We start from the raw sequence: 72,089 nt of genomic DNA on the forward strand, positions 1-72,089 counted from the left end.
TCTATGTTTGGGTAGTTGAAGTCACCCAATATAATGGTGTCTGGAGAGACCTTCATATTTTCTAGTGTTCTCAGGAAGGCCGAGTGGGGTTCCTGGGTTTGGGAGGGTGGTCTGTAGCAGGCCATAAACTGGAAGGCAGTTTTACCCACTGTTAGTTGCACATGGATAGTCTCTGATGCTTCGTGCTGTGCCACCAACTTGGAGGTGTGGGTATCTTTGACGAATATTGATACTCCCCCCTCCTTTTCTGGTTCGGTTCAAGTTTTGGGGCCAAAAAGCATGGTAATGAGGTATAACCCGGTAGTGCTGGGGTGCTCTCGGGAGCCTTGAACCAGGTTTCTGTTACTGCACAGATATCGATGTTCTCCATGCTAAGGAGAGTTTCGAGTGCATGCATCTTGAGGTTTAGACTTCTGGCGTTGAGTAGCATTGCTCTTAGTTTCTTATCCCTTGCGATACCTATGGAGGTGGGTTTGTCTTTTGAGCCTTGCCTAAAAAAAGGCACTATGGGGGTAGCAAGAGCCTTTGCCAATATCGAAAGCCCAGGGGTGACGGGTGCAAGCCATCCCTAGCGAAGCATCATGATTTGTCGAGCATGTCATCCCAGGCTGACAGACATTTGATCCCCTTTGAATGACACCAATACTTAAGCCAATTGTTGAAATTGATAATCTTGTCTTCATATTGTGGCATCATTCTTGCTGAGGGTAAGATGCTACTCAAGGTCAGGGTCATACCGGCCTGGGCCACATGCTCAGAGAGCTCCTCTACATCTCTTTTCATGTAGACCAGGGAGGCAAGTCTCAGGTCATTCACACCAGCATGGACAATGACTTGAGTCATATTTGTACTTGCCTTGGAGTGACCTGAGTGCTTGTGTTATGTGTCGGATCCTAGTGCGACAGGCAGCTCACCGTGACCTCCTTGTTCAGCCTGGTGAGCGGGACGTCAGTGTGCCTGACGATAGAGTCACCTATTACAAGTGTATCAGGTGTGTTGTTTAGCCTTAAGGGCTGTGACTGTTCGGCACACTGGCTTTGTGAGCTGTGTGTTGCGCGTGTTTTGTTTTGGGGTAGCGGTTGCTTGGGTGTCTGCTTTGGAGGTCTCTGCTGCTTAGGCAAATTTTTATTTAGAGCCTCCAAGTATGTTTTTGTGTGTTTATGTGTTTGGTTTGCTGTCGTGGCAGGTCTATGTGAGACTGGAATTGTAGTGAGTGTGGTTTCCTTCTCCTCCTGACAGGTTTCGCCAGTACTGAGTCGAGAGAGCTTAGCCTCCAGTTTGGCTATTTGGTTGCATCTCTCACATGCGTTGGAATTTGTTGGGAGGAGGAGAGGGTTGTCTGTACGTGAGGCAGTTGTAACATTGCCTCAAGATTCCCAGATTCACCAGCTGGACCGGAGAGGAGATTGACAACTGACCTTTGGACATGCTAGAATAGTATTGGGAATTCCTTTTTTTTTTTTTTAAATTATAAAGGGCCAATGGGGAACAAGGTACTCAATGGGAGTTTGAGAGGGTGTAGTGCTTTTAATTTTTTAGTGCTGACTTATATAATTGCTTTAGTGAGCAAGTGCCAGGTAACTTAAAATACAATGTGTTACAGGTAACTTACTGTAAAAATGACAAACAGTAACTTTCTTTCAAGTGAAACAAGGAAATAAGTACAGTACGCAATGCAGATGTCACTAGGGATCCACAGAAGCGCTGAAAAGCCGCACTTTAGGTGGAATTAGCGTTTCAGGGAAATAAGCAAACAAGCATACAAACAAAGCTAGATTCAGCAGGCCTGGATCTAGTCTATGCTACAGCAAACAAGGTGTACCAATTTAGTAAGAAGCAGTTCAAATATGCAGGCAATATAAGCCTTTAACCAGAAATTCCCAGCTCAGAAGGGCAGAGTCCAGCCTCTCCTCCCACAAGAGTGCAGACCACGAACCCTCTTAATGTAAAATAACTGGTCTGAAGCCCAAGTGCTTAAACTAAAAGGCTTAGAGCGAGTGACACCAAGCAGTAATAAATACAATTGAGTACTTTTAAGATGACGCAAAAGCAAAATAAAGTAGGAAGAAACACAAACACAGTAAAAGCAGATACATTTTTTTTTTTTTTTTTGTTTAGTGGAAAGAGATAAAGGAAAGAGAAAGGAGTAGCAGAAACTAAGCTGATTGGCCTTCTCAAATGTTCTCCCTGTACTGGGTAGAATGAGGTAATGGCACTGGGAGGAGGGTCCCAGATCAAATTTACACTAGGGGCGGGCAACTGCAAAGCCACCAACTATAAAAACACTATACCAACAGGGAGGGACGGTGGGAAACTGCAGAAATGTATCTCACAGCTGAAAAGCAGCAGTGAGCCTTACAGCTAAAGGAGCCTCTAGAAAAAAAGTGTTTAACTGCAACAAGCTATCAGAAATAACCCAACAGATGCTTAATAAAAGTGGACAATTTCCAGTTAATACCTCACTCACAGTGAAACTACAGTACACAAAGTGCTATAAATAACAAAGAAAAACAAAATAAACAAAAAACAGGATACTTAATGTTGTATATTATAGCTCCGCGTTTCCTCAGTGTCCTTCCTTCGATCAATTCAGTGTGAAACAGCACTTAGCAGTGTCTGCTGTGTATGCCTTTATAGTGTCTGCTGTGTATGCCTTTATAGTGTGCGTGTCTAACTGACAAAATCTAGCAGCAAGCTCTCATAACACTGACTCAAGTAATGTACAGATTGTTGCAGGAAGATTAGTGAAAAAGGATCATACTCCCTTCAAGTAGCTTTTATATAATGTCTCACCTCAGAGTGAGCTACATCACAATATGCTCCAACAAAAGTGTTTTTTTTTTTTTTGGGGGGGGGGGCAGACTGCAGAGTCCCCTGCAGTACCTCATGTTAAGGACATCTGCCACGGTTCTTGACATGTTTCATAAACTAAGAAACTCAAAACCATATGGCCTAATTGGCCACGAGTGCTAAAGCAGAACCAGATCAAAAAGTAATGCTCCTCTAGGTTCCATGAAAGAGATAGCTAGTACTTTAACCAATGGACATGTCTATAACCAATGGACATCTCTATACAGCAATGACGTGCTTTAGGACTGGGATTACTGACAGACCCATCAATTTTAAAATGCAACCATACAAAAGGTGGCACACAAAACAAAGGCTTTTCTTAAGGGGAAAACATTTTTATTAATATTCCTGTGAGCACGAAAACATTTATGACCTAGGTCTCTCCTTTTTGCCTTTGTACAATGCCAGTAGGGAAACGTTGGCCACTTTTACCACTTTGAAGCGGACACCAGGAATATCACCAACAGCATGTCCTTTACGACCAAAGCCAGCGACAAGAACTTCATCATTTTCCTAAAACAAACGTAAAGAAAAAAAAATTGTGAAATTATCTGCTAAACTCTTATTACGTACTTAAAATGCACAGCTGGAAAGTTATATAAAAATATAAACCCAACAAGATATGTACAGAAAGCTATTGAATATGAAAACTCTTGTACAACACCTAAAGAAATTCTCTCTCCAAGGACTCTAGGATTAGCCACTTCCCCAGTTTAATGTGATCACAACTGCAACAAGTTCTAGACAAATCTTTAGAGACAAACTATACATCTTTAAACAATCATGAAGAAATCAGAAAGCTACCGCACTCACCCTAAACCATCACATCCACAAAATGTGAATAGACACCTTCTGAATTACACACTTCTCTAGAAGCCAAGCACACCCAGCAAATATCCTTCTTGGGCATACCGAATTAAATGTGGGCTGCATTCAAGCTAGTCACAACCCCACTCTACCACCATAAAAATCATTTCAATTTGCCAAAATGTAGAAGTATGCACCTCATTACAACCACAGCCGTTCATGGTAGGTGCATCAAGGAGCCAGTGATGCAACAAAATTTATAGACCAACAGAGCTAATAAATTCTCCACTATTTAGAACCAAGTTAAACCAATGTTTTCACAAGGAACAAACACTGAAGGAAAATTGGAACTAGGCAGAAAGAATCAGAAATATCACCATACCATGCTTCTTGAAATGTTACTAAAACAGAAACTCTGCCTGGTCTATAAGGCAATGTTATAATCCAGTTTCTATAACGCCAATGGAACATCTACCACCAGATCAAGGTGGGGGGGGGGGTCTAGAAGCTTAACAACTCATGTGAAGGACAGTAATGCAGGCTTCCCCATTGCAAGAGGTTTCAGTTTTGCAAACACAAATGCAAAATAGAATTACAGACCAAGTGGAAAACATTCTTTACCTAGAATTTGTACTCTGATGAAAAAAAAAAAGCAGCCAGGCAAAATTCATAGGGAGAAATCAAATCATCCAATTTCTAACAGCACCTGTAAAGCATTGCAGGGTCAAAAGTTGGGAGAGGAAACCTAGAAAATTGGGAACTTGCAAGGTAGTTAACACCCCCCCCTTCCAATGCTAATGCTGCCCACAATGGGAAACAGAACCTTTAAAAGCCAATTCTGAGACGACTCCATATAAAACTATTTAAACAAGTAGACAGACTAAAAATGAAGTTAGCCCTTCCACCTACACAGGACTGACAGCACTCAGGGCTGTATCAAACTCCCTTCTGTAAGCCAGGTTGAAGGGGGGGGGGGGGGGCATCTACCTCAAAAACCTGATTTTAAACTTTGCAGCCAGCCAGTTCTCACCAAGCCATAAACCCATAAAAAGCATGGTATAAATTGGTGTGGTCATCTAATTGCTCTGAAGAATTGTAGTTTATAATTCCAACTGCATACAGCCATAAATAAAATGTCAACTTCAGATATCAACTAAAAAGGAAAGTTACCCAGCAAAAAAAGAACATGCGGTTGTAAAGCAACAGAATTTCATGGCGTTTCAAACACAGTGGCATTAACCCACTGCAAAACCTAGATGCCTTCAGATACATTTGTAAGGAAAAGAGAAAATGTCCGACAAGACCCATACACACATACAGTCTCACTTTAAACCATAAAATGGTTTACTCTTTTGAAATTGAACAGCAAAAGGTGAAGGCTACAAAGACAGACAGTGGTATAAAAAGCAAGTAACTCACTTCGATGAAGTTCAAGCACCCGTCATTGGGGACGAAAGCTGTTATCTTTTTACCATTCTTGATGAGCTGGACTCTGACACACTTCCTGATAGCAGAGTTTGGCTGCTTGGCCTCTACGCCACTAAAAGTTCAAAAACAATGCACACACACGTCAAATCATTACAAAAACGTCAAATTTACAATACAGCCAACCATATGTATTTTCATGAACAAATACGTACACTGGTACTGAACAATTTCAATTTTAACAAAGAGCAATCCCAAGAATTCCAAAGATTAATTCTGTCTATGTACATATTTCCAACTGTTCGGATCTGAAAGACTAACCCTGACAAATCCTTCATAGTACACTACTCATTCTGAAAATGAAAGTGGGGGGACAAAATTTAGAAAACAGAACTGGTCAGTGCATTTTTTTATAGTCTTCTAGTTAAAATGCTTTAGAGCAAGCAATATTGCAGCTTGTTAATGTGTATGACTGCAACCCTGAGGAAGACCATTTTTTTGGCATATTAGGTTTAACATGTGTAATCTACTACCCTGAAGGCATAGGGACAACTCCATATTGTCTACAAAGACATCCCTCAAAAATCACTTTCTAAATTTGGCTTCCAGTGATAATCCAATTTAACATTACTGCCTTAAAGCAGGTTTATTTTACTTGTCATTAAGCACTTCACTAAACCTAAATTTGAATTTTAAGAGCATAAAATGTCTGTAGTGTACACAGCCTATATAAACACATTACAGAACACATTAAGAGAACTAAAGCAAGTCTTCGCACAAAAGTAGACTAGAACCACAGACAGTATGTTGGAAAGAAAGCAGAGATTGGAGTTGGGGGATGGATACAAAGAGAAATAAGACCAGCAACTCGGAAAATAGGTGGGATTATAAAACATTTTTGTGAAACAAGACGGAACAAGGAAACCTGGAAATATTGGACTGACATTTTTAAACTTGTACGGGCCTCTAAAGCATATGCACTACTTCATGTCATTAATGTACTAAGAACAATTGGGAGGGGGGAAAATGAAGTAAAACAAACTTTTTGTCATAACAGTAATACATGTGTATAGTGCACATATTCATGCTATAAAAGAGATGCACACTTACCATAACATTCCATCAGTGTTGTCCACTTTCATTCAACTGTTGGGTTCAGATCCGCACCTCTGATTGAACTTGGCCGTCACTAAAGCTCATGGTAACCAAAAAGCTCTACAGCTTCTCCCCTACCCATAATGCACCAATCTCTAACCTGCCTCAGATCTAGCTTGCTGGTTTTACCAGAAGTGGTATCAATATATACACAAGATACTTAAATGTACATGTCCTACACAGGAAACTATATCTGCTGCTCAATCATAAAGGACAGTGGTCCCGCAATCATAAAGGACAATGGTGTCTTTACAATGTCTTGTTTTTCAAGAAGTTTGTTGAAATAAGGGGATGGGGACTGGTGTGAGGGATGAAAATGGACAACACAGATGGAACATTATGTTGAGTACATTAACTTCTTTATCTGATGTTGCCCATTTTCATTCTATCCTTAACTGTTGGGACAGAGCCCCCCAGCTACCTAGAGACCCCTTGGTGGACTCAAGAATACTCTTAAGCACAGTTCAGCCAAAACTGCTCTGCCCCTCAAGACCAGATATAATTTGTAATGAGTGATAAAGGTAGGATTCTCACAGACTGCAGCTGCACATGTCATCCAAGATCTGGACAGAAACACCAAAGCTGACAAACATGGACCTAGTTGAATGAGCTCTCTCTATCCTTATTTTGGGGGGGGGGGTAAGGAGGCTTCAAGTTCTGAAATTCTTCTACCAGAGGTAATGGCAACTAGAAAGACAGTTTTCCCCAAAGTCAGAAACTTGAGGGCACATTTAGCTGCTGGTTCAAAGAGGGAATGAATTAAGGCTTGCAGTGCCAAGCTCAGATCCCATGGTGGAATAGGGCAAGAGTGCCTCTCAGGAATACTTTACAACATTTAGAAGCTACAGAAGAATTCTCAAGTCAAATATGAAAACTGGATATTGCTGCTAACAACCTTAATGGTAGAGGAACTAGGCCCTTCATTAAAAGAATGAAGCCAAAAATTCAAGGATGTTATGTATTGGGGTTGTTGTGCCCAGTAAATATACCAACCTTTTCCATTTACCTGTACACAGCTTTCTTGTGTAATTCTTATTGGGGGGGGGGATATGACGGACAGGGTAAGAGCACGATGTCCAGCTATTAACAGAACTGGAGAAGCTGCGCTGCTAATGAGCGGGTTTGAAAAATCCAAATGAACCACCCGTCAAATGTGGCAGATCTGGAATCTGCTACAAAACCCAAGGCGGGTAAAGAGGGTGAGGCCACAGTAAGGGGAACCAAATCTGACAAAGCCAGTACAGTGCAACGGGGGAATGACTTTGCTCTTCAACTTGGCACCTTTTAGTGAAGAGGTATTGGTGGGCAAGTATAGAGCAGACCTGTGGGCCAACCGTGAAGGATATTCCCCTTGGTGACTCCTCATAGGGAGAGATTGGGGCAAAGCAACTGCTGAAGTTTTTGTTTAGAGGAGAAGCAAAAATATTGCAGCAAGAGTGGCCCCATCAGCAAAAAAAATAATTTCTGCTACTTTCCTGTTGAGGGACCACTTGTGAGGTCGAAGAATAGACCTGCTTAATTTGGTAGCCATTGCACTGGATTTTCCCAGAATGAGAGTTGCTATGAGAAAGCGATTAGATGATAAAAAATCGCCCATTGCCACACAGAGTGCTTCGACACAAGGGGTATGACCTGGTCCCTCTTTGCTTGCTGATCTACCGAACTACTGACAAGGTCGGTCAGAATAGCGACTGCCCCTGAAGGAAGAGCATTCTGAAAAGCCTGCAGCGCTAAAGCACTGCTCTAATCTCTAGGACATTGATATGCAAGTTGGCCTCTTCAGGGGACAAAGTACCTTGGTCTGTTCTCTCCAGAAAGTGCCCCCCACCCGATCTGGAAAGTGTCCGTACTTGGGCTGAGGGAAAAAAGGCCATCCTTTCATTACTTGCTCTGAATGAATCCACCACCATAAATCTCTTGCATGCCCGAGTGATCCTTATTTTTGTGTCGACATGATCTGGTAAAGAATACTTTGTTGCTAGCATCCACTTAAGAATTCTCATACGAAACCTTACCAGAGGAACTAAAATTATGGCAGCTGACCTTGATCCCAAGGCTTGGGGGGGGGGGGGTCGGTAATGCAAGTTATTTTTCCGACTTATAGTCTGCACTCTTGATAGGGGAAGGCGGTCACAGTTGCCGCATTGAAAACTGCTCTAATGAATTCCAAAATTTGAGTTGGTTGTGGATGAGACCTGTTGTAAATTTATGGCTATCTCTAAACAAGAACATATCCAAAGTACCCGATCACTTGTCAGTAGATGCCTGGTTGGGGCAGTTATGAGCCAGTTGTCTAGATATGGAAACACCCAAAATCCCTGCAGTCTCAAGTGAACTTGCCACTACTGCCATGCATCTGGTAAACATCCATGGGGCTGTGGCAAGGCCAGAGGGCAGTGGTCTGAACAGAGTGACTGGATCCCAGCCAAAAGCATAAATACCTTCTGGATTCCAGCCGGAAGCATAAATACCTTCTGGAGTGTCTGTTCACACTGAATCGTAGATAAATTCTAGACTATCTTGTCTGGCTGGAACTCTTGGATGACTTTCTAGCAGCTTTTGTATTTCTAATGCTGCTTCTTTCCTCTGACTGGGTGGAACATCGGGAATTTTTCATACAGTTGGAGATGGAAGGGAAAAGGGAATTATACAACTTCTGGAAGTAACCTATGCACCAAAATATCTTTCATGTCTAATCAGGCTCTCTGGTGCAAGGATAGTCAACCCTCAATTGCCTCAGGAGCACTGGTAGGGTCCATCAGAGAAGGAATGTCTGGACCCGTGATTTTGTGGGCCTCCTATGCCCTGGGGTGTTGCCCATTTGGAGTCCCCCTCTGTCCCTAGGGGAACTCTCCAGGCATGTCCTGGAAAGGACCCTGGGACTTCCTGAACCACATCCTTCAACTATCTTGTTTACTCCTAGAAAAAGGATATCTCAGGGATCAAACAATGTATGCTCACTGCAGAGAGAACTTTTCCATCCTTCTCACACCTGGACAATGTGTCCTTAAATGAAATGCTGTCAACAGAACACCAAGGGCCCCCATGAGATCACATAGGCACATCCAGGAATGCCCTCTACTGTATATGCCTAAACCCATTGTCCTTGAAGCACCTTCATCTGCATGCAAGATGAGCCTCATGGACAGACCTGAAATGGATTGGAGGGTAGCCAACTGAGGTCACAGACAATTGCAACTCAACAGTAACAGTTTCTGAAAGGGATTTTGAAAGTTCCTTGATCAAATCCTTTTACAACCTAGTAAAATATGTCAAACAGTTCAGCAACCTAAGAGCAAAGGTCAATGAAGGACAGACCTGCTTCCCAAATCTGTCCATCACCCTAGACTCCCTGTTAAGGGGATGAAGAGAAACTCTGTTCAGCAAGTTCCTTCTTGGTGGCCATCACAACCATGGCATCAGCTCAAGTGAGGTCAGGCTCCTTTCACTCCCACCAAGAGACAAATCAATGAACCTGCTGGCAGGCAGACTAACCCAAGAGGTAGAGCACCCACCTCTGAAGGCCTCCAGGAATATCAACTTCTTGTGAAGGGTTGCTGGGGGTCCAACAAGCACTCATCCTTGAGATCCTGAAACAGTCTCAAAATGAGATATCTTCTGGATGTGATCGTGGGGACCCTTCAACCTTTTTTTAAAGACTGTATCCTCAGTGACGTACACTCTTAGTGACTTTTCCTCAGCGAGATGTTCTGGGAAGTGTCGGAACAGACTACAAAACCCTGCTGGGGAGTCTGGAAGTCTTTAGCTGGCTGTCCTTGTGGCATCGAATGAGGACGCTCAAAGCAAGCAGAGATATCTGGGAGCTGGACTGGAGATCCAAGGGTGTTGGATCCGAGTAGACAATACCCTTCTCACAACCTCGAAGGAAACTGCTCCAGAAAAAGATGACCCCGGCACAGAGAAGGCACGATTCTGGACCGCTGTCATCTGAGGAGGACGTTGGAGCAGAGCTATCCAATGCCAAGGCTTTAAGGTACAGAGATGGCTCTGACATATTCAGAGTCAATTCCAGCACCTCGGATCTGACAAGGAAGCTTCGGCTCAGAGTGTCCTGAAGCAAAGTCATCAGAACCAGGACACTCTTGACAGTTTCAGATCTGAAAATAACGTTATCTTTGTATCAAAGCCAGACTGGCCCAGAAGACTCAGACACAGAGACCCTGAAACAAGCAAAGGGATCAGAGGAGTGAGGTAGTGGAGTGTTCGATAGACGGGCCTCCTGATCTGATCTGAAGTGGCAGGAGCTGGTAACACACCCATCTGAATCTGCAAAAGAAACTTCCCCCTCATCCGATCCACATCTTTTCAAACTCCTGGATGAAGACAATGAGGCCAGGGAAAGTGACTTTGCATGGCACCTTTCCAAAAACGGGGGGGGGGGTACTGGAACAGCAGAAGAATATCAGGTCTTTGGCAAAACAATAGGATCCAGAGCAGTCTGATCTGAAAGTTTCTTGGTCTGACCCAAGGATGTAGGATCAGTTAACCTCCCTCCTTCCGATCCGAGGGGGAAGAGGTTAGAGACTTCCTCGAATCAGATTTAGATCTCTTCCTGGAAAGCTTAGAAGATAGAGTAGAGGAAGTGGATGGAAATCGGAGACAGACTCCTTAGTTGCTGGTTTGAGGGACTGAGCCCCAAGCGACAACTTCAGTGAAAGAAGGTAGTAAGCCTTTCAGGATCAACTTCTTCTGTGTCCACAGATTAAAATTACAACAGACAATACATGCAGAGTGTATAGAAATTAGAAACTGGCAACTTGTGCCCACACCAAGCATTTTTTAAAATCAGAAGGACCCTTTGCTACAACACCAAGAAAGCAAAGCACTATAAGACTATTCTTCCTGGGCTTCTGCTGAAAACGGACCTGTGTCCAGTCGGACTATCATAGTAAACAAATGTAAAATAAAATAAAAATAAATAAGTAACAAGAAATACCATAAAGAATTTTTTTTTAAGAAAAATCTTAACTGCTTAAATAACAATTGAAACTCAAGTGCTACAGCTTACCATGACTTGCCCGAAAAGCGGGGGGAAAAAAAAAAATAAAAAAAAAGATGTGGGGTTATGTTAGGAGTTGGTGCATTGAGCTTTAGTAATGGCCAAGTCAGACCCAATGTGCAGACCCAAACACAACAGTTGAGAACAGAATGAAATCTGACATCAGATGTAAAGTCCTCAGTTATTTCAAGTGCAATGGGAATACTGAAGTAAAGGGGTGCCCCAGGGTTTTTTCCCCCCTTTACTCCTGCTACTTGTTCAGTTTTAATAACTTTTGGTACTACAATGTAAAAAAAAGTCTGTTAAAAGTATGATACAAGAAAAAAGGATGCGCTCTCTCATTTTTGCATATGGGAATGACTAGATAAAGGCTCTTAGCTGTCTCTTAAAACTTACTACAATATAATGCCAAGAAAGAAAGAACAAATATAATTACTTTGCTAGGCTTGTAAGGTTATTAGCCTAGTACCCTCCTATGATCCTAATAAAGGTCGCCCTGCTGCAAATAAAATACTTTTAGAAGCATCTCTGTATCTGGTTCTCATGTTTCCATGGAGACAATCTGATAACGAGCAATAAAAACAGGAAACAGATTAATGACTTCCTTTCAATGGCTAATAAAAGAAGTTGTCTTACCATAATGTTACATCTGTGTTGTTGATCTTCATTCATTCATAACAGACCAATATCAAGCTTGCGTCAGCCAAAACCTCTCGAGCCAAGGTCCTACCCAGAATGCTCCCAGTTACCTCAGAGTTTGCAAGTTGCTAGATAAAAGTAGAGACTACTTCTAGTCATAACAGACCTACAAGGAGGAGGACACGAGATCAACCAAGAACCTCCAGATGGGGGACGGAGGGTGGGAAGTAATGAATGAACCAAGATCAACACCACAGATGGCACGTTATGATTAAGACATAACTTCTTTATCTGATGTTAATCTTCATTCATTCCTTACTGACGGGACAGAGTCCCCAGCTACCTGTATTTCTGGGTGGCCTGCATGGAAGGACATTCCTGAGCACCATGGAGCCAAAGAAAGCTCTACCTCTGGAGGCAAAGCCCAGTGTATAGTGAAGAATAAAAGGTACGAGGCTTGGCTCAAGTTGCAGCTGAGCAAATATTGAGGGAAGCCTTAGCATGGAAAGCTGCTAGGATCCTATTAAAATTAGTCCGAGAATTGGTGTAAAAAATTGCTTACATACAATCACACAAACCAAAAGCCCAAGGTAACTCTCGAGTCAGCTTAATTCAAATCAACTCTTAATAGCGCACAAAATTTTCTACCACCCTGAGGATACCCCCTCACAATAGCAACCAGAGATCTACAGTCAGCCAATAAACTACTGGTCCAAACCCACAATGCAAACAACTACTGGTGAATCCCTGTTTGCCAACTTTGTTGGCAAAACCTAGAATTTGTTGCCAAACTATATAACCCTACAAACCTCCAAAAGTCTCAAAAAAAAAAAAAAAAAAAAGTTTGCTAACTTCTGGGTAATTGTCCATGTGGAGCTTTTCTCTCCCAAGGCCTCTGGATAAATGTCCATTTTCAGCAGTCGGACTATCCCGGTAAACAAAATGTATAATAAATAAGTTGCCATAGATCTTTTAGAATGTGCTTTGACTCTTGAGGCAAGGTGAGATTATTTTTGTTGTAGATAAAACGTTATAGTTTAACCATGAAGCCAATGTAACTTGAAATGAGGACGACTTCGTCTAGGTCCAGAAAGAGCCAGAAACAGCTGGTCCAATTGACAGGTAGATTTTGTTCTGTCCAGATAAAATCTTAATTGCCTATGAACATCCAAGGAGTGCAGGCAAGACTATCCCTTGTTGAATGGTTAGGAAAGAACACTGGAAGGTCAACTGACTGATAGATAGCTCCGACATCACTTTTGGTAAAAAGGTAGAATTAGTTCTCAGTGATACCCTATCTTTATGGAAGATGAGACAGGGAGGTTCGATGCATAAGGCCTGGAGTTCTGATAATCACCTGGCCGAAGTAATTGCAATCAAAAACAGTTTTCCAAGAGATTTTTACATCACACTAAGACACAGGTTCAGGGGGGGGGGGGTTAGAGCTTGCAGAACCAAAGCAAAGTCCCAAGGTTGCACAGCTTATCTAAAGGGAGGTTTTAGGTGAATAACCCCTTTCAAGAAAGTCTTAAAGTTTATGTGACCTAATTGAAGAATCTTGAAAACCAATATGAAACTTTGAGATGGCAGCTAAATGTACAAAGTAGAGGCAGACACCCCAGAGTGGAAAATATGTGATAAGTAATCCAATAACACAGAGTGGGGTTGACAAGGGGTCTAAGTATTTATTTGCTGTCCAGAGATAACCTTTTCCATTTAAGATAGATTAGTCTGGTGGACTATTTATAAGATGCAATAACGATATTGCGCACAGGAGACGAAAGATTTTCATGCCTGGCAATCATTGGAAGTGAAGAAACCTTGTAAGTGTAGAAACCAAGCTGCCAGTTTCATGGTTGTTAGAGTGGGGCGAGTCAGACCCTGCAGATGGGAGATCAATGGGATGGACCTGAGGAGGATCCACAGTTGATCTCGCAGGTGAGGCCAGAGGAAGGGAAACCAGACTTGTCGAGGCCAATATGGAGCAATTAGGACCACTTTGCTCTTCAACTGTCGCGCTTTCTTTAGAAATTGGGAGATATCAGGGCAAAGTAGTTGCTGCACTTGCAGCTGGTTGGGGAGGCAAATAGGTTGCAGCAAGGCTGGCCCCAGCAGTTGATTTTTGCCGCTATCACAGGACTGGAGGGACCACTCGAGGCTACAGAATGTACCTGCTCAATTTGTCTGCTATCACGTTGGAGCTCTAATGTGCGTTGCAGTCAGAAAGCGGATGTAAGCCATCGCCCACTGCCATATTCTCAAGGGGTCTCGGCACAATGGAAGAACTGGTGACCCCCTTGTTTGTTGATGTATCAGACCACTGACATGTTGCCTGATTGGATCGCAACAGTCCCTGACGGAAGGATGCAGTGAAATGCTTGCAACACTAGAAGCACCGCCCTCAGTTCCAGGACACTGATATGCAAAAGGGCCTCTGTCTCCTACCAGGTGCCATGGACCAAATTTCCCTGACATAACCCCCCAAAACCATCAGGGAGACGTCCATGGTCTCCATGGCTATCGGCTGATGGATGTTGAAAGAGCGAGAACATTGTTGGGGGATTTTGAGACGTCCACCACAGGTTCATAGGTTGGTACAAGGCTATCAGCCCTAGGGCTGATATAAGACTAGCCATAACAATTTCCTGGCTATTTCTTCCCACACTATTTCTTTCCCTGTACCTTCCCCTACACCAGAGGTAATCTTTCTTGCATCTCTGAGTTATACTTACCTGAAAAAAAAAAGATGTTGCAGAGGGTACCAGAGTGAGAAGTAGCCATTGAAGGAGCCTCATGTGGAATCTGGCTAGAGGAACAATGGTAATAGAGGCTGCCACTGACCCAAATAGCTGGAGTACAGATAGAGCCTGGGGATTTGTGGTGACAGAGCAGCGGCTGAACTTGTTGTCTTATTCTCTGAAGTCTGTGTTCTGGAAGGGATGCTGTGCAATTTGTGTCCAACAGTACCCCTATGAATTCCAAAGACTGAGTTGGGGTTGCGTTTGGAGTTTTTCCAGTTTATAGAGATTTCCAGGCTTCGAGCAGTTGAGAGTATACTGCAGGACTTCTTCCAGTCGACGGTTGGTGGGGGCAGTGAAGAGCCAGTCACCTAGATATGGAAATGCCTGGAATCCTTGGAAGTCGCAAGTGAGCAATAACCACTGCCAAGCATTTTGTGAACACTGGGGACTGTAGAGAGACCAAAGGGCAGGGGTCAAAACTGGCAGCGACTGGCTCCAATACAGAAGCAAAGGTATCTTTTTGAGCATTTGTCCATTTTTATGTGGAAATACGCATCTTGAAGATCTACAGAACACATCCAATCTTCTTCCAGAAGAGAAAGGATAGACTGAACCGTGACCATCCAGAACTTCTCCGTTTTTACAAATTTGTTTCTACAAATTTGTTTAATGTACTGAGATCCAGTATGTCTCCAGTCCCCCGTCTTTTTTGGCACTAAAAAGAACCTTGAGTAAAAACCGAATCCTATCTGTTCTGGGGTTACCGTCTGGATGACTCCTGTAGCAGCCTTTGGATTTCATGTGCTGCTGTTTCCCTTTGACTGGGTGGAACATCGGGTAATACTCTTGATGAGACGGGGCAAAGATGAAAGGGGATGCGATAGCTTCTGGATATAATCAGTGGTACCCAAGAGTCTTATCTTTTGCTAGGCAGTGGGGTACAAAGAGAAATGACCCCCGACCGCTTAGAGATTAGCAGTTGGGCAATGCTACAGGAGTTCTGAGAAAAATCTCTGGAACCCCGGTTTCGTGGACCTCCTCTGCCCCAAAAGGGGGGTCCTTCCATTGGAGTTTCCCCCTCTGCCTCTAGTGGAGAACTTGCAAGTGCATCCCGGAAAGAACCCTGTGATTTCTTGTGCCAGACCGTTACGCTCCTCTGTTTTCTGGAGTAGAATTGCTAAGAAGTGGAGTGTCTGACAATAGCAGACAGTGCCTTGCTATCTTGTTCACACCTTGCCAGCGTATCCTTGACTTTAGGGCCAGAAGCAGCCTCTAAGGAGACATTCATGAAGGAAGCCTTAAAGTAGTCCGTAAAGTCACACCCAAGCACGCCTGGAAACTATACTTGCTCCTGCCGCTCTAGCCTCCCCCTTCCATTGCATGAGAAATAAAACGCAAGTTGGAAATAGACTCTAGGGTGGCTGAGAAGCCACATTATCGCAGACTTTGTCAGAAACTGCTGCTGCCAAGGTTTCAGAGAGCTGGTTGATAAGATCTCGCTGAAGCCTGGTAAAATGTGCCAAATAATTCAAAGATCTTACGGCGAAGGTCAATGAAGCATCTGTCAATCGCCCGGACTCCTTGTTGGGCAGATGGACAGTTTGGCTCTCTATGGCCAAATCCTTCTTAGTAGCAGCTACCACCACCATAGCATCTACTGAAGATCTCATGACCGACAGGGGGTACTCAGCTGGGGGCGATATTTTATCTGGTCTCTTGGGTATCGCCACGGTGTCAGGAGCCTTCCATGCGCAATGCATGATGAGCTGGACGAGCTCATCGGCAGGCAGGGTGACCCAGGAGGTAGGGGGCTGGGCACGAAAAGCCCGCAGGAATACGGATTCCTCAGAGGAAGGATTAGAAGGGGTTCCAGTAACCACTCTGTCCAAGAATCTTGAGAATGTCACCAAAACACACCTCAGAGTGACCATGGGGACCCTTCCCAGTCATCAAAATCCATATCTTCAGTCAATGACTCCTCAGTGGAGTCCATATGCTTCCTATTACACCATTTGTGGGGTACTTCCTCAATGGGAGTTTCTGGCGAAAACTGCAAAGAGGGGGCCTTCGGAGGAGAAACCTGAGGCTCTTGTGCCCAGTGTCTGGCAGGTGAAGGTTGTGGCAGTTGTGGCACTAAGGGGGGGGGACTCAACAAATTAGTTCTGCCAGCACAGGCAAGCGCCCTGTTCATGGCCTGGAAGGCTGGCCTGCCCAAGGAGGGATGGAAGCCCGGAACAGAGCAAGACAACCTCGGAACAGGGGTCACACCCCGCCCCGACAAGCCCACCCCCAGACCAGGAGTCTCAAGAGGACCATGAACCCTGAGAGAATCCCTGGAAGTTGCCATAGAAAGGGGAAAAAGAAATAAAATAAATAAATCGGCGTGGAGCTAGGAATGCCCACCCCAACGGCACAGTCACTAGCCTGAGAAGAGCCCGATGCCCAGTGCACCAAAGCCAATAAGGACGACTCTGGTTCCAAACTGAGATCCAATGTTAAAAATGATAAAATGTGGGAATAACCTATGATAACCATTTTAATATCTTTAAAAATGTTAATGGTCTCACAAATACATATAAAAAGAAAAAAATTAGCTATATTAAAAATGTAAAGTGCAAATAGCTATGGTACAGAAGACATTTGGAAGAAATGAACACGTGAATTTGAGAAAAGGTTTTCAGGATGGTTATTCAGCGGAATACCTAGAAAAAAGGAAAAGTAAATATGCAGTATTAAGGGGATACTGGCAAGGGAGGAGGATGATTAGGATTACACAGGCATGTATTTACATTTCACCTACAACTGCTATAAAGACATTGAGAAAATTCTGGGAGAAATGATCAGTTCTCAGCAGGGATTACTACTTATAGGCAGAGAGTTGAACTTTATTTGCAGCAAGCAAAATGCGTCCAGGGGCCCAGAAGGGAAAATACAAGAGTGTAGATTTTAAGAAACATATGAAAAATATTTGACATGGAAGATGTGAATTATGTAGTTCAGAGTGAATTTACACACTCTCCAAGATATAAATACTGGACTACACCACATAGAACTTTCACAGGAATGTGTGCATTAACTGAATTGCTGCGTCATCCAACTACTGGGGATCACACTGCAACAAAAAAAATTCAAAGTAATGAAATAAAAGCCAAGACACTGGCACTTTCCCACCTAGCTGTTGAAAGGATAAGAATTTAAGGAATGGGTAGTGGAAAGACAAAATGTCTTCCAAAAACTTAGGAGTGGAATCAAATTTAAATTAAAAGCAGAGTTTAAAAATAGGGTGGAAATAAAAGATATGGTTAAGAAACAAGAATTATTTAGGGGGACAGAAATGTTTTAAATATTGCAGAATATGGGGACTCTCACAGAACAAAAGGAGCAACCGCAGAGCGCCAAGCAAGAAATAAAAGGATTATCTAGGTAATATGCACAAGTTTAGAAAGATTAAGCAACTATTTTTGATAATGCCAGAGCACAAAACAATCTGGAAGGCTTTGTTTAACAGTATTAGGAGAAGCACCGACTTCCTGGAAGAAAGTGGTGGTGGCTGTAATATCTAGAGTAAAGATCCATGAGATCCAGCTTCATACAGACCCCATTTCAATCCTGAACCAAGACTCGTTTAGGTGCGCCTATAAATGGCTAAAAGAATGGCAAAGTGTAATGCCAAAACCGATGGATATGGATTAATGTGGTTGTGTAGAGGGGAGGCAAACATTTGACAACATTAAACAGAACATTGATGATCTACAGAAAAGAAGAATGTAAGAAAATACCACTGCTGTTGGTGGGTCTCGATGAAGAAAGCCTTTGACAGAGTAAGATGGGACTTTAGGAATACGGCAATGGAAGCATTTGCATTCCCTGATACAATTAAGGTTGATTAAGAGAATATACAAGGGATTGGAAGTGAAAATTAAAGTGAGCTGCGTCTTCTCTGATAAACTTCTGCTCGAGCAGAGGAGCCAAACAGGGGTATCCTCTTTCCCATTTGTTATTTGCATTATATTTAGGACCACTGGCAAAGAAAATAAAAGGACTCAAATTCAAGGACATAATTGGTAGGATAGTAAAGAAAAGATATTTTATACCTGACAAAACTAGAACACATTACAGTGCTGTGGAACATTTTAAAGACAATTTCAAATCTTTTCAGGATTTGAAATTAATGAAGCTAAAACAACAGCAAAAGCAGTAAATTATGAACACACACTAATTACTTCAGCCATATCCATATTTAAGGGGACATGATAAAACAAAGCATCTAGGAGTATGGAATTAAAACTATTCTAGCATGGAAGATAAGGACTATGTGGGAATACTGACCAAAATAAATTGCTATCCATATCCGTATAACAGAGACTCCAAAGTACAAGCAGTTATTTTATCCCCTTTAGTTTTACACAAACGTCAGCCAAATTTTTATCAACCAGGGACATTGTGGATAGTAATAAAGAGCTGAACAATTTTATCTGGGAGAGGAAGACAGCAAAAGTCAAATGGGATAAACTGATTCTTCCAAATGAAGGCGGTGGTTTAGGATTATTCAATTTGAAGGGGTATTTCGGAGCTACACAGTTAAGGCTCCCATACACAGCAAAAGCAAAAACCTATAATTCAAAGTGGAAAGGGATGGTGATGAAACAAGTCGGAAGAGCAAGAAACAAGGAGAAACTTGGATTTTAGATGCAGATCCTTAAGGAGAATAGCAGCCATGCAAAATATGAATAAAGCAGCAGAGAGTATTCCAAGAACTAAGCCAACAAGGGAATGGAGAAAGGAGATTTTGCCAATAGGGACGACTGCAATTAGGGATACAAACGGGCAAGAGGAGGCTTGAATTTATTGGAGAAAAACTGTTAATAGAACCAAGGTATTGAGAGGGGACAAGGTAATAAAATGGGAAAGAGTCCAAGCATTTATTTGGACTGCAAGATGGAGACAGCTTCCTATCAAGGACTGATAAGAGTATAGGCAAAGAGAAAGAAATAGGGGGATCTAAGCAAAAGACCAGCACTGGTAAAGTTTTTAGAAGAATCGAGAACAGAAGCAGCTGTTGGTAAAGAATACAAAATATTATATAACTACAAGAATCAGACAAGGTTAGAAAGGACTGGGAAGAAAGACTGCATAAGCAATTCACAAAGAAACAATGAGGGATATATTTAGGACTTCCACATATGCAACAAAGTTTAGAGAATCTAGACTCTCTGCTTGGAAGTATTTACATATGTATTTTTATATCTCAAGTAAAGTTATCCTCCGGTAGACAGCAAATGTTGGAGGGTGTGATGGGGAAGAAGAGGTAGCTGAGAACATATTTTCCGAGTCTGTAAATGAGCTTACAAACTTTAAAGATTCCCGGCAGACTGCTCCGTTACAGCTACTGAGTGAGCAGACTAGTATAACTAAAGAAATTATTTTTTGAGCTACAATACAAAATCAAATTGCCTAGACACAGTAAAGCCTTGCCGAGTCAAATTATGATGGCTGCCAAAAAAAACAATTACTACAAAATGGAAATCAAAGTCTAAACCAGTAGTGAATATAGAACAGAGACAAAAGAACTGGGATTGGGATCTGTAGAAATGGTAGGAGCAAATTACATGGAAAAAAATGGGAATTGTGTGAATACAGGCAGAGGAGGAACAATGTTTAAAAGAAAGCAGGATTTGAATGAGCTATGTAATGTTGGACAATGAATGAACAGATCGTGGTTGCAAATATTATACGCAACAATTATATTAATATGGCATAAATTCATGCTTATTTAATCATATATACGGGTTCCAGCACCTAGGCAGCGAGTCATTTCCCTGTGGTATATTTGTCTGGGGACACATGGCTGAAGTGACATTCAGCTGCAGAGAAATATGTTGTTGCATCTTTCGGCTTTTCCCGGTTAGGGGTCGCCACAGCGGAACTCCGGTCTGCTAATGATCGGCAGTAGATTTTTACGTACTGAGTTGCCAGCCCTCATTCATGCATGTCTCCACAGAGAAGACGCTTTAGCTGAGAATCGAACAAGACAATGTCTTACTGTGAGGCGACAATGTTACCGCAGCACCGCTGCAGAGAAATATATCTGCAAATTCCCTGTGGGCAAAGAGAAGCACACACTGCCATGCTCACAGTTTTAAAAACCAAATGCACGGAGGCAGAAAAAGTAATGAGTGTTGTTCTCAGTGTACAGTACATGCTTATGCAACTACAACATGTCTAAGTGTGCTACAGCACGCAGGAAATCCTGCAGGCTACTGTAGTCATATTTATGCTCCAGTATGCGTTTTAGGTAATTGTTCCCTAGCTACTGCGAAGGGGGTAGTGGTCCAAATTATAAAGGCACTGTCCATTGTGCACTGCATTTTTACTGCCACTGACATGCCCTCTGGCCAACCTGCTGCTAATGCCTGCCGTCTCATGTTCCCTTGGGGAACATGGACATTGTTTTCCCCCCTGTGCATTTGGTTATTGAAGTTGTGGGCATGGCAACATATTCTTCTTTGCCCACAGGGAATTTGCAAACAGCCATATTTCTCTGCAGCTGTCACTTCAGTCATATATCCCCAGACAAATATACCACAGGGAAATATACCACAGGGAAATGTCTTTCTGCCTAGGCGCCTGAACCCCATACAGACATATACACACACAAAGAAAATACGGTTCTGTTGGCATTTATCCAAAATCCAGAACTATAAACTGAACGAGGACCTAAAAAATTTACTCCATTATCACTTTCAAATGCAGACCAAAAGAGATTCTTCTTGTTCCTCAAACAAACGTACTTACACTTTTTCCAGCACAATTCCTTTAGCATGGGAAGCACCCCCAAAAGGGTTGGCCTTCAGAGCAGTACCCAAATGGGCCTTCTTATACTGTTTGTCATGCCACTTTTGTTCACGACGGTGGCTACGCAGCTTTCTGGCTGTGCGAAGACCACGGCACTTGCCTAAGGATGGATACAAGAAAAACATGTCTGAATACACATTCACTTTAAATGCTCCAAGATGTGTGGCATGTCAAAGAGAACAGTATAGTGCATGTAGAAAAAAGTCACCAGTGCTGGCTAATAACTAGGAAATGTTTGATGTGTACCCTTGCAAGCAATATAAAGCATGTCTACTTTAATCTTAACCAGGAAACTACATAATATGCGTAGTCCACTGCTTACCTTGTGCTCTAAACAGCAGTTCCTATATGATAAGATGATGAAGCCACCCCCAACAGGGCACCTACCAGTCAAAAAACTAGAATGGCAGTAAAAATCCTCAACTTGCGAGGACCATTTCATACGCATTACAGAAATAGTTCCAATTTGTGTCCATAAGCTGTACCCTTAAAACAGAAAAAACTCACACTAGCTACTTAAGCATATTCTGAATCTAAACAGGTTCCAATTTTTGACTAAATCACAACTTCAAGATTGTACGGTCACAGCCTCATCTGTGAGGATACCAAGAGAGAGTGGTAAAAACTTCTAGAAAGTAACTCCCTTGTCAGCAAATGGGTTTAATCATGTTATTAAGACACACACGTGTAAGAGAATGATTTATAATGAAAATTAACCACAACATACCACAGCATCAACACAGAATACTACAAAATCTATTTATTAATAACCATTCAAAAAGATGAGCAAAGATACTCCACCAATCACACATACACAAACTGCAAAGAACTAATCCCACCTAATCTTGAGGAGATATAAACAAAGATTGTACAGGCTTCAGATACATTTCCAAGCCTTGTAAGTGTGGCAGCAAGTATGGCGCCTGCATAAAAAAATCAAAACAAATTTGCTATTCACAGCAGTCCTTTAGGTGGAACATTCCCTAAAATTTTAAAATACTGCAAAATTCTTCCAAGGGCCAATACTAAGACCTCCCACACACAAACTCAAAAGTCAAGATTGTGTCAAGAAAAAGAAAGCTCCAGAAATGACATTTTCTGGGGGGAATTATGCCTTACCATAACGTTCCATCGGTGTTGTAGATTGTAGATCTTTACTCATTCATTACTGATAGGACTTTGGAACAGACATGGCTGTTTCCAAGCTAAGACCTATCCATAATGCTCCTCTCAGTCTCTTCAGATAGAGTTTGCCCACCCACCTCTATATTACAGAGATAAGAGACATAGGAGGAGGCTCTGTGAGCAAATACCTTAACCAGGAAGTAGATGGAAGGCTAAGGTAAGACATAACTTCTTTATCTGATGTTGTAAATCTTTATTCATTCCTTACCGATAGGACTGAGTCCCCAGCTACTGGAGTCCTGGGTGGCCCCAAGGAAGGATATCCCTGAGCACCATAGAACCAAAAGATGCACGTCCCCTGGAGGCCAAATCCAATTTGCAACGAGTGATAAAAGTATGAGGTCTTGCCCAAGTGGCTGCTGTGCAGACATCATCCATGGAGGCTCTAGAATGAAAAGCCAGAAAGTAGCCATCGATCTAGTGAAATGAGCCTTTACCATGGAAGGCAAGGACAGTTTATTCTGATGGTAGATGAAGGTAATGACGTTTCTAAGCCAGGAGGATACATCATTTTGGAGACAGGTTTACCCAATCTGGGTCCCACAAAGATCACAAACAACTGATCTATTTTTCTGAAAGATTTAGTTCTGTCCAAATAAAAAGAAAGCTGCCTCTGTTTGAATGCTGAGGGAAAAACAACAGCAAGTCAACAGATTGGTTAATTGAAAATACAGAAATGACCTTGAGCAAGAAGGAAGGGTCAGTACGTAGGGACACTATCCCTGTAGAAACAAGTAAGGTTCCTTGATACTAAAGGCCTGCAACTCAGATACTCTTTGGTGAGGTAAGTGCTACTAGAAGTAGAGTCTTCCAAGATGAACATTTTATATCACATGAATTAGCGGTTTGAAAGGAGGGGTTGTTACCGACCAAGTACCAAAAGTCCCAAGTTTCTATGGGGGGCTTGACAGGAGGTTTAACATGTAATACTCCTTTCCAGAAAGTTTTGCACAGATGGTGTGACATAACAGAAGAATTACCGACTCCATTATGAAAATTTGCGATAGCTGCTAAGTGTACAGTAATTGTCGATACTGAAGCTCCTGCATGTAGAAAAGTAGTGTAGTCAGGTACTATACGATCTTCTGAATAGGCACAGAGAAAGGGTCTGTCGATCTTGCCCATGTAGAGAACATATAGCCCACTTACCAGAATAAAAATTTCCTGGTGGAAAGTTTGTGTGAAGCCAGAAGAATCTCATGGACATGAGATGAAATATCAGGCAGCCTGGCCATCAACAGAAGTGCAGAAACCAATCTGCAAGCTTGAGGCTGTGGAGATTGGGGTGAGGGTGAGACAGCAGACCTTGGGATTGATCCAAGATCCACAGGTTGTGAATCAGATGAGGCCATAGGAAACCAGACTGGACGGGTCCAATAAGGGGCAATAAAGATCACTTTGCTTCTCAACCTTTGAGCTTTCTGGAGGAATTTCAGGATGAGGGGAAAGACATACAGTAGACTTGGGGGCCAATCGTGTGTTAAGGTATCCATCAGTGATTCCCCCGGGTGGGGGGGGGGGGGTCAGGGAAAAGTAGCTTCTGCATTTGTTGTTTAGGGAGGGGGAACAGCAAGGCCTGCCCCAACAGCAGAAGATCCGATCCACTATTACAGGACTGAGGGACCACTCGTGAGGCATCAGGATGTTCCTGCTCAGATTGTCTGCAACACGGTTGGAACTCCTGGGAATGCGAGTTGCTATAAAGAAAGCGGTTGGAAGCTAATCGCCCAGTACCTAATCCTCATTACTTCCTGACACAGGGGGCAGGACCTGGGTTCCACCTTGTTTGTTTATATACCAGACAACTGACAGGTTGGCAGACTGAATTGCAATGGTCCCGGAAGGGAGAGATGTATGGAACGCTTGCAACATGAAGAACTGCCCTCAATTCCAGGGCATGTGTAAATTGGCCTCCGTGGGGGACCAGGTCCCTTGGACCATCTTTCCCTGGAAATGCCACCGCCCCCCCCAACAGGGAAGTGTCTGTGGTCACAGTGTCCCTGGACTGGGGGAGACAGAACAGTAGACAAAGATTTGATTCTGGCTTCATCCACCATAGTACTTCTTTCTTGCAAAGGTTTGTAAGCCTATCGTGGTAGAGTGTGTGGGTTAAGCTTGACCATTGTGATGAAAGGAGCCACTGTAACAGACTCATGTGCAACCTCGCTGGTGGTACTAGGGTAATGGCTGCTGCCAGAGAGCCCAGTAGTTATAGTACAAGGCATGCTGGTACAAGAGTATGTGGAAGAAGAACTTGGATCTGGTTTCTTATTTTTGAAAGCCTGCAAGGAGGAAGGGAAGCTTGACGGTATGTTGTGTTGAAGATCGCTCCAATAAATTCCAGTGTCTTTGTTGGGGACATCTGTGATTTGTCCTTGTTGATCGTAAGCCCCAAGCAGATAGCAAGGCCTTGAGTGTAAGAGGCTGTGGATGAGAAGACTCCTGGTCGTGGCGGTAAGGAGCCAATCTAGATATGGAAACATCTGGAATCATTGTAGTCAAAGATGAGCTACTACAACTGCCATACATTTGGTGAACGGGGCTGTCGAGAGGCCAAATGATAGTACCCTGAACGGGTAGTTATTGGCTCCCAGCCAAAGCGGAGAAATCTCCAGCAGCGGGGGACATTTTTGTGTGGTAAAATGCATCCTGGAGATCTATGGAGCACATCCAGTTGTCCTTCCCTAAAAAAGGAAAATGTACTGTACCGTGACCATCTGGAATTTTTGAGGTTTTATAAATTTGTTAAATAGGCTGAGATCCAGGATTGGTCTCCAGTCCCCTGTCTTTTTTGGCACTGAAAAGAGCCTCAAGTAAAACCCGGATCCTCTCTGGTCTGGTGGGACTGGCTGGATGACTCTTTCTTAGCAGCTTTTCTATTTCTAACACTGCTACTTCCCTCTGACTGGGTGGATCAGGGATATGTCTGACAAGTCTAGGGGTAAGATCGAATGGGATATGGTAGCCCCTGGATATTATTCTCTGCACCCATACATCTGCAGTAATAAGTTGCCAGGCTGGGAGGGGCATAGAAAAATTACACCAGACTGCTTCCAGAGGAAAGCAACTGGGCCACTGCTCAGGGGCACTGGTAGGGTCGGCTGGAGAAGGAATCTCTACCGCCCTGGTTACACAGACCCCTTCTGTCCCGAAAGGGCCCCCTCTGCCCCGGGGGGATTGCTCACCACAAGTGTCACAAAAAGATCCTTAGGACTTTTTGAACCACAATTTTCCTCCCCTCTGGTTCCTGTAATAGGACCTCTGGGGGGTGGGGTGGAAAAATGTAAGCAGACAACAGACAAGGTCTTTCAGTATTTTTCACGTTGTGAAAGTGTGCCTCGCACTTTGGGACCAGAGTGTGAAAATTTGTAGACAGTTGTGCTGAAGGAAGATTTAAAGGGGTCTGCAAAATCAAAACGCACCCAGGCATGACGTCTATGACTATGCCTGATGCGGCTGCTCGAGCCACCCCCTCGGTGGTGTGAGATACCAATCGCATCAAGAAGTTAGAGATTGACTCTAGGGTAGCTAGCTACAAGGCAACAGTGTCACACGTCACTGGGCAGTACCCCCAAAAAAGGAGGTGGGCATTTCAGAAATTAGGTCTCTTTGGAGGCGAGTGAAGTGATAGTTCAGTCAGCGACTGAATGGCAAAAGTCGGTAGGTCTGCCTCAAAGTTTGTCCATGGCACGAGACTCCCTGTTCGGGGGGGATGAACCATCTTCTGCCAGTTCCCTCTTGGTAGCTGAAGCCACGACCATGGAATCAACTGTTAACTGCTTGGACCAAATTGGGATGGTCTTTGGGGGTGGATAAAATGTTGTCCGGCCTCCAGGGAACAGGTTCTATGTTGTCCAGGGCCTTCCAGGGACTCTGCACAATCAGCTTTACAAGCTCATCTCTCCACAATCAGCTTTACAAGCTCATCCACAGGTGGGGTCAACCGGGAAGTAGATGGCTGAGCACAGAATGCCTGCAAGAACACAGATTCCTCTGAAGTGTCAGAGAACTTCCAATCTTCCCGCTGCTTGAAGATTTCGAGAAGGTCTCCAAATGCGATGTCTTTTGGGGGAGACCGTGGGGACCCTTCCCCCTCATCACAATCAGTGTCCTCGGGGGAATCAAGGTGCTTACTCTTGTACCATTTCTTCCGGAGGGACTCCCCAGTGGGATCTTCTGAGGACAACTCCAGAGAAAGAGTTCCCCTGCAAGGGAAGGTCTTATGGCTCCCGTGCCCGGAATCCTAGAGTAGGGGGTTGGACAGCTGCATGCTAGAGGAGGGTTCTGCTGTCGATACCATTGGTGCTGACGGCAAGTCGGTGGGAGGCAAGAACCCATCACCTGGAAAGCAGGTCCGCCCGAGGAGGGATGAGAGCTCGGAGCAGAGAAGGACAACACTGGAACCGGGGTCACACCCCACCCTGAGGAGCCCGCCTCCAGGTGAGGAGCTCCAAGAGGACTGGTAGCTGTCGGAGCTGCGGACAGACTGTGCCAGAGAAAAAACAGGCACCGGACTAGGACCCATGGTGCCGACAGCCCAAACACTGCTCCGAGAGAGCACAAGTTCCAACGCAGCTGATGCATCAAGGATAGTCTGTGCCAACCGGGAAACTCCGCAGTCGGAGCAGAAACAGTATGCACGGGGGTGGTCATCAGTACAGAGATCTCCAGAGCCTGGGAGGAGATGTACTGGTAGAGTATGCTGCACAGGGTTCCGTTCCAAAGGGGACGGAAGGTCTAGCCGGGGTGGGCAATCCCTTAGCTGCCAGAAGCTGGTCCACAACCTGCACTACATCTCGTTCGGAAAGGCTCCTGGTGGATCAATAGGAGGCTGCTGAAGGAGAGTCAGGTCTTTCAAGGGGACTAAATTGTTGCCCCGAAAAAGGGTCGCAAGTTGGAAAGTATCTGGTTCTTGGAAGGTGTTCAACCTTTGGAACCGACGGGGTCAGTCGGTGGAGTGGAATAAGCTATTGGCACCATGGCAAAGGATGGTGCCGAAGCAGGTATGGTTGTGAAAGCTGGTGTTAGAACGAAGGACGGCACCGAAGAGGATGCTGCCAAAGCTGGAACCGTAATAGGAGTCAACATCAGAGACGGCACTGAGGGAGAGAGAGCCTGGTGCCGAGATTGTATGCAGACTCTGTTCTGTAACGGACGGAGATGTAGGAACCAAGTGACTCCACTTCTTTGTGCTTTTTGGTCTTGGGAGGTGGTGAGACCTCAGTCCCAGAGTGAACCTCTGAAAAAGGCATTTTCAATAAACCTTTCAAAAATCAGATTTGCGCTCTACTACAGTGTGATTATTGAAACTTGAGCAGATGTCACAAGAAGCATTTATATGGTCCACACTCAAACATACCAAGCATGACCGTCCGAGTTGGGCATCTTACACCCACACTTATCGCACTGTTTAAACCCCAATTTAGCTTTTTATGACAATGTATGCAGACACACAAAAAACACATCAAGAAAGGAAACAAGTGAAGAGAGAAGTATTTGTTTTTTGTAATATAAAAATATAGGAAAAAGAAGGAGTATCCACAATGATATCTAGAAGTACCACAAGTGGTAAAAGAAGGGCCTACCAAAGGTAGGAGTGAGGGACAGTACCAACAATGGCAGAAGGATAACTACCAAAGGTAGAGGGTAGGAAGTAGAAGATGTTTACAGGCGAGAGGAGAAATTAGCAAGACTGACTGAAAAGGGTAAAGTTTGAGAAACTACACAAACTTTACACTTAACTTTGAGAGAAAAAAGCTTGGCACATCTAACGAGGAATGTGGCAAACGAGATCTGGAGAGACAGATTTTGCCTGGCACAAGCTTGGGAACAGTGTGTCGGAACCAAAGTCCTATCAGTAAGGATGTGGTAAGCACTAGGTAGCCTATCCTCCACGGGAAGAGCAAGTTTTGGCCCAGAAATTTTAGTCTAGTCCAGGTACAGATTTGCTGTATCCAAGACTCTAAGCTTCTGAGCCCCCCAAGCCTTTCTGTGTTGGAGGAAAGCCTTCTAGCTTATCAGTGGGAGTGCCTATATACCACAAGAGGAGTGATTCTTGGCCCAGAAACTGTAGTTTGACCATTTGGGCAGTTTGTCCATCTTTCAACTTTCTGGTTTAAAAGACATCTGTGCTTGTTTCCCCAGCTTTCCTGTAACTAACCTACTGGGAAGCACTAGAAAGTCTTAAAATGATACAAGCCTTCTAGCTTAGAGAGACTTTGGTGTGATTATCAGTTTTCTGTATTTTATTGCTGTACTTAACTGCCGATTTTCCAGAGTTTATTGTGATTTAAAAGCTTGTTTTTTTTTTCCACATATTGTACTTAAGACTGCCTGCACTTAAATTAAACAAAAAACTAAAGTGTGATCGTTTGCAGTTATTTAAAGCTGTTTTAAGTGTATTTTTTTTTACTGTTTTTGCCTTATCTTTTCCAAAAAATTCCTCGTTTCCCACCTTTCTAAGCTAGTATAATCCAGTTTTCAGGCTAGTGCTGAATTCAGTGCTGTGTTACATGTTAGTTGCCCATACCTTACTTGGATAGAAGGAAGTCTCTCTGTTTACCTGTGAGAGAGGGGAGCTTTGAGCAGCCTCTCTCTGTCCCTGGAGGAGTGGTTCCAGCCCAGAAATTGGTAGTTTATTCCCATTTTGGGCTAATTTCTCTCTTTCATGTCCCTGCTATAAAAACAATGTTTATGCGGTTTTGCAAGCCAGGCAGCTCCAGTTAGCTAGGGTTAAATTATTCCTGGCTCCACTAAGTCTCCTGTTCAGTTTTTCCCTTGAAACTAGTCTCTCAACCTAAGCACTTAAAAAGCATCCTACAGTCCAGCACTTGCTCAGACCTAATAGCAAGCACTAATATACCCAGACACTTGATTGCCCAGCAGGGCAAGGCTCTTTCTTCACCTCTCACCAACCAAGCGACTAAGCAGCTCACCCTACTATTCAGGCATGACCTAAGGGCAATTTCAGGTGTACCCTCCAGTCTAGCTGGTGAATCTGGGTATTCTGAGGCAATGTTACAACTGCCTCATGTACAGACAACCCTCTCCTCCTACCACAAAACACTAACAAGCGAAAGATGCAATTATACAGCCAAACTGGAGGCTAAGCTCTCTCCACCAAAGACTGGAACAGACAGTCAAGAGGAGAATGTTAATACTTGCACCACACCTCCAGCCACACAGACCTACTAAACCAGCACGGGCAAACAATACACAAAATCATACTCTGAGGCTCAAAATAAAAGCCTGCAAAAGCATCAGAGACCTCCAAAGCAGACACCCAAACAAACTGCACCTCCCATCACAAACCAGACAACACAAACACAAAATCAGTGTGCTGCACAATCACAGCCTTTAAGGTGAAACAACATACCTAACACACTAGTAATAAATGACTCTACAGTCAGGCATACGGACGTCCCACTCACTAGGCTAGATAAGAAGAAGGTTACTGTTGGCTGCCTGTCGGCAGCCAGAATCCACCGCATAAACACAAGCACTCAGGTCACTCCAGAAAAAGTACAAATAAGACTGTCATTGTTCATGTTGGTGTGAATGACATGAGACGTACCTCCCTGGACTACATGAAGAGAGACATGGAAGAGCTCTCTGAGCATGTAGCAAAGGCGGGTATGACCCTGACCACCATCCTGTCCTCACCAAGAATGATACTTCAGTATAAAGAATTTCAACAATTGGCCAAGCTTCTGGTGTCATTCAAAGGGGATCCAGTGTCTGTCAGCCTGGGACGACATGCTCGACAAGCCGCGTTGCTTTGCAAGAGACAGCTTGCACCTGTCACCCCTATGCTTTCGAATACTGGCCAAGGCTCTTGCTGCCTCCATAGTGCCTTTTTTAGGCAAGGCTCAAAAGTCAAACCCACCTCCATAAACAGCACAATTAACAAAAAACTGAGGGTTATGCTGCTCTCCAGGAGTTTAAATCTCAAAATGCACACGCTCTAAGCACTACTCAGTATGGAGAACCTTGACATCTGTGCAGTAACTGAAACCTGGTTCAAGGCTCCAGAGAGCAGCCCAGCACTACCGGGCTACAACTCATACCACACGTTTCGGCCATAGAACAGACTGAAACACAAAAGGAGGGGGTGCATCCATACTCAAGGATACCTACACCTCCAGGTTAGTGGTGCAGCATGATACCTCTGAGATCATCCACGTGCAACTAACATCGGGCAAGTCTGCAATGCAAATTGTGGCCTGCTACAGATCACCCTCCATGACCCAGGACCACAACTCAGCCTTTCTAGATACACTGGAAATCATGAAGGTCCTACTGAACACCCTGATATTGGGCGATAATTACCCTACCATTAACTGGTAAAACTACTCTAGTACAAACTCCCAGGCCCAGCGCTTCCTGGAATTAATCAACTCAAACGTCCTGGATCAGCTGGTAATCTCCCCTACCAGAGGTGAAAACATATTGGACATGGTCATCACCAACATGGGCGCCAGGTATTCCACACTGGAGGTTAACCAGTCACTGGTTAGATCAGAGCATATACTAATCACTCTGGATGTCCACACCCCACCACCACCCCCAACTAAGGAAACCACAGTAAAAAACTTTTCTAAAGCAAACTTCACCTTACTTAAAAAAGACAGAGATGGTAGGTTTCACAGCCCCCACACTAAAGGATAATACTGCCCAAGATGCAGAAACCTTTACAAATGCACTCATTGAGCTACAAGGATGCATGGATTGTGCCATCCCTAGCAAAACCAAGACTCACTCCTCTAAGAGAAGGAAACCAGTCTGGGTGACCCCCACCATAAACAGGCTATAGGATATCAGTAAGAAACTAAACTCCCACATAAAATCATCCAAGGCCAACTTCAAAAGAAACAGCCAAGGATTCAAAAAAGATAACATAGCTAAAGAAGGCTTTGGGTTAAGAATCTAAGTGGCAACTCGCAGATATGCACTGAGCTAGTGCAAAATAGCACAAAATATACTGAACCTGCTGATATTGCCAACATCCTGGCAGATAGATTCAGTGCAAACTTCACCCCCCTCTCACCCCCAAAAGGGCCCACAATACCCAAGTGTAGTGTCCCGGAAATCACAGACGCACAGGTGAAAACAGCCCTTTCAAAAGCCAAAAAAACACAGCGTCAATGGGGCTAGATGGTGTCCCAGACTGAGTCTTGCTACGGGCCCATAGAATGGCTCCCAGCAACGGTTATTCCACTCCACAAAGGAGGGGCTACAACTGACCCTGGTAACCAACCCCCCCATAAGCCTGACTAGCCTGGTCTGCAAGGCTATGGAGCGCATCATGGAACTTGTTAACAAAGACATTGGGAACCTCCAAACACTTGACCCGACCCAGTTCAGCTTTGTTAAGGGCAGATCATGCCTACTAAACCTTGTTGACTTTGTTGAGAGTCACCAAGACCAGAGACGAGGGAAAGGTGGTGCACACAGCCTATCTTGACCTCGCCAAGGCTTTCGACATCATTCCCCACTCTGGTACTACAGAAAAACTCCAATGAAGAAAACAGCACGTTGGAGAAAAGTAACTTTATCAAAACAGCAAAGCTTTCGGGTAAAACCCTCTCTCAATACTGAAACAATTACATTCAAAACATCACTTGTTTTAAATAAGAGCCCACATCATGTGACCAAAACGCCAAATCAATACTATACCTATAAAATGTACATAAAAAAATATACATCTACATATCAAAGCTTAATACAATACAACTTAATAAATACACATTTCATAGTTTAATACGCTGTAACTTCATTAACACTCAATGCAAGTAGCCATGTACACAACATTAATCGTGTTACAATTTGCCATAACATTAAATCTGTAGTTTTAAATTAATAGTTCTAATAAAAACTGTTTTGTTGAAGTTTACTACAGAAAAACTCACCAGCCTGAACATAAACCTCTACGTCACGAGATGGGTTGCCAAATGGCTTACAGACAGAACTCACATGGTAAGAATAGCAGGCTCCAGGTCCGACTCTAAACCAGTCACAAGCGGTGCCCCGCAAGGCTCAGTCCTGGGACCCCTACTGTTCAGCATATACTTCTCAGAAGTACAGGCAAACACAGGAGGACTATGGCTAACCAAGTTCGCCGATGACTACAAACTGGGAGCCATAACAGGCTCTCCGGCTAACATGGACATCCTCCAAAAGGGCCTTACTCAGATGGACACATGGTGTCAAAGTCATGGCCTCAAGCTAAATGCCAAGAAGTACATAGTCATGCCGTTTGGGAAAAACAAGACGCCCACGAATTACCACATAGGTGGCAGCACCCTTAATGCAGAAGAGGCAATAAGAGATCTGGGGACCCAGGTAGATAGCAATCTCTCCTTTGACAATCATATTGCCAAAGTAGTTAGTAAGTCCTTCTATGTGGCAATCTCTCCTTTGACAATCATATTGCCAAAGTAGTTAGTAAGTCCTTCTATGTGGCCCATCTAAATTACTAAATGGTTTGCATCTAGAAATAAAGAGGTTATAGTGCCCCTCTACTAGTCACTCATCATACCCATCATAGAGTATAATGCCCCATTTGGGATGCACCTCACAAGACACTTCCCAACAGCTGGAAAGACCACAAATGTACCTCACAAAGAGGATTACTGGCCTCAAACATACATCCTATGTAGCCCAGCTGAAAAACTCCGGCTGCACTCAGTGGCATATCCCTTACTCAGAGATGATCTCTGCCTGACTTACAAAGCCACGTCCAACTCAGAATGGATGAACATGCTACGCCTAAAGAAATTCAAGTCACTGCAAGCCACGTGCTCTAGTGAGCTAAACCTCACCACAACAACAAACAGAACATGCTGGAGGAATAGATTCCTGTCACAGAGACTCCCCATGCTTTGGAACAAAATTCCTAACCGCATTAGGCAGAGCCCCTCACTAACACTCCAAGAGAAACCTGGACGAGTAGATCGGCAACAGAAAATACACCCGTGATCACTTCATTGGCTCTGCTTGACAGAGGCTCAGTTAATTAAATCAACAGGGCAGCGAAAGCAGGCTCTCCGGCTAGGCTTATAAATGCCCTCGGGCAGATAGCCTAGTACCTACCAATGAACCTATGATCATCAGATTACATGCTGCCAGAAGCAGCTGTCATTAACACCGCACATCACCTGGTAATAAACCAAAAAATCCTTATTCACAGCTCCATTTTACTTTGATTCGAGACAAGCAGAGTTTGAAAACTCTGTAGCCCTTCTCATTCCGACCCACGCAGACTAATTTCTTTGAACTGATCCAATACATACAAACATTTTGCAGCCGAGTCATTATCTACAAAAATCCACATTTGCCGTTCACCTTTCATACAGTCTTCCTGACTGCTTGTGTGGGCAGGGACCAATTAATACTACTGCTAAATGGGCTCAGTAGCAGTTACTAGCAAAACACCTTCATCCATGACCACCATCCAGTAGGCAGTAGAGAAAGAATTTAAACTTTAGCTGCTGACATCAAGAACCAATGTTCTCCTCAAAGTCCCACAAATTCCAAATTAATTCAAACAGCCAAAGTTAGTTAAGCCAGAGTTTTACAGGACTGCATTCCAAGCAGACCACTAAAATACAGCCAGTCGAACCTGATAAACAGTACTACTTTTTTGCCAAAGTAACAAGGTCTACCATGGAATATAACTGAAGTTTAACATTACAGTTTACAAACACACACCACAAGCTCCTAAGGTGCAGCTGTTAGCACTCCCAAAATAAGTTTTAATGAGCATATTTTCCCCAAGCATTTAAAAGCCCTGAAGGTGGTCACCTTCCCCACAGTGCAAAACAGGCACTAAACCAAATACAAACAAGGGATGACACTTTGCAAAACCATAAAAACAGCAAATGTCTGCACTACCATAACCTAACAAATGTGCAGAGCTATTTATGGTCCACTATTCTGCAACCTCAAACAAGATAACTTTCTCTAAACCCTCCCGTTGAGATTCACACAGTTCTTGCTTTCCCTCATTGAGCCCACTTCGAGTTTAACAGAAGACTACTCACTCGCCATGCAAGCACCAATCTACTACCACTTAGGCACATTAGACGGCAGTAATATCACACTTCAAACATGAAAGTTAATTTCTGTTTAGAAATACTTAATTTAATAGAAACCAGAAACATTACATTGTAAGCCTTTAATCAAACTTTTACAGTACAAATAAATGAAGCATGATTCTCAAGCTCCCTCCCAGAAGTGAGCTTCATGGTGCTAGTCAGCACTCTGAATAGAAAATAATGTAACCCAACCAAGTAATTTAACTAAACTAACAAGAAAATATCTGCAGAAATTCCCACACACTACACAATGCTAAGTAACATTTTCTTAATTATTTCACTTCTATCAGTCGATAAGGCAATGGGGGGAATCACATACATCCACTAAGGACACAAACATCCTTAACCTGGTCCGCACAGACAAGACTGAACATTGCACTCTCCGTAGTGTAATGTCCACATAAGTCAGGTCATACCAAAAAGCCATCTCCCTTGAAGTAACAGCAAAACTAAAGCCAGGGACACTGGCTAACCAGGGAATTTTTAGGAATTATTCTAAGGCAAACATCTAAATTTCAAGCCCCTGCCCCAAACCCTGAGAACACTGTTGCTTATGTGGATCGAATGCAGGATCAACTAAAAAAGTAACTGCCCAGGTAGAATCACTACAGAAACAGAATGAACAAATAGAATAGCAAAAATTAGGGGATACAATGCACAGCAAAGCAAAAAAAATTCCTCAATCTAAAGAAGCAAAAATGGGTTTAAAAGGGCAACACATTATATTCAACTGTAAATGGTACAACCTATATGGAAGCCAGAAGATGGAACAAAGCTCCCAGCCAACAAATTAAGCTCTAATTTTACCTCCCTCTCACCACCAGATGCCTCTCAGGAAAGGCTCGCACCAATAACCACCCCAAATATCACTAGAGGAGCAAGCAATCGAGACTCTCCAAGGCCAAGAACACTGCACTGATGGGTCTCGATAATATCCCAAGATAACTCCTTACCAGCAAGAAACATGAACCATTGGGACCACTAGAATCTTAGCCTCAAAGCAGGCTTTGTTCCAAACAAACAGTTAACCAATGCATACAGGCAGGCCATCTACAGACCTAGGGAATAAGCGACCTACAAGCCTAATTGGAGAAAATTATGGATATCTGGAATGACATCACAAAACTGCAAACATTGGACTCAGTTTGGGTTTGTTGAGAGCAAATCTTGCCTACTTAACCCAAAACAAGAAGCCAGTAAAATAGTGGACAAGGATAAAATGGTGAATGTTACCTAGCTCATCCTAGCCAAGGCATTTTACACAAACACTCGCCCATTCTAGAAGAGCTTATTAAACTAGGTATAAACGTCTATATCACCCAATGGATAGCTAGCTGGCTTATTAAACTATATTCTAAAATTTGTGTCCTATCGCCACAAAAAAGGAAGATTACTAGTGGGGTGCATTAGTGCTGGTGCTGCTCCTGTTAGCATGTAGTTAGAGGTCAAAGCCAAAGGTCCGCGGACTGACCAAGTTCACAGATTATTGCAAATCAGATGCAGTCACCCCAAGACAAAAATATCATCCAACAAGGCCTGACACAGAACAACTGGTGCCAGAGACATGGTCTAAGACCCAATGCCAAAAAGTGCACCACAGCATATTTCATAAGGACATTCACCACCAACAAACTACATGGACAACACACCACTAACAGTCAGAAATTAGGGAACACATGCAGACAGTAAATTTAACCATCACGTCTACTGTACTGAGGAAATCATACAGTGTTACACAATTTATAAGCAGAAATACGACACCTAGATCCAAACATATCATTCCAGTTCTGCTTTACTCTGCTCTTATAAGGCCTAAGGCAAATTATGAAGTACAATGTCCCATTAGGTACATACCTAGCCAGGCACATACCTGAACTACAGCGACCACACCATTCCTCATAAAAAGAGCACATGGTGTGGAAAATAAGTCCTATGCAAGCTTCCTCAAATTCCTACAGAATGCAGAGAAACAACTTATGTCTGGCCTAATCCAACCCTAATTGCACAACTCTAAAACAAACAGCATCAGGAACACCAATCTTGGAACCTAAACTTTGTCAGCAACATAAAATGGACATGCTGGGGAACAGGTATGTGAAATACAGCCCCCACCAAACCATCCATATGAAGCAGAGTTCATCCATGCACTTATTCAAGCAAAACTTACCTATGGCTCCTAGATTGCTAGCAGAGAGGGAAAGCTTGTAAGTACGTGACCACCCATGCCCAAGTATATATACCACCCACAAAAAGATTGGAAACAATGCCTATCAAATTTTATTGGAAGCGTGGCTAGGCTTAAAAAGACCCATTAAATCAATAACCATGTATTTATGTACAAGTCTCAGAATTACTAGTTGTATTACAGATTTTGATTTCTTTAGAATTACTCTCTCAAAACACTAATATGGCACTCCTGAAATAAGGCTGGGAAAATCAGACAAAATGAAGGCACAGTTGTTGCACAGAAAAGAAGAAGCTACAAATACAAAACTCCAAGATGAAAATGTAAATGGACAACAAAGTGTAAATTATACACAGAAGCACATACAATTATTTAAACAATCTTTGAAGGAATCTAGAGATTACTAGCCTAGGACGTCGGTACGTACAATTGTGAGTTTTGGGAAATGACTAAAAGGATAACAGTCATCAACCTAGCATTATGGACAGCTGGACTACCCTTGTTTTTCTTGCCAACATTGTTGACTTGGTCTCTTGAGGCAGCGCAACAATTGCCTCATGTACACAAACAATCCTCTATTAACACAGTCTGTACTACACTGCGTTAATAGAAGATTGTTTGTGTACATGAGGCAAAAGATGTACTTACACCACCAATCTAGAATCTAAGCTCTGTCACTCATGGGTGTCCCGCTCCCCACCATGTTGGACAAGGAGAAAGTCACAGGCATCTAAGTGCCAGGATTCACCAAATCACACATGCACTCTGTTCTCTCAGCAACAAGTACCGTTATCGCCGTCATAGTTCACATTGATGACCCGAGACACACCTCACGGGACTATACAGAGAGAAACATGGTCAAGCTCTCCAAGTATGTGCCCCAGGCTGGTATGTTCCTAGCCTTGCGCACGATACCACAGTATATACAAAAACTGATAAATAACTGGCTTAGTTTTTGGTGTCATTTCAAGGGGATCCAGTTCCTGCCTGCCTGGGAAGCCACGGTCAACAAACCGCGCCACCTTGCACCCCTAGGCTTTCGGCTGCTGGCCTCCCTCAGTGTCTTTTTTAGGCAAGGCTCCAAACATTACAGACATGAAATTAACTAATCAGAACAAAATAATGGTTATGCTGCTAAATGCTAGAAGCTTAAACCAAAAACTGCAGTCCCTGGAATCACTTCTATCACTAGAAAATGGAGTTGTCTGTGCAGTCACAGAAACCTGGTTAAAGGCCTTGGAGAGTACCTAGTGCTGCAAAGCTACAATGCAATGCCTTCCACACCTTTAAACTGCAAAATGAGTGTGTGAAAAACAAAGGAGGCGGTGTTTCAAACTATATTAGAGATAAATTCACCTCACGTCTAGTTAGACTAGACAACTCCATGGAGTTACTCCAGCTCATGGTGGGTAAGACCCCCCCCATTAAAGTCCTAGCCAGTTAAAGATCCCCCTCCATGGGTCACGACACCCACAAAGCCTACTACCACACTGAAGGCAATCCAAATTTTACCAAACACACTGGTTATGGGGAACTTCAACTATCCCACCATCACCTGGGGAACCTACTCCAGCCCAAACTCACTAGCACAAAAGATCCTTGACTTTGTGAATTCAAATACCCTGGAGCAAACTGTCCATATACCAACAAGAGGAAAAAACATTCTAGATCTGGTACTCACCAACATATCAAACAGGTGCACTGCTGCAACTGTTGGATGCTCATTACTTAAAAAAAAAACTGAGCACAAATCAGTCACCTTTGAACTGACACCAACACACGCAGAGTGAAATTGGACTAATGCAAACTACACCCTCCTAGGTAAAAATGCATTCCAAGCTGAAAGTCCAAAGCTTATATTAAAGCCTGTACAATCACTTGCATAAGTGTATAAAACATGGCTGTACCAGAAAGCATCAAAGCCAGAGTCCCAAGTAAAATCAAGCTGCCATGGTGGACTTCAACAAACTCACAAGGACCCAACAATGGAAAAGCACCCTCCCCTCAGCCTTAATAGGCAAATAAGACAACTTGTCAAATAGTCCAAGAGATCTTTTGAGATAAACCTAGTAAGTACTGCCAAGGATAACCACAAGGCCTTTTACAGCTATATACGCAACCTAAAGGGTAGGACCCAAGCATTTCCAGAACTGACGGCCAACAGTATCAAACACACTGACCCCACAGAGACCTTGAACCTGCTAATAAGATAGGGGAATAAGGGAGTGAAATGTGTGCCAAACCCAATTTACAATACCCCCCTTACATATCTGAAGGCCAGGTCTTCAAAGTCCTGTCCAAGGCAAAGAACACAGCCTCTATGGACCAGATGACATCCCAGTCTTTCTAAACAGGCTAAAACATGATCACCACCAAACCAAGTGCCCCTTTCAACTATAGCCTAACCACAGGCTTTGTTCCTGTGGAATGAAGAACAGCTACAGTTATCCTCCCCCCCCCCCCCCAGAAAGGTGGCCTAGCAACACACCCAGGGAATTACAGACCCATAAGCCTGACCAGCCTCATCTGTAAGGCTATGGAATGTATCACTATGAATCTTAAAGACATAGGTGACCTCCAGACATTAGATCCTACCCAATCTGGCTTTGTGAAGGGGAGATCCTGCCTATTAAATCTGGTGGGCTTCTTTGAGTGCGTGAGCAAGGCCACTGATGAGTGCAAATCTGGGCAAACAACATACCTCGACTAAGCACAGACGTTCAACACAATCCCATACTCAGGCATTACCAATAAACTTAGCAAACTGACTGTAAAACCCTGTTGTAAAATGGGTTGCCAGCTGGCTCACAAACCAGACACACTATCAAAGTGGGCGACTCCACATTAACCAGCAGACCTATTGCCAGCAGGGTACAACAGAGGTCAGTGCTGCGGCTGACCAGGTTTGCAGATGACTGCATCCTCAAAAGATGTCAAGTGTACTCCAGGACGACGACTGGTGTTATTAGTCACTGTCTCAAACTGAATTCAAAGAAATGAATCATAATTCCCTTTGGCACAAACAATGCCCCTTTACATTATCCTTTAAGTGCCCATGAAGTGATAAGGGACCAGAGATCACAGGTTGACCACGACCTTAACTTTGACCATCACATGTCTGCCATTACAAGGAAAGCTTTCTATGTAGTTCACTCGATTAAAGATATTGCCTTGAGAGCAATAACCCCCATACACTCGGCACTTATGCAGCCCATAATTGAGTACAACGCCCATTCGGGATGTACCACAGTAAGCACCTACAGCAATTAGAGATACCTCAGAGATTTATAACATATCAAGTACCTTACATAGACCGACCAACATCCCTGTCACTATACTCTGTTGTACAGACTTCTTAGGGGAGACTTATGCCTGGCCTACAGAGCAACCCAAGACCCAAACCGAATAAACTTACTGCACATCTGTAAGTCAAATGGGTCTAGGGCCACCAAGGACTGTGACTTAAATTGGCCATGCTGGGAGGGACAGACTGGGCGAAATTGAAGTGCATTAACCCACCACTGAGTTTGCGCAGGAATAGGCATTCCTGCCGTGATTGACATGCCGGAGGGTGGAGATTAACTACGGCAATGTGCCGTGATTGACACGCAATGCAAATGTAACGGTAAATCGTGTCATGTAACAGAGCATTTAATAAGCACAATAATGACATGCTTAACAGTCCCTTTCCATTCAAACAATATAATGTTTAACAGGCACTACATAAAGGTGGTGAATCGAGTAATTATGGCCTTTCCAGTCAAATGTTCCACAAGCATCTTGACAACCAAATGCTGTTATGAAAAGAAACATTCAAAACTAAATTGAGATATTGTGGTTAACACAGCTCTTTAAATATTTATTAATGTCTTCATATATTATACCTTTGTAAAGAAGTTTATTTTTTTAATAACTGAACTAAACCTGTACAAAGATCCATTGTCACTTATTAAAACACTCACTATTTGAAAACATTATATTCATTATTCAGGGAGGAGGAAGTGCTCCTCTTTCTGCATCCTTGCTATGAATTTAAAACCCAGTGGAAGGTATAACACTGAACCTGGCATCTCTAAAATGTGGAACATTGACTCTTATATGAAATAAATGAGGGGGGAAGAGTATGGAGCCTTCAATAATAACTTCAATCAGGCAGCTCACGGCACCGCTACAGATTTTTTTAAAGATTGAAAAAAAGGAACGTTACTTGTAATGAGGTGGCGTTGTCGCCTCACAGTAAGACGCTGTCTGGTTCAATTCGCAGAGCATCTCCTGTGTGGCGATATGCGTGAATGGGCGTACCTTCATTGAAGGTTGTGCGTCAGGACTGATAACTCTGCACGTAAAAATCAACTACCAATCATTAGCGGACCGGTGTTCAGCTGTGGCGACCCCTAACCGGGAAACGCTAAAAGACACAAAAACTTGTATTGAGGTACACACCCACGGTAGTGGTGCTGCGGTAGCGTTGTCGCGTCCGATTCTCAGGTAGAGCGTCTTCTGTGTGAAGGCATGCATGAATGGGCGTGCCTTCATTGAAGGTTATGCGTCAGGGCTGGTAACTCGGCAAGTAAAAACCCACTAACAAATATTAGCAGACCGGAGTTCCGCTGTGGTGACCCCCAAAAGCCGAAAGACACAACAACTTGTAAATGAGGTACACCTGAGTGGTATGCATACCTGTCAACTTTCCCCATTTAAAAGGACGTCTTGATTTTTGACTCAAGATTTCAGCTACCTCTTAATCCATGCTAAAACTGGTAACATATGGAAAAAAAGTGATTACTTACTCTTAATAAATAATGACAATAATTAGAGTTACTTACTTCTTTCTCTTCAGAAAATGAAAATGTATATTACCATTTTACATTCTTTAATTGTGTCAAGGTCTTGCATTAATAGCACTAATATTTTAAAATGTCTGATTGCCCGTGATTATTAATGGATGTTTCTCTGATTTTGTTGAGATTTGTACCCGATTCAGTCGAGTGCTATGTTGTTATAAAACAATGTTATAATATTCAGGGCTAAGAGACTGAAGTAGTGATATAGCGCAAAAAATATTTAAACTACTTTATTAATGGCGAAATATAGGTCTAAATTAAAGAGACCGAAGTAGATAAAAATATTAACTACTTCATTAATGGCGAAATATAGGTCTACATTACGAAATATAGGTCTACATTACCTTGTGTTTTGGTGGCATCTTTCACTCAAACTGTGGGCGGTGCAGTCAAAATGGTCACAGGCGGGTTTGGGCAGGGCTTGCTACTGCACATCTGATGGGTCAATTCACTTCAATTTCGCCCTCCGCTGGGAGGAAGGAGATTAACAACTGCAATGTGCCGTGATTGACACGCAATCCTAATGTAACGGTAAATCAGTGTCATGTAGCAGAAAGTAGAATTAAAAGCACAAACACATGCTAATAATGACAAGTTTAACAGACACTACATAAAGGTGTTGCATCAAGTAATTAGTCCCTTTCCATTCAAATAATATAATGGAAAACAGGCACTACATACTGTACAAACAGTACTTGCCTTTGTACTTTTACCTCGATTAACTTCACGAAATAAAAACATTATTTGATTTCATATCAATAGCATCTGCGTACATTTTCTTTATAATCTGTCTAATCTTTTTGTGCAATTACCTTGTGTTTTGGTGGCATTCACATTGCATATAATTACGGTTATACGTATAATGTTTTCTGTATTTTCTTTATAATTTTGCTAATCTGTTTATAGGTCTATATTACCTCGTGTTTTGGTGGCATCTTTCAAACAGTGGGCGGTGCAGTCAAAATGGTCACAGGCGGGGTTTGGGCGTGGCTTACTACTGCACATCTGGAGGGTTAATACACTTAATTTCGCCACAGATTGATATCCCAGTGACTGCCACGTCTTTGGAACGGGCTACCAATTCATGTGAAAGGGCACTTCCATGACACTGTCCAATAAGAACCTGGATGAGTCGATGGGGCAACGTAAATTCTTACAAAGCATAGTGCCCACAACCCTCCTGGAGATAGGCATCACTAAACGCAATCGTGGTTACTGACTAGTACCTCTATAATATTACATTAGATTGAAATGGCTAGGCTTAAAATGACCCCTGCGTTGAAATGGACAGCCTAGTATCTCCTATGATAGCATAGACTAGACAGTACTCAAACGTCAGAAACTAACAGCATGCATCGAAGCAAATTTCATACAAAACACCTGGAGATTATTAATCAATTCACAGCACTCCTACTCTTTGATCATTAGCTTTGGGTAATGACTGAAAATGTTTGTTTCAAAAAGCTGGGCTCAAAGTGTGGCAAAATGAAGTTAGAAAACAGAAAGCGGGTAAGCCTGTAAAAACGTAGCAAAATAAAATCAACAGGGGTGAAGTGGGGTATGGTGTAACTGAAACGATAAATACTAAAAAGTGGCCCCAACCCTACTACAAACGTTAATAATACATAGCACCTAGTAGTATCACACATGGGGACTCGCAGAACAATATTCGGTTATCTAACAGTGTAGTACCTCGCGGGCAGTACTGCGCAGGTTAGGGCATGTCCATAATGATTGGCATGTCAGTGCACATTTGAGTGACAGCGAGTGGTCCTCATTTCCCATTATGCCTCAAAAAGGTATATTTGTACACAATTCTGTTAGAAGCTATATTAAAATGCTTTCGCAATATTACAGCTAATCCTGCGAGGTACACTGTTAGATAACCACATTTGGGTGACAGCGAGTTAAGATTTTAATCTGAAAAGCGTTGTGTTTTAATGCTGATAGTCGGTCCGGTGTTGTATAAGCTTTTTTGGTACTTTTCCGTTAACGGGGCAGCAGGCGTTATGTGCGGCTGATGTCAAGTCAGTGCCGTTTATAGTACTGCATTGCTTTTTTTTTTTGTTTGAAAGCAGCTCAATGTCTGATACAGAAAGTCTTGCATCTGCTTGTCTTTCAAGACCTAGTAATATGGAAAACAGAACAATTTATTTATTTTATTTATTTTACATTTGTTGACCGGGCTAGTCTAGCTGGAAATATTTCCATTTTCAGTAGAGGCCCGGGGAGAAAAGCTCCGGCATTAATAATTAGATCATAACTTGAAATACAAATACAAAACAAGAATGGTACTCATAGTTGAAACATAGTAAATGAAAGTTGTTCAAATAAAAATATACAAGAATCAATAATAAAAATAGTGATAAAAAGTTATAGAAATCATAAAGAAGGTGAGATGAATTATTTATACTAATAAAAGTGACATAGCGTTATTATGGACTAGATTGTGCTAACAATAAGCAGGATAGAAACTACCAAAATGTTTCATTGTGGTCACCAGTTCAGTTCATCATAGAAATTTGTGAGAAAAATTGGTAGGGTGAAGAAATAATATTAGCAGTGGGAAAGGTTAGTCAGATTTACTGCATGGACATAACCAGTGTGTTTTAAGCCTTTGTGAGGAAGGAAGAAAGTGGTGTTAGTTCCTTGGGAAGGAGGTTCCAGTCTTTTCCTACTGTGTTAGAAAACAGGGAATCTCCAGCCAAGTTGTTAGTTTTGGTTATGCTAACTAGAAGCTGGTTAGAAGAGCGTAGTGAGATTAGGTTTTTATAGGGGATTATGAGATTGGATAGTGTAGGAGTGCTATTAGGTTGATAAAATATCTTATGGGCCATGGTTAGTTGGGAGATTTTCAGAAGGTTTTGAAGTTCAAACCAGCCCAGCTGCTTTAGATTTAGACAGTGGTGAGTTCGAATGGGATTACCAGTGGCAAATCTGGCGATGCTGTTATAGGCATGCTCTAATTTGACAAGGTTATTTTTTTTGAGGTTAGTGTATATGGGAGAGGCATAAAGAAGAGTAGAAATTAGATGGGAATGAGCAAAATCAAGCAAGTGACCATTCACAAGGGAAGCCCCGCAAGAATATCAGCTGCAGACTATGCAGCATACAACTTTGTACAGTAAGCTACATTTCCACACATCACTAAGCACAAAATTCCACTATGAATCTGTTACCCAATTTCACTCCCAGGATCAGGCAAATTTTGTGGTCGATACTTTTTGAATGGAAGCGATCCTTCCACTTCCTGCTTATTTTTGCCTTCTGCCCCATTAACCGTTTTGCTGAAGTAACACTGCATGTTTGGATGTCTGTAGAAGTGCCACTGATTTGAGAGGGAATCAGTAACAGTCCAACAACAAAGGCAAAAGTAAAAGCCCAGTGCTGCAACAAACAGCACCGATTACTCTACTGATTTGTTTTATTACAAAATAAGAGTCAATGTTATTTTTAATACAAAACAATAGAAAATATTACATCAGCTGTATATATATATATTTTTTTTTAACATTTGTATCTTCTAATTTGTCCTGTTATCACCTTTTGTATTTTTAATTGGATGTATTATGACTTTGATATGTCTATTTTATGTCTTTTCCTGGAGCTTTTCTCCCTGGGCCTCTACTGAAAATGGACATATACCCAGCTAGACTAGCCCGATTAACAAATGTAAAATAAATAAATAAAATAAATAAGCTGTTGCTAATATCCACTACTGCGTTGAACTTCAAAGTTCGGAAAAGTACCGTTTTTTAATTGTCCTTACTAAATTCTGTTAGAAGCTATATTCAAATGCTTTTCAATATTACAGCTAATTACTATTAACGTTGCAATGTAAGTTGTGGGAGTTTAGGAGCAGGGTTTGCTACTGCGCATCCTGCGAGGTACTACACGGTTAGATAACCCAATATTCTACGCACGAGCCAAACATTTAACATAGCTAAAACTTAATTATATTAAAAATTCACATGCACAATATAATCACGAAAGATGATCGATAAAAGACAAATGGCAATTCCGTACTTGTTCAAATTATCTAGTACATGAAAACTAATGTTAATAGAGAAGTAATAGTAGCTTATCGTGCCACACCATAGTACACATTACGGAAACAGTTCCATCAACTCTATGCGGTTTACTACGGCACTTTATTTCGCGAGATAGTTATAAAAAATGACAATGGGTTGCATCAAGTGTTTTCCGATCACTAAAATAAGTAAAAGCATACAATGGTGTATAGAAAGATGTACAAATTAACAAGATCGCCAATCAGATGAATCAACAGCAACACAAAATTCACTACTTACCAAGTAAAGGAAATACTACACCCACACCATCATTAAGCACAAGCCAAAGCTACAATTACCAAAAATACTTTCTCAGGCAACAAAACTCCAGACAGCATGGCCTCATTCTAACGGCGAACATATTTACACTCCTCGTGAAAATGTGTACAAATGCCATCTAGGACCAATTCATCCCCGAAACCGAATGAACAATAAATAACTAAAACATAACGTACTTAAAAACACTTGATCTACAAAGAAACAATCAAAACACGTAAATTTAAAGTAATACATTTTCACCTACCCATCGTACGTGTCTATGAGTGACCAGGAAAAGAGAATGTACCTCACAATGCTTTGCGACAAAAAGGTCCTGTAAGGCCCAGCGTGCAAGCTGTTTAGTTTAATGCCTGTACGTAAAAGTGAAGTTGAATGTTTTGAAGTTAGATTTCTTATCCCTTCTCCTATATAAACTTTTTGTTAAACTTGTATAGCATTAATTTAAGGCAATAGCAACGATAGCTTTGTTTGATACTTATTTTTAATAGGTAGTATTCTGTCAGTTATTGCTTAACTATAGTTTGCTTGCTTGGTTGCTTAGCTGCTTTTGTTTAGTTTGAGTAGTTTTTATTGTGGTTTGAGGAAATCCTGAGTGAGGTGACTATACCATCCTCAGAGGAGGCAGCACCAGAAGCCAATGGTAGTTTTTTTTTTCCAGTTATGCAGTCATCAAACCTCTCAACTGTCCAGGTGTTCACAGAATGTCCAGATTTGGCTTCATACTTTTGGTCTGCTCCCTATCAAATCTGTGGTGTTTGAGCATCAGACAAAACATAGTTCAGAAAATACAAGCTGACACAAATTCCGATTATTCTAGCAACGTTCAAAGTTATAAGAGTAGTATTTAAAATCTGTCCATATTTGTTGGACCTTTGAGCCACCATTATTTTAGGTTTTGTCCACGTTTCTTGCACTAAGAGGCGGTCATTGCAGCAATTTAATAATTGGTTGTAACCATACTGCAGGAGCAGAAATAGGGCAGAAGTATTGATGCAGCTGAGGATGCAACCCAGCCACTGGGGATGCGCAAGCCAGTGCATTTCTTTGTGTTGGTCCCAAGCCCGGATAAATGGGGAGGGTTGCGTCAGGAAGGGCATCCGGCTAAGGATAAGGCGTATGAAGAGTTATATAAAAGGTTGGACATTAAGAAGGGAGAAGAGGACCTGTACCGATTGGCTAGACAGAGGGACCGAGCTAATAAAGATGTGCAGCAGGTAAGGGTGATAAAGGATAATGAGGGAAATATACTCACAAGTGAGGAGAGTGTGTTGAGCAGATGGAAAGAGTACTTTGAGGGGTTGATGAATGAAGAGAATGAGAGGGAGAGAAGGTTGGATGATGTGTGGATAGGGAATCATGAAGTGCAGTGGATTAGCAAGGAGGAAGTAATGATAGCTATGAAGAGGATGAAGAACGGAAAGGCTGTTGGTCCAGATGACATACCAGTGGAAGCATGGAGGTGTTTAGGTGAAATGGCAGTGGAGTTTTTAACTAGATTGTTTAATGAAATCTTGGAAAGCAAGAGGCTGCCTGAGGAATGGAGAAAAAGTGTTTTGGTACCGATTTTTAAGAATAAGGGTGATGTGCAGAGCTGTAGTAACTACAGAGGGATTAAACTGATCAGTCACAGCATGAAGTTATGGGAAAGAATAGTGGAAGCTAGGATAAGAAGGGAGGTGATGATTAGTGATCAGCAGTATGGTTTCATGCCAGGAAAGAGGACTACAGATGTGATGTTTGCTCTGAGAGTGTTGATGGATAAGTACAGAGAAGGTCAGAAAGAGTTGCATTGTGTCTTTGTGGATTTAGAGAAAGCATATGATAGGGTGCCTAGGGAGGAGTCGTGGTATTGTATGAGGAAGTTGGGAGTGTCAGAGAAGTATTTAAGAGTGGTACAGGATATGTACGAGGGTAGTGTGACAGCGGTGAGGTCTGCGGTGGGAGTGACGGATGCGTTTAAGGTGGAGGTGGGATTACATCAAGGATCAGCTCTAAGCCCTTTCTTATTTGCAGTGGTGATGGACAGGTTGACAGACGAGATCAGACAGGAGTCCCCATGGAATATGATGTTTGCAGATGACATTATGATCTGTAGTGAGAGTAGGGAACAGGTGGAGGAGACCCTGGAGAGGTGGAGATATGCTCTAGAGAGAAGAGGAATGAAGGTCAGCAGGACTAAGACAGAATATATGTGTGTGAATGAGAGGGAGGATAGAGGAATGGTGAAGATGCAGGGAGTAGAGGTGGCGTAGGTGGATGAGTTTAAGTACTTGGGATCAACAGTTCAGAGTAATGGTGAGTGTGGAAGAGAGGTGAAGAAGAGAGTACAGGCAGGATGGAGTGGGTGGAGAAGAGTGTCAGGAGTGATTTATGACAAACGAGTACCAGTAAGAGTGAAAGGGAAGGTCTACAAGAGGGTAGTGAGACCAGCTATGTTATATGGGTTGAAGACAGTGGCAATGATAAAAAGGCAGGATCAAGAGCTTGACGTGGCAGAGTTGAAGATGTTAAGATTTGTAATGGGTGTGACGAGCATGGACAGGATTAGGAATAAGTATATTAGAGGGTCAGCCCAGGTTGGAAGGTTTGGAGACAAAGCCAGAGAGGCAAGATTACGTTGGTTTGGACATGTGCTGAGGAGGGATGCAGAGTATATTGGGAAAAAGATGCTAAGAATGAAGCTGCCAGGTAACAGGAAAAGAAGGAGGCCTAAGATAAGGTTTATGGATGTGGTGAGAGAGGACATGCAGGTGGTTGGTGTGACAGAGCAAGATGCAGAGGACAGGAAGAAATGGAAACAGTTGATCTGCTGTGGCGACCCCTAATGGGAGCAGTCGAAAGAAGAAGAAGAATTGATGTAGCTGGACATTTCTGGTGTTTGATGGCAAACCTACCTTTTTCCGGTGTTATAGATCTCATATCGTTAGATATCAGACTGTGACCAAGATATGGAGAATATCCATTTTTGGGATATGAGTGTGGCATCCTTTGTTGTTTGTAGATGATGCCATATTTGTGTTAAGTGACTTTTACATGTATCCTGCACAAGAACAGTACTTCGCATTGTCTGTGAAGCTGCTAACTTGAAAATTTTCACCTCCAGGTCAGAATCATGGGTTTAGTCTAGAAAGAATAAATTATCCGTTGCAAGCAAGGGGGTGCAACTAAGTCAAGTGCTGGAGGTGCTGGAGATTATGCATCTTGGGGGTCTTGTACATGTGTGAAGGTGGACAGGATCAAGAGATTGACTGGCAGATAGGTGCAATATTGGAGGTATTGCCGTGGGTACCGGAGTGTGGTGGTAGAACAAGAGCTTAGTCATAGGATGAGCCTCTTAACAGTCAGTCTGTCCTCCTAGCCACACCTATGGTTGTGAACTTTGTGTACTACTGATTAAAATCACCACTATGAAATGTTTTAAGTAAAAGTAGCTTAGTATTTAGTCCATCTGTTTTCTGTTTTGTATCATAAATGAGAGTCACAGAATTATGAAGAAAGTTATAAAGTAGAGGAGAACAGCAAATGTCAAACACTACTGCTCTCCTTTAAAAGTTTTTTTTTTTTTGCAGAGGAGCAAGCACCCCTGCAGCCCCCAAGTTCTCTGAGAGAGAGAGAGAGATACTTCTGAGAAAAGGGAATATGAACAGAAACCATGATCTTGGGCTTAATATATGTAAGGCCAAATTTTTGGGCAGTGAGTCTCACTGTTCCAGGACTTACACTAATAAGCTTCTGAATATCAAACAGTTGCCTAATTGCACAGCATTATTATTTGAAATGTTATAGTAAGTATTAGAATAAATAACTATTGTTTAATTTTATTTATTTATTTATTGGCATTTGTTTACCAGGTTAGTATGACTGGGCTTGAAAATACACTTTTCAGCAGAGACTTGGGGATTAAAACTCCAGTACAAAAATATAATTAAAGAATACACCTGTTGAGAGTTATAAAACAATACAATGTCATGAAAGATAACTGTACAAGGTGAAAACAGAGAAAGCTGTATTATACAATGCCATACAATACAATTTTATAACAATGTAATATAATGACAATTTGTGATAGTATAATTATATTTTTGTTGTTTCTATATTATATTAAATTACAAAGAAAAATTGTGAGAAGTAGAAATTATGAGGTGAAAAATAAAAGAAATATTAATTATGTTATGTGGAGTACAGAAAAACATCCAAGATGCAGAGTAGTAAGCTGACAGTAAGAAAACAGGGGTGAGGTGAGAAAGGAAGTATAAGAGAAAAAGCAGAAAAATAAGTGAAATGATACGCTGGGTGGAAGAGGGGGGAAAAACAATGTAGGTTAGCAACAGTGAGTGTTATAGGTGAGAAGAGCAGAATGAATGATGTCCTAGAGTGTGTAAGGATGTATTGTGAATATGTACAAATCTAGTTATGTATTTTTGGGAAAACCAGTTCTTATTTAATTCTTGTTATAAAAATGAATGGTGTTTGTATCTAAGGTTTTTGGATGATTTATTTATTTTGTGGAAAAATGAAACATCCTTTGAACCCTTTCTTGAATATATTAACAACATCTGTGATTATTTCAAATTTACAGGTAATGGTAATTCTATGGAGATCAATTTTCTTGATATAAAATTATTTAAAGATGTTTTTAACAATTCCTTTCAATCGAGGGTCTATAGGAAACCCACTTTTTCTAACGACTACCTTGAATACTCGAGTAACCATCCACCTTATACCAAGAGGAACATTATTAAGGGACATATGGTCAGGGTAGTAAGGATGTGTTCCAGTATAACCCTTGTGGAGGATGAAATTAGGTTAGTTATGGACCTGTTCCTCGATCGGGGTTACCCATTGGATTTGTTAAAGAAAATTAGAGATCAAGTAATGAGTGAATGGAACGTTAGATACAAACCATTATTAGGGGCTGATATAGAAGAAGCTACTGTGTTAACCAGTGAACCTAAGGATTTTTCCCAAGCTATGGTTTTAACTTACGGTGAAACCTCTAATGAGGTGAAACAGATTATTAGGAACAACTGGGCTATGTTTAAGGGAAATAGGGATGTGTTAACTGTTTTGGGTTCAGAACCTCTGTTTACATATAGAGTCAGTAACAATTTGAAAAATATTTTGGAGAACAAACCTATTAAGAAATATAAAAGGAAAGGTACTCATAAATGTGGAACTTGTGATTATTGTAGTTACATTTTCGAGGGCACCAAGGTTAAATTGGGTCCCTTTGATATTGAGGTTGTTTTTGCAACCGGTTCATGTACTACCACTGGTGTTGTTTATCTTGCTCTATGTATGCCTTGCCAATGTTTTTATATTGGCAAAACGGAAAGGAAACTGAACCGTAGAATTTATGAGCACTGTTATAGTATATGGAGACAGGATGAAAGGAATGCTCTATTTAAACATATCAAATCCAACCCCTCTCATAGTTTTAAATTTTGTATTTTGGAAGTTGTTCTTGCTGATTTTAGAGGGGGGATTGGACTAACAAGTTATTAAGGGCTGAAACTAAATGGCAACTTAGGTTAAATGGGGCTGAGTTTCCTGGTATAAATGATTCCATCAGCATTAAACCTGAACTAAAGTTCAGAGCTAGTAGATTATAATTTTTAAAAAAATATTTTCTATCCATTAATGTTTTTAATTTAAGTTATAAACTATTTATACTAGATTGAATTGTTCTTTCCTTTTTATATGTATTTAAATGATATAGAAGTGTCACAATTTTGATACTAAGATTTTTATAGGACTGTCTTTTTAAATCTTAATTGTCCAGACTCAATTGACTTATTAAAGAAAATGTATAAAATGGAATTTTGTGGATCATTTTATTGTTCTGATGAGGTCAACCTTGACGAAAGCGCTTGACCTTTTTTGTTTTTCGTAGAAGTTTTACCATTAAAAGTGACATTTACACCACTGTGGAGTCAGGGACTAGTTATTGGTGCCTGGAGGCAGTTTTTTTCTTGTTGGTTGTTTGATTCTGCTTCCGCACCTGTTTGGTTTTACAAGTGGATTTTGGGTGCAACTGGTGCCTATTAGACCCGTGTACTTGACATGGAAAACAACGATCTTTCTATAGTATTTGAGGAGGAATTAAATTCTCCTTCTTTCCCATGTGGACAACAAACTGGTGCTAATAATGAAAATTTATTTCAGTTAATATTGAGTTTAACTGAAAAAGTTACTGAACTTCAGGATGCAGTTCATCGTCTTCAAAATATTAATATTTACGGTAATAACGGACTTGGTAGCAGTGTGGGGAACCAAAGAGAAGGAACATTTCCGGGTTCACGAGCAGCTGTTTTTACTGCAGGGCGTATTAAGGAAACTACTATTCAAGGAACTGGTGGTAATGGTGTGAACAACATGGAGAATAGAACTGATTGTAATGTTTTTTATTCTACACATGATCATTTGAAAGAATGGACAAAAAGGGAATACTCATTTTTCGTCAATAACAGCCAAGCCGATAAAAACAGCATGGACAATAGGTTAGTGACTCTTGAAACCAAAATGCATAAAGTTAGGGCTCTGCAATGTGATAACTCTTATTTAAGGGAATGTATTGTAAAAAAACGGGTCCCTAAGGGCCTTCATATGTCCAAATTCCCCAATGGTTTGAAAAAATGTGACCCTGAATGTGAAGAATTAATTCAAATGTTTGATCGGCATGGGGTGGAATTAATGGACTTTATTGTAAATATTAACAACAAAAAGATAGGAGAACTTCTAAGGGAAATTGATGAAATTAATAAAGCTGTGGTTGATGATGGGTATTTTAATCAATATTCCTTTAGATACAACATTATTTTTGATAAAGTGGAGAATGAACTTAATAACAATATTTTTAGGAAAAAGAAGAAATTATCAAGAGATGAATTTGAATATAAGAACGGTTTGGCCTACCCTTTCCCTAAAGCTTATTTGGATAAAGATCTAGTTAGGGGTAATGTACAGGTTCATTCTCAGTTTTCCAATGAGAATGGCGTTACCAATAGGGATGGTATTGATGACAATGAGTATGATGTTAAGTTTCCCCCCCTTAGAAGGTCCGAAAGGATCTATAATAGAAATCAGACGAGAGAGGATAAAGATTTTTTGGGCCCCCGGGGGGAAGGAGGGGCGAGACAGAAATACAGGAATTCATCGTACAGGAGGAAGAACAGTTACGAGTAGGTCAGTTTTATAGGGGTAGTAACGATTACGATGATGTTATTACTAACACTGATAATATTGTTTTTTTATACAAAGGCTTTAAGATTTATAATTATGCAGATTTTCCAGTTTGTAAAGATCTTTTCCACCTTTTAATGAAGGGAATGAAATTCGTACCCACTTTTAGGGATGAAAGTAGCATAATTTTAACTGATTTTAAGATTTTTGTTAGAAAACTAAATCTTAAACTTCTGAATAGAGAAAAAACAAATACGGATTTCATTAGAAACTATGTAACTTATAAGAGAAGTTGTTACACCCCCCCCCCCTTTTGCCCATTTTGCATTCTTTTGAAAATGTTAGTTGTCAGGAGATTTTTAAGGCTCTACGGACACATTGTTATAGGAGACACAATCTTACCTTGGCTGAGAAGAGGTTACTTTTACAATTAAGGGACAACCAGAGCGTCAGGTTCATGAAACCTGATAAAGGTGGGGGTATGGTTATTATGAATGTGGTGGATTATAATAATAAAATCACTAGTATGTTGAATGACAATACCAAATATGAGGTAGCCTCTAGGAATGAGATTCATTTGAGTTATAGAAAGATAACATTTTTTGGAGGACTCCTTATACCAAAGTGTCATTAATGAAGAGGTTGTTAATTTCCTTCATGTGGAACATCCAGTCATACCTATTGCATTTGGTATCCATAAAACCCACAAGAACTGGGAAGATCCCCCCTACAGATTAATAAGTTCTGGACACAACAGTATAACTTACCCATTAGGGGTGTTTATTGACCGGATGGTTAAACAAGCTTTGGAACCTATAGACCATGTACTTATTGACTTCTGGGATTTTTTGAGGAAAGTGAAGAAGGAATTTTTTAATAATGATCTTTATTTTTCAACAATAGATGTTGTTGATCTTTTTACTTCTATTCCCCATGATGTTGGATTGAAATTTTTTAATGATGTATTAGTAAAAAGAACCAACTTGAGTGGCAATATGATCAACTTCGTACTGGAACTTATGGAGATTGTGTTGAAGAATAACTTTTTTACTTCTGAGGGGGAATTCTACAGGCAAGTAAAAGGGGTGGCTATGGGTAATAGCTGTGCCCCTATTTTTGCAAATCTAGTTATGTATTTTTTGGGAAAAACAGTTCTTATTTAAGAACTTAACTGTTTTGGGTTCAGAACCTCTGTTTACATATAGAGTCAGTAACAATTTGAAAAATATTTTGGAGAACAAACCTATTAAGAAATATAAAAGGAAAGGTACTCATAAATGTGGAACTTGTGATTATTGTAGTTACATTTTCGAGGGCACCAAGGTTAAATTGGGTCCCTTTGATATTGAGGTTGTTTTTGCAACCGGTTCATGTACTACCACTGGTGTTGTTTATCTTGCTCTATGTATGTCTTGCCAATGTTTTTATATTGGCAAAACGGAAAGGAAACTGAACCGTAGAATTTATGAGCACTGTTATAGTATATGGAGACAGGATGAAAGGAATGCTCTATTTAAACATATCAAATCCAACCCCTCTCATAGTTTTAAATTTTGTATTTTGGAAGTTGTTCTTGCTGATTTTAGAGGGGGGATTGGACTAACAAGTTATTAAGGGCTGAAACTAAATGGCAACTTAGGTTAAATGGGGCTGAGTTTCCTGGTATAAATGATTCCATCAGCATTAAACCTGAACTAAAGTTCAGAGCTAGTAGATTATAATTTTTAAAAAATATTTTCTATCCATTAATGTTTTTAATTTAAGTTATAAACTATTTCTACTAGATTGAATTGTTCTTTCCTTTTTATATGTATTTAAATGATATAGAAGTGTCACAATTTTGATACTAAGATTTTTATAGGACTGTCTTTTTAAATCTTAATTGTCTAGACTCAATTGACTTATTAAGGAAAATGTATAAAATGGAATTTTGTGGATCATTTTATTGTTCTGATGAAGTCACCCTTGATGAAAGCGCTTGACCTTTTTTGTTTTTCGTAGAAGTTTTACCATTAAAAGTAACATTTACACCACTGTGGAGTCAGGGACTAGTTATTGGCACCTGGAGGCAGTTTTTTCTTGTTGGATGTATTGTGAAAAAAGTAAGGTGAAAATATGAAAAGACCAGAGTGAGATGAGGAAATGGAAAGTTGAATCCACAGTACATATGACCTTTGATTAAGTTGGAAAGTAGTAGTTTGTGGGTTCTAACTCTTAAACTAGGTTAAGTTTGTTTATAGGTTCATAGGTTGGTACTAGGCTATCGGCCCTAAGGCCTAGCCGTAATAATTCCCTGGAAATTTCTTCCCACAATATTTACTTCTCTGGGCCCCTGTCTAGCAGGGCGACTGACATGATCCCCAGGGTGAATTTCCTATCTCCCATCCAATCATCAAGGTTCCTTTTGAAGAGGGCCAATGAGGCGCTCTGCTTGACATGTATGGGCAGTCTATTCCAGAGTATGGGGAGTCTCTGGGTCAGGAACCTATCCCTCCAGCATGTTTTGTTCATTGTGATGATAAGGGTTAGAACCCTGGAGCATGTGGCTCTGAGGGATTGGGATTTCTTTAAGTGGAGCATGTCCAACAGCTCAGGGTTTGACATGGCCTTGTATGTTAAGCAGAGATCGCCTCTGAGTAGACGATATGCCACAGAGTATAGCTGGTGTTTTTTTAGATGGTCAACATATGGCATCTGCTTTAGGCCTTGTGATTCTTTTAGTGAGGTATTTCTGTGGCCTTTCCAGCTGCTGCAGATGTCTTGTGAGGTACATACCAAATGGGGCATTATACTCTATAATGGGTCTAATGAGGGATGAGTACAGTGGGACAATAACCTCCTTTTTTCTGGATGAAAAGCCCTTAGTGATGAGGTGTGCCACATAGAAGGATTTCCTGACTGTTGTGGCGATGTGGTTATTGAAAGTGAGACCACTGTCCACTTATGTCCCTAAGTCTCTCATCACACTTTCGATATTTAGTGTCCTGCCACCTATGTGGTAGTTCATGGGTACATGTTTTTTTCCAAAGGGGATAACTATACATTTCTTGGCATTAAGCTTGAGCCCATGGCTCTGGCACCAGGCATCTGTTTCTGTAAGGCCCTTTAGTAGAATATCCACATCATTTGGGGATTCAATAATGGCTCCCAGTTTGCAGTCATCTGCAAACTTTGTTAGCCAGAGTCACTTAATGTTGGCCTGTACTTCAGAGAAGTAGATGCCAAACAAGAGTGGTCCCAGGACTGAACCCTGAGGTACTCTACTTGTCACTTGTCTGGAACTGGATTTGGAGTCTGCTACTTTTACAGTCTGGGTTCTGTCAGTAAGCCAGTTGGCAACCCATCGAGTGACATAGGAATTTATGCCCAGCTTAGTAAGTTTATCTATGATTCCAGAGTGGGGGATGGTGTTGAAGGCCTTGGCGAGGTCCAGATAGGCTGTGTGGACTGCCTTACCCTCGTCCATAGCTCTGGAGACTGATTCGAAGAAGTCAATCAGATTCAGGAGACAAGATCAGCCCTTCACAAACCCAAACTGGGTGGGGTCCAGTGTTTGAAGTTTGCCAATGTCTTTGTTTATAAGTTCCATGATAATGCGTTCCATGCCCTTGCAGATCAGGCTTGTCTGACTGATGGGACGGTAGTTCCCGGGATCCAAGGCGGATCCTCCCTTGTGGAGCAGGATAACTGTAGCTGTGCGTCACTCAGTGGGCACGAAGCCTGAGGTGAGGCTATGATTAAACATGACACTTAGGTGGGGTGCCAGTTCATTTTGTAGTTCATGTAGTACACAGCCTGGGATATCATCTGCTCCCATGGATGCTGTATTCTTAGCTTTGGAGAGTGCTGTTTCTACCTGTGTGGCTGTGATTATCGGAATTTGGCAATCTTTTGGTATTGAGATGGGCCCTTTAGGGTGTGAGAGGGGGGTGAAGTTGGCACTAAATCAGTCTGCCAGGATATTGGCAATATCCTTGGGATCAGTATATTTAATGCCATTCTGTTGTAGCTCAGAGCAGATCTGAGCATTGACATTTTGATTCGTGACATAACTATAGAATGCCTTGTGGTTGTCTTTGGAATCTTTGGCAATTTTATTTTCGTAACTAGCTTTTGAGGATTTTATGAGGGATCTCAGCTACTTACTGAGGCTGGTGAGGGAGTTTTTTGCATCCTGGAAATTTCCTCTTTTCTGCAACAGTTTCTTCCTTCTGTTGTATAATTTGTTTATAGCAGGGGACCACCAGATTGGCTTCCTTTTTTTGGAGAAGAGCATCTTGGTTCTATTTGGGATGGCATGATTCATGCACGAGTGGATGTGCTCGTACAGTGCCTTAGTGTAGGATTCTGCAGTCGAACTTCCAGATTCCATCTGCGTGGGTGTTGTGAAGTTTGTCACTTCTGACTTCAGTAGCATGAAGTTGGCTTTGGAGAAGTTTTTTAAGGAGGTTTCCTTACTGGGGGGTGGGATGTGGATGTCAAAGGTGATTTGCTTATGGTCAGACCTGACCAATGAGGGGATGACCACTGGTGTGGAGCATCTGTCTCCCATGTTGGTAATGACCAGGTCTAGAATATTGGAGCCGCTGGTGGGACAATGGTTTAGTTGATCCAGGGCGTTGGAATTTATGAATTCCAAGAACCATTTGAGAAAAGGAGTTGGTACCCGAGTAGTTTTCCCAATTAATGGCAGGGTAGTTGAAATCACCCAGTATTAGGGTGTTTGGTTGTATCTTAATATTTTCCAGTATGTTTAGGAAGGTGTAGTGAGAATCTTGGAGTATGGTGGGGGATCTGTAGCAAGCTACAATTTGGAGTGCAGTCTTACCTAGTGTTAGTTGCACCTGGAGAATTTCAGATGCATTGTGTTGGGCAACTAGCCTGGAGGTGTGAATATCCTTGGTGAATATGGACACTCCTCCACCTTTAGTGTTTTGGTCTTGGTTTTGTGGCCGAAAAGTGTGGTAAGAATTGTAGCCTGGTATTGCAGGGGTGCTCTCTGGAGCCTTGAACCAGGTCTCAGTCACTGCACAAATATCAATGTTCTCCATTTTTAGGAGTGCCTCAAGAGAGTGCATTTTGAGGTTTAGACTTCTAGCATTGAGTAGCATTACCTTCAGATTTTGCATGCTTGTATCTGTTACGGTGGTGGTTTTATCCTTTCAACCTTGCCTAAAAAAGGCACTATAGGGGTGGCAAGAGCTTTAGCCAGTAACCTGAATCCCAGGGGTGACAGGTGCAGACCAGATCTGGCAAAACATCGTGGTTTGTCGATCATGTCTTCCCAGGCAGACAAATACTGGATCCCCTTTGAATGACACCAGAAGCTTAGCCAATTGTTAAAGTCAATCATTTTGTCCTTATACTGTGGTATCATTCTGGGCGAAGGCAGGATGCTACTCAGGGCTAGGGTCATACCTGCCTGGTTCACATGATCCAAGAGCTCTTCCATGTTTCTTTTCATGTAGTCCAGGGAGGTACGTCTCAAGTCATTCACTCCAGCATGGACAATGACAGAGTCGTATTTGTACTTGTTGTGGAGTGACATGAGTGCATGCGTTATGTGGCGGATCCTGGCACCAGACAGGCAGCTGACTGTAATTTTCTCCTTGTTCAGCCTGGTGAGTGGGACATCAGTGTACCTGACTATAGAGTCACCTATGACTAAAGTGTTGGGTACATTTTCTTGCCTTAGGGGCTGTTGTTAGGTGGCACACTGGTGTTGTGAGCTATGTGTCACTTTGGTTGTGACTGGTGTTTGTTTGCGTTTCGGCTTTGGAGGTCCTTGTTGCTTAGGCAGGTTAATGTCAAGGGTTTAACCAGTAGTTAAGCAGGAGCATAACCATGTAATCAGCCAATGCTGCTTTAGGTGAGGTTTATAGGAGTTAAGGTTGTTGATTTGTAAGTGGCATACTTCGATGTAAGTCTGTTTTATAGAAAGAGCTTATACCAGAGAAGTCAGATACATGGAGTACAAGTCTTTTGAAATCAGGACAGGGTCATACCTGAGTAAGTCACTTACATCAAAAGCATATCTTTTGAAATTGGGCTTCTAATGAAGGCAATGACGACAGCTGCAATAAGTTGTCAGATAGTCTCATTGTGGTTAAAATTCAATAGCAAGAAAAGAAAAAAAAAGACTGAACTACAAATTATATATTATGTAGGTCTGATATTTGCTTTAGGCTCAGTACTAGAGTATTGGTTAACATATTACAGGATACTGACCTTGTAAAACTGTTCAGTAAACTTGCACTGCACTCTAAGGATAAAATTACATTGTAGTTTTATACTAGGGAAGCCATTCCCATTCTGGGCACATGTTTTAGAAATGTGCATCAGAGGTGAGGGATTTGATTATTCTTTTGTGCATGTGAAAGTTAGTTGATCACTAGTCATTCAGTTAAAGATATGCAATTTACTGCTACTAATTATGCTTTATGAAGAAACAGAATGGACCAGATAGATTATTATAAATGTGGAGATTGAATATATTGAGGTCTTTCAGAGAATGGGAAGCACCAATGTTACATGTAGTATATATTGGCAAGTCTTTAACTACTAGGGCCAGATTCTAAAAGATCTGCACAAAATTGAGAGGTGTGTCAAAGTAAATGGATGGCATCTGCCAAACTGTGCAATACATAAAGTATGTTAACTGCAGAATTAATATATAAATGAGTTGCCCTCTGCCAAAGACAGGAAGATATGTCTGAAGGTTGCTTCATACAGTGCAAATAGAAGCATGCAAGTAGTTACAAATTAACAACGTAAAAGAAGTATTTTTTTCTGACAGCGATTGGCATGTTTATGTAATATAGCAAGAATGTTTGTGGCTTACTATGAAGAAGTGTGTGTGTTTGTTATACAAGTGTAGCAGAGTCACCCATTAAAGAGTACAGATAAGTATTATTACACAGGATATTTACAAACACATTAAGAAAACATAGGCATTATGAGTATGTACATAACTGTATGTTGCTGACTATTGGAGTACTCCAGAATCTGTAGAGTAGCACGGGACACAAAAATGGTATTGTGGCATGACATGTCACAGCACCTGCAAAGTCATGGAGCAGTAATGTAAAAATTAATGTGGGGATTTGGGTGTGTGTGTGTGGGGAACATGCAACCCAGATTCTTCCCAAAGAGTGGAGGAGATAGGAAAGAACAGGGTTAATTATAAAGATGGATAGCACATGGAAGAAAGGAAAGGAAGGTTAAAGGAAATGACTGATAACCAGCTATTGCTCTAGCAGTATAATGCAGTGTATAAGAAATGTACATATATAATGTCAGTGGAGGCCAAAATCTCAGACACAGACAACACTGATACAAAGATCATCAGCAGTTCCCCTAAAACATGCCTCACAGCCCACATAGAACACATAATCTATCATATGCTGAGGTTCTAAAGCTTAACTTGTTCAAAAGAAAAAAAAACAAAAAGCAACAAGAGCATTAAGCATAAAAAACACTCCAAGTCTGCAAGGCTTACCACTTCATGTGGCAGTAGGGGTCCTAATATCAGAGATGTTCAGTCCATAAAGTAGGCATCTACCCAACTGTATATTCTAGTCATAGGTGATTTCAGTGTAAGACATACTGATGCACCATGCACCAGGCTGAGTAAGGAAATGATGATGGTCAGTTGCATAAATGGTACAAGGATTCATTAGATCATGCGCACACTCAAGTCTTTCAACAGCAGGTAAAAGTATAACATTATCACAGTACATGTGGGTGTAGATGTCTTGAGACATACCTCCCTGGATTATGGGAAGAGAGACGTGCTGGAGCTCTAAGACTATATGTCTCAGGCAGGTATGAGCATAGCAGTACCTTCCCCGAGGATGATACCTCAATACTAGCAAACAAAAATTGACTTCAATAATTGTCTTAGCTTTTGTTGTCATTCGAAGGGGGTAGAATATGTGTCTGCTTAGGAGCATATGATCAACAAGATTCATTGCTTGGCCAGGAATGGTCTGCACTTGTCACTCTAGGCTTTTGAATAGTGGCTTAAATGGGTTCCTATTACCTGATCAAACATTTAGGTTAGTGAACACCTAAACATCGATCTGGTAATAGCGAAAGCAAAAAACTGGGAATGGCTGATTTAAAGCAGGGAAAGAATTCCCTTGGCCATTATGCAGATTTTATCCCTTTGCCTAATGCACAGCGATCTTGGAGTTGGTATATTTAGTTAGAGGGGGCGAAGACCCCCATTTCATTTTGGTCTAAATTTTTTTTATTTTTGTTTTGCGACCGAGGGAATTCATTCCCTACATTAAATCGGTTGTTCGCTCTTTTAATTTTTTGATATTACCAGGTCACTGTTTAGGTATTAGCTAACCTAAACATTCGATTGGGTAATATAGACCTGCTAAAACATTGTCCTCCCCCATAGTGCCTTTTTAGAAAATGCCAACCAGATAAACCTATTGACAGAACAAAACAAGCAAAGGAAAACATAAAGGTGCTACTTATCAATGCTATCAGCCAAAACAAGAAACGCCACTGCTTGCAATCCCTCCTCACCTTGGAGGATGTAGACATCTATGTAGTGATTGAGACAAGGCTAAGACTGGCAGATAGTACTCTGTGTGTGCAGTGCTGCACATCCTTTCACACATTTAGACCAGGTGCTATGTAAGAAGGGAAAAATGTGGATTTGTTTCAATCTTCATTCAGAAGAGACTCGCATCAAAACTGGTAAAAGCAGCATGATTCCCTAGACCTTTTTCATGTCAAACTAACCATCAGAAAAGTTGCTTATCATATTCTAGCTAGCTACAAAACACTATTTATGATCAAAGAATTCCAAATAGTGCCTACTTATATGAATTGGAGTAATTCGGCATTAAACCCAATACCATCTCCCTGGACAACTTCAACCACTGAACTATAGACTGAAAAATGTATATCCCCACTAGTACACAAGCCCAAGAATACCTAGACTTTGTTAATACAGATGCTGTGGATCCACTACAGGAAACAACATCCTTGACCTTGTCACAAATCTGAGGGAATTATGCTCCATCCCTCGTGTATCATCCTCTTTCATCAAAATAAAACTAAAATCTGAGATCTTTGTTGTTTCTGGAACTTTCAGAAATTTCTCCAAAGCAAATTTCGTACTTCTAAATGATAACCTAGCAAGGTTCAAATCCCACCCAAACCCAGGAAAACTCTAGTGCTTGCATGGAAACATGCACTGCTAACTTCTAGAGTTGTACCCATTAGAAACAAACAAAGGGTGAACCCTAAAAAAACCTTCCGTGGTGGAACTAGAGTATCAACAAGCTGTATAATAAAATGAAGAAAATTGTGACCAAATAAAAAGTGCAACACTCAACGTGTTAGAACCCCCATCATTATATTAAATAAGCAACCCTGGAGTCTAATTAAAACCACCAATATGAGCAAAACTAGCCACCTGTGTCAAGAAAAAACAGAAGGCCTACTTCAGCTTTGTCTGTAATCTCAAAAGCACTAAGCAGCAATGCACTAAGGCCTTCTTCAGCCTTATCTGTAATCTCAAAAGCATTAAGCAGCAATGCACTGAGCTGACAAAGTGTGACACCACCTATAGTGAAGCTGAAGATATAGCAAACCTGCTGGCTAATAAACTCAGCTCCAACTTTACCCCTCTCTTCCTGAATATTTCACAAGAAATATCAGAACCGAATAAGCCCCCAGCTATCACACAGGACCAAGTCCTGGAAACTCTCTCAAAACCCAAGATTACTGCATCTATGGACACTGAGAATATCCCTGGATGTATCCTGAATTGCATGAAGAATGACTTATCCATGCCCTTAAAACACTGTTCTGTCTTGGCCTCCAAATGGACTTCATACCAAGTGAATGGGGGACAGCAACAGTCATAACTCTGCAAGAGGGATTGACATCTACCAATAGATCCATAACTCTGATCAGCCTCATATGTAAAGCCATAGAAAGACTTATTAAGGAATTTATTCAGTGACGAAGTAGGAAATTTGCAAACACTGGACCCGTCCCAGTTTGATTTCGACAAAGACAGGTCATGCTTACTTAATCTAATGGATTTTTCGAAATAGTCACCAAAGCAATAGACAAAGGTAAGATGGTACCTACCTAGACCGGGCCAAATCTTTTGACACCATAACCCATACATTGTAGAAAAGCTTACGAAATTATGAATAAATCCTTATGTCACCTACTGGATTATCAACTGACTCACAGGATACAGGAAGTCAAGATAGGGGAAGCTACCTCCACAAAAAGACCAATTGCTAGTGGAGTCTGACAGGGCTCAGTGCTGGGACAACACCTGTTTGGTATCTACTTAAGTCCAAGCAAACATTAAGGGTTTTGGTTGATCATGTTTGTGGACAACTGCAAGCTGTGAATATATTTATGGTAAAGAAGCAAAAAAAGAGACAGGTCATTGTCCCTTGAAAAAGATTCAGAGTGCTTATATAAGGCACCACTAAGATTGCAGAAGATGTTGCTTAATCTACTAAACTGTGACCCAAAACTGAAATACAGATCAGGCAAAGAATTGGATATAGCAAATATAGTGAGTACAGCATATTTACCACAACATAAAGAACATTTTTTAGAATAAAAAAATAGAGATTCTGTGGCTGATACCATAGTTGCCAATGGTAGAAGTAAAAGTAGAATAGTTTCAGAGATATTCTAGCACTGATTTAGAAACGTGGTTACTGAAATAAGTGACATTAAGAGTTTGTTCAGAAAAACTCATCAGTAAGGAAATAAATGCAGTCTTACTTTCCATTTAAGTTATATCCAGGGCATGTTTTTTAAAGCTTCAAGATTATTCCACCTAATCAGTTGATATAACAAATGCTTGAGAAAAAAACACAAGAACTAATATCTTGGAACAGTAAAGTTCAGGAAAATAGCCAGATATATAAATATTAGGTTCACTGTTATTTACTAGTCTTGAAGTCCAGAAGACCATTGAGCAGCCTAGTTCAGACTCTCAATTGCTTCAAGGCACTGTCTGGTTAAGTGACTTGCCAAAGGTCAGACAGTAGGCAACTGAGAGCTGAGAGAATCAAACCCTGTACCACAGGAACTACAGATCACAGTCTTAACCCTCTGCAAAATCTGTTATCTGTGTTGACCAGGAATGTCAACACACATAGAATAAGTGGTGCAGATCTGTAATGTGTGCAGTTCATACCAATATACAATCTCAATATACAAATACACTAATAAGCTTTAGTACTCAATCCCCAGCAGTTGTCTGTAGAGAACAGTCAAATTACTCTCCCCACCAGGCAAATAAGAATAAGTTCCTTAACCCATTCAGGCATGTCAAGAGCCAGCTCCTAGTGTGTTCTGCTGTGCACCTGATGAATTTGGGCATCCTGAGGCAATGTCACAACTGCCTCATGTACACAGGCAACCCTCTTTTCCTACCACATGAAACCAAAATCTGTGAGAGATGCACTTACATAGCTAAACTTGAGGCAAAGCTCTCTCCAGTCAAGACTGGAATTGACAGTCAAGAGGAGAAGGTACCAACTTGCAGCACACCACTTACTACACATAGACCCACCATACATGCAACTGCAAATCCCACACATAGATACAAAAAGACATATTCGGCGGCTCTAAATAAAAATCTGCAGAAACAACAGAGACCTACAAAGCAGACATGCAAGCAACCTACACCCACAAACATGCCACAATCATCACATAAGCACCAAAACCAGTGTGCCGCACAAAGCTACTGAAGTCAGAAGTGACAAACTTCACAACACCCACGCAGACAGGATCTGGAAGTTCGACCACAGAATCCTACACTAAGGCATTGTACGAGCACATCCACTCGTGCATGAATCGTGCCATCCCAAATAGAACCAAGATGCTCTTCTCCAAAACAAGGAAGCCAATCTGGTGGTCCCCTGCTATAAACAAACTATACAACAGAAGGAAGAAACTGTTGCAGAAAAGAGGAAAATCCCAGGATGCAAAAAACTCCCTCACAAAGCCTCAGTAAAAAGCTGAGATCCCTCATAAAATCCTCAAAAGCTAGTTACGAAAATAAAATTGCCAAAGATTCCAAAGACAGCCACAAGGCATTCTATAGTTACGTCAAGAATCTAAATGGCAATGCTCAGATCTGCTCTGAACTACAACAGAATGGCATTAAATATACTGATCCCAAGGATATTGCCAATATCCTGGCAGATCGATTTAGTGCCAACTTCACTCCCCTCTCACCCCGTAAAGGGCCCATCTCAATACCAAAAGATTGCCAAATTTCGATAATCACAGCCACACAGGTAGAAACAGCACTCTCCAAAGCTAAGAATACAGCATCCATGGGACCAGATGACATCCCAGGCTGTGTACTACATGAACTACAAAATGAACTGGCACCCCACTTAAGTGTCATGTTTAATCATAGCCTCACCTCAGGCTTCGTGCCCACTGAGTGGCGCACAGCTACAGTTATCCTGCTCCACAAGGGAGGATCCACCTTGGATCCCAGGAACTACTGTCCCATCAGTCTGACAAGCCTGATCTGCAAGGGCATGGAATGCATTATCATGGAACTTATAAACAAAGACATTGGCAACCTCCAGACACTAGACCCCACCCAGTTTGGGTTTGTGAAGGGCCGATCTTGTCTCCTGAATCTGATTGACTTCTTCAAATCAGTCTCCAGAGCTGTGGACAAGGGTAAGGAGGTCCACACAGCCTATCTGGACCTCGCCAAGGCCTTCAACACCATCCCCCACTCTGGAATCATAGATAAACTTACTAAGCTGGGCATAAATCCCTATGTCACTCGATGGGTTACCAACTGGCTTACTGACAGAACCCAGTCTGTAAAAGTAGCCGACTCCAAATCCAGCTCCAGACAAGTGACAAGTGGAGTACCTCAGGGTTCAGTCCTGGGACCACTCTTGTTTGGCATCTACTTCTCTGAAGTACAGGCCAACATTAAGTGACTCTGGCTAACAAAGTTTGCAGATGACTGCAAACTGGGAGCCATTATTGAATCCCCAAATGATGTGGATATTCTACAAAAGGGCCTTACAGAAACAGATGCCTGGTGCCAGAGTCATGGGCTCAAGCTTAATGCCAAGAAATGTATAGTCATCCCCTTTGGAAAAAAACATGTACCCATGAACTACCACATAGGTGGCAGGACACAAAACATCGAAAGTGTGATGAGAGACTTAGGGACACAAGTGGACAGTGGTCTCACTTTCAATAACCACATCGCCACAACAGTCAGGAAATCCTTCTACGTGGCACACCTCATCACGAAGGGCTTTTCATCCAGAAAAAAGGAGGTCATTGTCCCACTGTACTCATCCCTCATTAGACCCATTATAGAGTATAATGCCCCATTTGGTATGTACTTCACAAGACATCTGCAACAGCTGGAAAGGCCACATAAATACCTCACTAAAAGAATCACAGGCCTAAAGCAGATGCCATATGTTGACCATCTAAAACAACTCCAGCTATACTCTATGGCATATCGTCTACTCAGAGGCGATCTTTGCTTAACATACAAGGCCATGTCAAACCCTGAGCTGTTGGACATGCTCCACTTAAAGAAATCCCAATCCCTCAGAGCCACACGCTCCAGGGATCTAAACCTTATCATCACAATGAACAAAACATGCTGGAGGGATAGGTTCCTGACCCAGAGACTCCCCATACTCTGGAATAGACTGCCCATACATGTCAAGCAGAGCACCTCATTAGCCCTCTTCTAAAGGAACCTTGATGATTGGATGGGAGATAGGAAATTCACCCCGGGATCTTGTCAGTTGCCCTGCTAGACAGGGGCCCAGAGAAGTAAATATCATGGGAAAAAATTTCCAGGGAATTGTTATGGCTAGGCTTGCATAGGCCTTAGGGCCGATAGCCTAGTACCAACCTATGAACCTATGAACCAGAGCCCTTAAGGCAAAATACCATACCTAACACACTTGTAATAGGTGACTCCATAATCAGGCACACCAATGTCCCTCTCACCAGGCTGGATAAAGAGAAGGTCACTGTCAGTTGCTTGTCGGGCGCCAGAATCTGTCACATTACCCACGCACTCAGGTCACTACACAACAAGTACAGATATGACTCTGTCATTGTCCATGTTGGTGTGAATGACCTGAGACGTACCTCCCTGGACTACATGAAAAGAGACATAGAAGAGCTCTCTGATTATGTAATCAAGGCAGGTATGACCCTAGCCCTGAGTAGCATCTTACCCTCACCAAGCATGATACCCAAGTACAAGGAAAAAATGATAAATTTTAACAATTGGCTAAGTTTTTGGTGTCATTCAAAGGGGATCCAGTATCTGTCTTCCTGGGATGACATGCTCGACAAGCCTCGATGCTTCGCCAGAGATGGCTTGCACCTGTCATCCCTGGGATTCAGGATACTGGCAAAGGCTGTTGCCACCCCCATAGTGCCTTTTTTAGGCAAGGCTCAAAAAATAAATCCACCACCATAACAAGTACTAGTGACAAAAAACTGAGGGTCATGCTGCTAAACACTAGGAGTTTAAACCTCAAAATGCACCCTTTCGAGTCACTCCTCAATATGGAGAACATCGATATTTGTGCAGTAATGGAGACCTGGTTCAAGGCTCAAGACAGCACCCCAGCAATTTCAGGCTACAACTCATACCACACATTTCGGCCACAAAACCCGGACCGAAATACAAAGGGAGGAATCGTGTCCAAATTCATCAAGGATAACCACACCTCCAAACTGGTTGCAAAGTATGATGCCTTGAAGATCATCCAAGTGCAACTGACAATGGGCAAAACTGCAATCCAGATTGTAGCTCGCTACAGATCACCTTCCCTGCCCCAGGACACTCACTCCTCTTTCCTCGATGTACTGGAAAACATGAGAGCCCAACAGAACATTATACTAGGTGATTTCAATTACCCAAACATCAATTGGGAAAACTTCGAAAGTAGTAATACCTTTGCTCAGTGCTTCCTGGACTACATTAACTCCAATGCTCTGGACCAGCTTGGAAACACCCCCATAAGAGATAAAAATATACTGGACCTGGTCATCACCAACATGGGGGACAAATGCTCCACACCTGTAGTAAATTCCTCATTGGTCAGATCAGACGATAAACTCATCACCCTAGATATCCACATACCACCCTCACCCCCCATCCCAAAAGAAACCATGGTGAAAACTTCTCCAAAGTGAACTTTATGCTACTCAAGACAGATGTGGCAAACTTTGTTACTCCCATGCAGAATGTCAATTTGATTGAATCTGCTATATTCTACACAAAAGCACTCTACAAGCACCTACATGAGTGCATGGACCGTGCTCTCCCGAACAAGACCAAGACCCACTCCTTCAAAAAGAGGAAAACAGTCTGGTGGACCCCGGCCATAAATAAGCACTGTAATAGAAGGAAGAAATTACTGCAAAAAAAAAAGTAAAAACCCAGGAATGGAGGGGCTCCCTGACTAAACTTAGCAAAAAGCTTAGAACTCTCATAAAAACCTCTAAGGCGAGCTTTGAAAGAAAAATCGCAACAGACACAAAAGACAATCACAAAGCATTTTTTAGCTATGTCAAAAACCTAAATAGCAACTCTCAGATCTGCTCTGAGCTCCAGCATAATGGTTCAAAAATCATGGAACCAACTGATATCGCCAGTATATTGGCAGATAGGTTCAGTACAAACTTCACCCCACCCTCACCCCCGAAAGGACTCATATCCATACCAGAAGATTGTGCTGCCTAAAATCACAGACACCCAGGTGAAAACAGCACTGTCCAAGGCAAGAAACACAGCATCCATGGGACCAGACAGCATCCCAGGCTGCTTGCTACATGAACTCCAAAATGAATTAACCCCTCACCTTAATACCATGTTTAACCATAGCCTCACTTCAGGCTATGTGCCCACAGAGTGGAGCACGGCAACAGTTATCCCATTCCATAAAGGAGGAGCCACCAGTGACCCTGGGAATTTCTGCTCCATCAGCCTGATGAGTCTCGTCTGCAAGGCCATGGAGTGCATCATCATGGAACTCATAAACAACGACATTGGGAACCTACAAACCCAATGTTTGGGTTCATAAAGGGAAGGTCATGTCTCCTAAATCTGGTTGACTTTTTTGAAATGGTCACTAAAGCAATAGATGAGGGAAAGGTGGTTCACACAGTATACCTTGATCTTGCAAAGGCCTTCGACACCATTCCCCACTCGGTAATTATAGACAAACTGACCAACCTAAATATAAACCCCTACATTACAAGATGGGTTGCTAACTGGCTCATGGATAGAACCCATTCAGTGAGAATAGGAAATGCTAGATCAGACTCCAAACCTGTGACTAGTGGTGTACCACAGGGCTTAGTCTTGGGACCCCCTTCTGTTCGGTATCTATTTCTCGGCAGTACAAGCAAACACAGAGGGACTATGGCTGAAAAATTTTGCAGATGACTGCAAACTGGGTGCCATAATCGAGACTCTGACTGACATAGACATCATTCAAAAGGGTCTTACGGAAACAGATACATGGTGCCAAAACCATGGCTTCAAGCTAAATGCCAAAAACTGCATTGTTATCCCCTTTGGGAAAAAACAAGTACCTATGAATTACAACATAGGTGGCAGCCCACTTAACACAGTGAGTGTGATAAGAGACCTGGGGACCCAGGTGGATAGTAACCTCTTCTTCGACAACCACATTGTTAAAGTGGTTAGAAAATCCTTCTACATGGCCCATCTGATCACAAAGGGGTTTGCATCTAGGAATAAGGAAGTTATTGTCCCCCTCTACTCATCACTCATTACACCCGTTATTGAATATAATGCCCCGTTCGGGATGTAGCTAACAAGACATCTGCAACAACTGGAGAAGCCTCAAAAGTACCTCACAAAGAGGATAATGGGCCTTAAACAAATGCCCTATGCCATGAGGCTAAAGAAACTCAGACTGTACTCGGTCACGTACCGACTACTCAGAGGTGATCTCTGCCTGACATATAAGGCTATGTCAAACCCCAAATTGCTAGAAATGCTCCACCTAAGGAAAACCCAGTCCACCAGATCTACACGCTCAAGGGACATAAACCTGACATCAACAATAAACAGGACTTGGAGGGACAGATTCGTGTCCCAGAGACTCCCCTTGCTCTGGAATAAGGTCCCCATATATGTGAGGCAGAGCTCCTCATTGGCGCTCTTCAAGAGGAATCTTGATGAGTGGATGGGAAACAGGAAATTCACCTGGGAATCACTTCTGTGGCCCTGCTAGACAGGGGCGCAGGTATCTAAACCACTTAGGAGGGAGGCGATAGCATAAAAGTTTTGGCTAGGCTTAATTATGCCCTACTGCCAATAACCTAGTACCTACCTATGAACCTATAATCCTGGAATTTAAAAATTTGAACAAGAATTTGAGTCTAAAGACATAACTGCTAGTTCCTGTTACCATTAATTGAATGAGCAAGTAGAACCATTTGAACAGTAAAGAAACAGGTGACAAAGAGCACTTTCAGTAACTACAGCGAATGTTGCCTCACAGTTTTGGAATACAGGAATATGCTGTTGTGGGAACTCATTCTCTCACCAGCTCAGCTGCTGACAAGAAGAAAGTTGAAGAGTAAATTACTCACTTCATCTTCTTTGTTGATACCAGTGATTCAAGACAGAGTTAAATAAATGCTGGAAATGAATCAGCAGAGGCAGAATCAATATTATGATAGACATTCTAGAAAACTATAGTTTCTGCATAAAGGAGACAGAATCAGAATTCTGCAATCTTGTTGAAGTCAGTAGTCTAAAGCAGTAGGTACTCATAAAGAAACACAACCCAGACCTTTTGCTGTCCATGGAGAAGATGAAAGATTACAAAGAAGGAATATATGGCATTGCTTCAAGACAAATGTATCTAAGCAAGAGGCAGTTTTGCATCTAGAGACAGAAGGAAGTACAAGAGCCGCGTATGAGTTCAGAGCTACAGAAATTGATATTTCAAACACAAATGTTGCATCAAGAAGAGAACAATTTTGAATTGTCAGAGAAAGAGATCTGAAGTGATGCCCCCACCCTCCTCTATGGCTCCCCTCTATTTTTCAATTTACAGTATAACCTGCTGGCAGAACTTGACCAAACTTATAACAAAATTGTTAGATTTGTCACCAGCAGCCCCTATAAATCCCATCACTGTTCTGCTGTCAAAAAACTACATTGGCTCGAATTCCCACACCTTCTGACCAAATGTCAGTTGATCCAAGCTTTCCGAATTCTTAATTCTAACTCTGACTGTCCATCTCTGTCCAACCTGATCTCCTGGTACACCCCTTCCTGATCCCTGCGCAGCTCTGATAAACTCTTTCTACAAGTCTATAAACCCAGTATTAACATAGGTAAACTACTTTATAAACACTCCATCTCCCTTATTTGGAATAATCTTCCACTCCATATTAGAAGTCATACCTCCCTTCCTAACTTCAAACATGACCTTATTTTGTACCTCCATAACAACTCTATATGTACCTGTAACCATCCTACTTAACACCTCCCTTTCCATATTCCCATTTCTCCACTAGACTTATCATTAAGACCTTTTTCCTCTTTCTTATCTTACTTTATAGGTTCATAGGTTCATAGGTTCATACTAGGCTATCTGCCCAAGGGCATTTATAAGCCTAGCCCATAGTTATGTGGCTTTCGCCACCCCTTTAGTTTGAATAAAACTATGCCTATTATTTT

At 41.9% G+C, this 72,089-nt stretch overlaps 1 protein-coding gene across 1 annotated transcript; it reads right to left on the reverse strand.

The window, feature by feature from the left end:
* Positions 1-3,169: 3,169 nt before the first annotated feature.
* Positions 3,170-46,471, reverse strand: RPS23 (ribosomal protein S23). Its single transcript, XM_044078769.1, has 4 exons — positions 46,395-46,471; positions 21,433-21,592; positions 5,077-5,197; positions 3,170-3,363 (listed from the first exon to the last, which is right to left on the reverse strand). The coding sequence occupies exons 1-4, from the start codon at positions 46,396-46,398 to the stop codon at positions 3,217-3,219; spliced, it is 432 nt and encodes a 143-aa protein (XP_043934704.1). The 5' UTR covers positions 46,399-46,471; the 3' UTR covers positions 3,170-3,216.
* Between the last annotated feature and the right edge of the window lie 25,618 nt (positions 46,472-72,089).

The sequence above is a fragment of the Protopterus annectens genome, chromosome 7.part1 (genome assembly GCF_019279795.1).
Source record: "Protopterus annectens isolate FY-2018-M chromosome 7.part1, PAN1.0, whole genome shotgun sequence".
In the NCBI taxonomy this organism is placed as follows: domain Eukaryota; kingdom Metazoa; phylum Chordata; order Ceratodontiformes; family Protopteridae; genus Protopterus; species Protopterus annectens.

What these genes read in the sequence shown, in the direction of transcription:
- RPS23 (XM_044078769.1), bottom strand. An exon ending in GGAATTGTGCTGGAAAAAGT is followed by an intron (nt 5,198 to 21,432) that starts GTAAGTACGTTT and finishes TTGAACTTTTAG; the next exon opens with TGGCGTAGAGGCCAAGCAGC. An exon ending in GGTGCTTGAACTTCATCGAA is followed by an intron (nt 3,364 to 5,076) that starts GTGAGTTACTTG and finishes CGTTTGTTTTAG; the next exon opens with GAAAATGATGAAGTTCTTGT.